Here is a 72,089-nt window from a genome sequence, read left to right as displayed (position 1 = left end):
AATGAGAGACCGAGCATTGGGCGCACATGCGCAACCTCAATACGCGCACATGCGCGAGAGGTCCAGAGAGTTGGGCGCACATGCGCGATTTAGATTCGCGCATATGGCGCATCTCTTCATAAAACACGTCTCGCGCATATCATGCACATCGCCTCGCGCATATGCATATCATGCACATCGCCTCGCGCATATGCGCGAGGCGATGTGCATGATATGCGCGAGACGTGTTTTATGAAGAGATGCGCCATATGCGCGAGGCGATGTGCATGATATGCGCGAGACGTGTTTTATGAAGAGATGCGCCACCTCGCCTCAAACATGCAGGATATATATATATATATATCACAATCGATTTAAAAAGAGAAAGAAGAGGAAAATGAGAGGTTAGGGAGGAATTGCTCTTTGATTTTAGAATATTATTTACGAACGATCCGTCCGTCCAAATTTGAATCCGAGTACGACACCGAGTTCATGGCAACGACAGCTACTACAGGACGTAAGTTTCGTTACGTTTTGTTAAGATTTGAAATTATGCTATGTCCAGAATCAGATACGATTCATATATGGTGCTCTTGACATAGTAGACATCATAGAATCGAAGTCAGATTAAGAAACAGATCGATTATGGAATTGTTATGAATTTTCAGGGTATATTGATTTATACCAGACAGATTTGAATTGTGACGGGATTATAGATTGTATCGGATATGAGTTATGATTTGTAATTGATGTCTGTTGGGATGGTATTGACGGGGATACTGAGATTGTGCCGTTATGCCGTGATTTGAATTAAATCCAGATTAATCAGACTCAATTTTGAATTGAGAATGGAATATTGATATTATGATTCTCAATATGTCGTTTCAGATTTACAGAGACAGTCTTGAGTTCAGAACTGATATTGCTGCAGACCGAGACTACAAACGAAAGGTATAAGTCAATGTGGTATTGGGAGATCGACTTGAGTCGGTTTAGACTTGAGTTTCCCTAAATCACATACTTTACTTTATTGCATTGATTTGATTGATGTACTTGTTCTCTTGAATTATAGATAGCATATATTAGACGAGTAATCTTGTGACAGAAGTGCCTGATAGTGGTGGGATCGCCACGGGCACATTGCACGATGTCACAAGATAGGATATTGGCGATAGGGCCACAGTCCATGACGGTTAGGTCAGGACACTGGATGTTTGGTTATATCGACGTGGATAGAACTGGAGTCTTTTCTATTACTGTTGGTCGATATAGGAATACCCACATCTGGAAACCGAGATCCCTAGACTAGGATTGAGTCTAGTCTGAGTCGTGGAGTCACGAGCATTGTCGACAGTTGATATTGATTATGTTTCAACTTGTGATATATATTGCTGTTATTTATCCATGCTTTTATGTTTATCATATGATTGCATGTTTCGTTGATTTATACTGGGATTATATTCTCACCGGAATTATCCGGCTGTTGTCTTGTTTGTATGTGTACATGACAATAGGTGGGACAGGATCAGGGTACAGAAGATGAGGAGAGATCGTGATAGAGTGGAGACTTCGGACTTTGATGTATATAGGGTTTTGGCACTTGATAATTAGATGTTGAACCTTAGTTTTTACTGATTTGTAGACGGTACAGGACTTGTACTTTATTTTATACTGAGTTGTATGTTAGTTTGATTTCACTACATTCCGCATTAAAAAGAAAAAAATTTTATGACCCTAAATATTTGATTAGTAAATTGATCCTGATGACGATTAAGAACTGATTAGCGTCCGGGTCCCCACAACAGGTGGTATCAGAGCTATAGATCCTTGAGACTGAGATAGAAGCAAGTGAGCGGGGTAGATTGAGGTTTTCTTTCCTGCTCTTGATTGCTAGCATGATTTATTGTGTTAATACATGTTTACCTGAAATATCTGATTTTGATATGGTATTGTGTATTATCTGGAATGGATCAGCTGTAAGATGATCCGAGGAGGATTGAAACTGATCTGCTGTAATTGGGTTACTAATCCATTTAATTATCAGATATGCCTCCGAGAAGAGTACCAGAACAGGGTAGCACGTCCAATCCTCCAATGGACGTTACAGCTACTCCAATGGAGACATTGTTAAAAAGGTTTCAGTCATTTCCATCCACCGACTTTGAAGGGTACGGAGAATTCCGTGGATTGTGAGAGTTGGTTGGACGATATTGAGATGATGTTTGAATCTTTAGAGTATACTGACGAGCGAAGGGTGAAATTGATAGGACACCAGTTACACGACGTTGCTAAAAACTGGTGGATTACAAAAAAGTGGGCATTGGAACACCGAGGTACGACCATTGCCTGGAATGTGTTTAGAACTGAATTCTTTCAGAGGTTCTTTCCAGTGTCTTACAGAAAGGACAAGGGAGCCGAATTTGCTAATTTGAGACAGGGCCAGCTTAACATTGAGGAATATGTGGCCAAGTTCTCTTCACTGTTGCGGTTTGCTCCACACGTGGCTGAACATGATGAGGCCGTTGCTGACCAATTTATTAATGGCCTAAATCCGGAAATATTTACGTTGGTAAACACCGGGAGACCGAACAATTTACCGACGCCTTGAACAGAGCCAAGGGAGCCGAAGTCGATCTGATGAGACAGAGAGGAGCTTCGTTTATGATTCCAGCACTGGGACCACAACAACCACCTCCTCGATTTGAAGGTGGCAGCAGCAGTAGTAGGAAGAAGGATTTCTTGAAGGCTAGAGGGAAGCAGTTCAAGAAGTCCGGAAGCAGTTCTTCTAACTCTGGGAGTCCTCGACAGAGCCAGAGCTATACTAGACCTATTTGTAATACTTGTGGAGGGAAGCATCCCACTGAGCAGTGCCGAGGAGTGTTTGGCAGCTGCCGTATCTGCAAACAACAAGGACACTTTGCCCGAATGTGTCCACAGATAAGTACCCAGGGATCCCAGGCAGCTGAGTCATCTGGATCAGTGGCTCAGACAAGTAGACGACCATCTGTTGTTCATTCCTTTCAGCCAGCACCGTCTACTCAGTCACAGCAGAGGCCAGGAAGAAGCCAGACAGTGAGCCAGCCTCTTAGACAGCAGGCCCGAGTTTTTGCTTTGACCGAGGAGCAGGCACAGGATGCACCTGATGATGTTGTGGCAGGTAACTGTTTTATTTCTGGTTATCCTGCATACGTATTGATTGTTACTGGTGCATCGCATACTTTTATTTCTGAGAGGTTTGCATTGAGTCATGCATTACCCATTGAGTCATTGTCTGCGGTAGTGTATGTTTCTTCCCCGTTAGGGACATGTTTGATATCGGTGAAGTCTGTGAAATCTTGTATACTGCAGTACGATGGGCATACGATTGAGTTAGACTGTATTGTGCTTGGTTTATCTGATTTTGATTGTATTATCGGTATCGATATGTTGACCAAGTATCGAGCTACAGTTGATTATTTCCACAAGATAGTGAGATTCAGACCTGAAATGGCTGAGGAGTGGAAATTTTACGGTAAGGGTTCTTGAGCAAGAATTCCTTTGATATCTGCAATAAATATGACTCGATTCTTGCAGAAAGGAGCGGATGGATTCCTGGTTTATTCAGTTAATTTACTGAAGTCGAGCCCATCATTGGCGGACTTGCCAGTGGTGTGTGAGTTTGCTGATGTCTTTCCAGATGAGATTCCTAGATTACCTCCGATTCAAGAAATAGACTTCAGCATTGAGTTGATGCCAGGAACAGTTCCGATTTCGAGGGCTCCGTACAGGATGGCACCGCTTGAGTTGAAAGAGTTGAAAGAACAGTTGGAGGATCTATTGGCCAAGGGTTACATCAGACCGAATATATCTCCTTGGGGTGCTCCAGTACTGTTCGTGAGAAAGAAAGATGGGTCGATGAGACTTTGTATCGACTACCGGCAACTGAATAAGGCAACGGTAAAGAATAAATATCCATTGCCTCGTATTGATGATTTATTTGATCAGTTGCAGGGTTCTTCAATGTATTCCAAGATCGATCTGAGATCTGGATACCATCAACTGAGAGTCAGGGATTCTGATATCTCAAAGACAGCATTCAGAACCAGGTATGGACAATATGAATTTATTGTCATGCCATTTGGTTTGACGAATGCACCAGCGGTATTTATGGGATTAATGAACCGTGCGTTTCAGAAATATCTCGATGATTTTGTGATTATTCATCGATGATATTTTGATCTATTCAAAGAATGTGATGGAGCATGCTGAGCATTTAAGAACTGTGTTGAGAATTTTGAGGGCAGAGAAACTGTATGCTAAACTGTCGAAATGCGAGTTCTGGTTGAAACATGTGGTATTTATGGGGCATATTATATCCGGAGACGGGATATCCGTTGATCCCAGTAAGGTTGAGGCAGTGATTCTCTTGGCCGAGACCGACATCTGTACCAGAAATACGCAGCTTTATGGGTTTGGCAGGATATTATCGCCGATTCATTAAAGATTTTTTGAGTATTGCCAAACCGATTACACAGTTGACTCAGAAGAATGCTCCATTTGTTTGGTCTGAGGAATGTGAGACCAGTTTTCTCGAATTGAAGAAGAAATTGACCAGTGCTCCAGTGCTGACTATCCCGTCAGGTACTGGTGATTTTGTTGTTTATTGTGATGCATCTCACCGTGGATTGGGTTGTGTTTTGATGCAGCGGGGGCATGTGATTGCGTATGCCTCGAGACAGCTGAAACCCCATGAATCTCGTTATCCAATTCATGATCTTGAATTGGCAGCCATCGTCTTTGCATTGAAGATATGGCGACATTATCTGTACGGCGAGAAATTTGAGATATATTCTGATCACAAGAGCTTGAAGTATTTGTTTTCACAATCCGAGCTGAATATGAGGCAACGAAGATGGCTTGATTTGCTAAAGGATTTCGATTGTGAAATCAAATACTATCCCGGAAAGTCTAATGCAGCAGCTGATGCACTGAGTCGAAAGGTATGTTCTCTATCCTTATCAACTATGGATGTTTCGAATTTGATTGAAGACTGCTGTTTTTCTGGATTGGTATTTGAGACAGATTGTAAACCGATGAGATTATATACTGTGCAAGCTGAACCAGAGCTGATTTTGAGGATTAAAGCAGCTCAGAAAGTTGATCAGAAAGTACAGAAATCGATTGAGATGGTCAGATCAGGTCATCGATCAGAGTTTCAGGTACATGAGGATGTACTGTATATGAAAAATCGTCTTGTTGTGCCGAATGTTTCAGAGTTGAGACAGCAAACATTGACAGAAGCGCACAACAGTCGTTTTAGCATTCATCCTGGAGGCAGGAAAATGTATAATGATTTGAAGACACAGTATTGGTGGAAACAAATGAAATCTGATGTTACTGAATTTGTGGCCAAGTGTCTGAATTTGCCAATAGGTGAAGGCTGAAAGAAAGAAATCAGGAGGATTATTACAGAGTTTGTCGATTCCTGAATGGAAATGAGATCACATTTCCATGGATTTTGTGACGCAGTTACCGCGTTCCTCTAGAGGGTCTGATGCGATTTGGGTCGTGATTGATCGATTGACCAAATCTACATGTTTTATTCCATACAAGATGACGTACAGATATGATCAGATGGCCGATATCTATGTCAAGGAAGTGGTTAGATTGCATGGAGTGCCAAAGTCGATTGTTTCAGACCGTGATCCTCGGTTTACTTCGCACTTCTGACAGAGCCTGCAGCAAGCTCTCGGTACGAAGTTACATCTGAGTACCGCATATCATCCACAGACTGACGGACAGTCAGAGCGAACTATTCAGACATTGGAAGATATGCTGAGAGCTGTAGTGCTTGATTTTAGCACTAATTGGCAAGATGCATTGCCTCTTTGCGAGTTTTCGTACAACAATAGCTACCAAACGAGTATTGAGATGACACCTTTTGAAGCATTGTACGGAAAGAAGTGTCGATCCCCTCTTTATTGGGATGATATCTCTGTAGTTCTGAGACTGGACCTGATATGATCAGAGATATGACAGAAAAAGTGAAACTGATTCAGAAGAAAATGAAGGCAGCTCAGGACCGACAAGCCAAATATGCCAACCTTCGACGTAGACCGTTGGTATTTGAGGTAGGAGATCGAGTATTCCTGAAGATTTCTCCTTTTAGAGGTGTGGTTAGATTTGGAAAGAAAGGGAAATTGTCTCCACGATATGTTGGTCCATATGAGATTCTCGAAAAGATAGAAGATCGTGCCTATCGACTCGCCTTGCCGCCTTCATTATCAGGGATACATGATGTCTTTCATGTATCTATGCTGCGGAAATATCTCCCTGATGATTCTCATGTTATTCAACCAGACGAGACTGAGCTGGATGAGACATTGAGTTATGTCGAGAAACCAATCCGAATTATCGATCGTAAAGAAAAACAACTAAGAACGAAGATTATTCCTCTTGTGAAAGTTCAATGGACTCGTCATGGTATTGAAGAAGCAACTTGGGAGACTGAATCAGACATGAGACAGGAATTCCCAACATTATTTTACTGATGTACATTTCTATTCAGTTTCTATTACATTCCTTCTTAGTGATATGATGGATTGTCTGTGATTTCGAGGACGAAATCATATCTTAGGGGGGGAGAAATGTAATGCCCGAGATTTAATATCGTGTTAAATTACGATTATTGATTTTAATCGAGACGATTATGAGAGGGGCTAACCGAGACACAAAAGGAGATTTTATGTGGGAATTGTTGGTGTGAGGACCGAAGGTCTCGCGCATATGCGCGAAGAGTAGGCGCGCATATGCGCGAGCTGTGCGGAAGCCATAATGAGAGACCGAGCATTGGGCGCACATGCGCGACCTCAATACGCGCACATGCGCGAGAGGTCCAGAGAGTTGGGCGCACATGCGCGACTTAGATTCGCGCATATGCGCGAGGCGATGTGCATGATATGCGCGAGACGTGTTTTATGAAGAGATGCGCCACCTCGCATCAAACATGCAGGATATATATATATATATATATATATATATATATATATATATATATATATCACAATCGATTTAAAAAGAGAAAGAAGAGGAAAATGAGAGGTTAGGGAGGAATTGCTCTTTGATTTTAGAATTTGATTTACGAACGATCCGTCCGTCCAAATTTGAATCCGAGTACGACACCGAGTTCATAGCAACGACAGCTATTACAGGACGTAAGTTTCGTTACGTTTTGTTAAGATTTGAAATTATGCTATGTCCAGAATCAGATACGATTCATATATGGTGCTCTTGACATAGTAGACATCATAGAATCGAAGTCAGATTAAGAAACAGATCGATTATGGAATTGTTATGAATTTTCAGGGTATATTGATTTATACCAGACAGATTTGAATTGTGACGGGATTATAGATTGTATCGGATATGAGTTATGATTTGTAATTGATGTCTGTTGGGATGGTATTGACGGGGATACTGAGATTGTGCCGTTATGCCGTGATTTGAATTAAATCCAGATTAATCAGACTCAATTTTGAATTGAGAATGGAATATTGATATTATGATTCTCAATATGTCGTTTCAGATTTACAGAGGCAGTCTTGAGTTCAGAACTGATATTGCTGCAGACCGAGACTACAAACGAAAGGTATAAGTCAATGTGGTATTGGGAGATCGTCTTGAGTCGGTTTAGACTTGAGTTTCCCTAAATCACATACTTTACTTTATTGCATTGATTTGATTGATGTACTTGTTCTCTTGAATTATAGATAGCAGGTATTAGACGAGTAATCTATTGACAGAAGTTCCTGATAGTGGTGGGATCGCCACGGGCACATTGCACGATGTCACAAGATAGGATATTGGCGATAGGGCCACAGTCCATGACGGTTAGGTCAGGACACTGGATGTTTGGTTATATCGACGTGGATAGAACTTGAGTCTTTTCTATTACTGTTGGTCGATATAGGAATACCAACATCTGGAAACCGGGATCCCTAGACTAGGATTGAGTCTAGTCTGAGTCGTAGAGTCACGAGCATTGTCGACAGTTGATATTTATTATGTTTCAACTTGTGATATATATTGCCGTTATTTATCCATGCTTTTATGTTTATCATATGATTGCATGTTTCGTTGATTTATACTAGGATTATATTCTCACCAGAATTATCCGGCTGTTGTCTTGTTTTTATGTGTACATGACAACAGGTGGGACAAGATCAGGGTACAGAAGATGAGGAGAGATCGTGATAGAGTGGAGACTTCGGACTTTGATGTATATAGGGTTTTGGCACTTGATAATTAGATGTTGAACCTTAGTTTTTACTGATTTGTAGACGGTACAAGACTTGTACTTTATTTTATACTGAGTTGTATATTAGTTTGATTTCACTACATTCCGCATTAAAAAGAAAAAAAATTTATGACCATAATTACTTGATTAGTAAATTGATCCTGATGACGATTAAGAACCGATTAGCGTCCGGGTCCCCACAACAGGTGGTATCAGAGCTATAGATCCTTGAGACTGAGATAGGAGCTAGTGAGCGGGGTAGATTGAGGTTTTCTTTCCTGCTCTTGATTGCTAGCATGATTTATTGTGTTAATACATGTTTACCTGAAATATCTGATTTTGATATGGTATTGTGTATTATCTGGAATGGATCAGCTGTAAGATGATCCGAGTAGGATTGAAACTGATCTGCTGTAATTGGGTTACTAATCCATTTAATTATCAGATATGCCTCCGAGAAGAGTACCAGAACAGGGTAGCACGTCCAATCCTCCAATGGACGTTACAGCTACTCCAATGGAGACATTGTTAAAAAGGTTTCAGTCTTTCCATCCACCGACTTTGAAGGGTACGGAGAATTCCGTGGAGTGTGAGAGTTGGTTGGACGATATTGAGATGATGTTTGAATCTTAGAGTATACTGACGAGCGAAGGGTGAAATTGATAGGACACCAGTTACACGACGTTGCTAAAAACTGGTGGATTACAAAAAAACGGGCATTGGAACACCGAGGTACGACCATTGCCTGGAATGTGTTTAGAACTGAATTCTATCAGAGGTTCTTTCCAGTGTCTTACAGAAAGGACAAGGGAGCCGAATTTGCTAATTTGAGACAGGGCCAGCTTAACATTGAGGAATATGTGGCCAAGTTCTCTTCACTGTTGCGGTTTGCTCCACACGTGGCTGAACATGATGAGGCCGTTGCTGACCAATTTATTAATGGCCTAAATCCGGAAATATTTACGTTGGTAAACACTGGAAAACCGAACAATTTTACCGATGCCTTGAACAGAGCCTAGGGAGCCGAAGCCGGTCTGATGAGACAGAGAGGAGCATTGTTTATGATTCCAGCATCGGGACCACAACAATCACCTCCTCGATTTGAAGGTGGCAGCAGCAGTAGTAGGAAGAAGGATTTCTTGAAGGCTAGAGGGAAGCAGTTCAAGAAGTCCGGAAGCAGTTCTTCTAACTCTGGGAGTCCTCGACAGAGCCAGAGCTATACTGGACCTATTTGCAATACTTGTGGAGGGAAGCATCCCACTGAGCAGTGCCGAGGAGTGTTTGGCTGCTGCCGTATCTGCAAACAACATGGACACTTTGCCCGAATGTGTCCACAGAGAAGTACCCAGGTATCCCAGGCAGCTGAGTCATCTGGATCAGTGGCTCAGACAGGTAGACGACCATCTGCTGTTTTATTCTATAATATTAGAATGAAGCGCCCAATTTTGAGTATTTTAGATATTCACGTGCATTGAGTTTTTTACCCATCATTTTAGATGATAGTTGTAACCTTGAGTGTTTTTCTTCCCAATGATTTGCCTTGGTGATTTAAATTTGATCAAATAAATGTTAGCAAAATTGATAAAAGCACAAGTATGAAAACAATAATCATAGAGCGGTAAACGAAAGTAGAATCGTATAGATACAGACAAAACACCAAACAAAAGTAGTGTGCATGGAAGTATAAATATCAAGTATGTAAAATAACAGGAAACCAGTAAATCAAATCGAGGCATGTACATAGTATAGTTTTCTTAAAACAAATTTATCCCCTCCGAAGATGCATCGAGGATCAAGACAGACAAATGTTTCCCATTATACAACGACAAAACCATGAAACAACTTAGCACTGAAGTAATTACATAAGACAACTGAAAACGTAACTTCACTTTATCACAAAAAATTAACGGATGTTAAATGAAAAACTAACAACATGAAATGTAAGAGAATGTTTGAGTGAGATGTTGAATATGTGTAAAATATATTTTATATATAGATTGAGGAAACTGACATACTATTTATAAGCTCCAAAATTCAAATCACAAGTCATGCAATATTAATTAACTCAATTAATTTTGTAATTAACTCAAGAATATTAAAAAGTCTCCAAGTAACTTAAGAATGTGGAAGTCAAAAGACACTTCAATAATAATGATCCATACTAACTCAAGAATGTGGAGAGCCAAAAGATATTCTCACATTCACGAGCCATAATTTTCATCCATACTTTTAATTTAATTCAAATTTCCAACAATCTCTCACTGAATGAAAATTGATACAAATCTTAGTGAAAAAGTTTTACAGTTAAATCCTGCATAGGATGGGTATGTATAAACCTTTGAACCTTCTCTTATTAAAAATATTTGTTTTACTATCTGACCAGTAGACATGATGTCCTTTAATTGTTCTGTATTTTATGTAAAAATAAGATATAATTCACACAGAAATCTCTATGATACAATTTTGTTCTTGTGATTGTCTTTGTTTTTTGCCATGAATACACGTCTGGTTTTGCAAGAGGGTCTAGAATCGAGCCTAACAATTCCTTCTAGACGACCCAATTGTCTCTCACATACGTGATTCTTTATTGCTTCTCATCAAAATCATTAAAAGTCGTATGCTTATCATCAACATTCATTATTTCATAATATGAATAGATTAGAGATAACTCCCACAGTGATCTACCAAATCAGTGCGATTAGGTTGATCCATTGAACCTAGATCTTGAGATCTAAAGTCAACAGAGCTTGGGTTTTCCTTCGTACCGATTTATTCTATAGGCTTAAGCCTCATTTCCCTTGACGATTTTGCAACTAACTTTCTGTTTAATTCTTTTGATTAGCGGATTTGTTATATTATCCTTTAAATTTACATAGTCAACATATAAATCCAGTTGAAAATAGTTGTCTAATGGTATTATGTCTACGATGTATGTGCCTAGACTTACCATTATATATCTTGTTTTGTGCCCTTCCAATCACAGATTAACTATCACAATGTATACTTATTTTCGACACATGTTTCTCTCATCCTGGAACACCTTCTAAGAATTGACGCAATCTAAGAATTGAAGGACCATACGGTACGCTAATTCCACTAAGAATTGGCTATCAGAGTAATGATTGCAATTTCAATCGTGATATATGAGTTGAAGGGACAATATCATATGCTAACCATAACTTAAGGTTCTTTCGGGCACTATTAATGGTACTTAGGGAATCATGAGACAATGCTACTAGCTCTCTTACCAGGATCCAATAGGTGCAATTGGACTTGAGGTCAGATATTTTTTATCAAGTGATTGATGAAAAGAATTTGGCTAATTAGGATAAGCCCAAATAAATGTTATTCTGAATCAGATGAAATTGTAAATTCACAGATAATTGTATCCCTGAACCATAGAGGGTCACACAAGTATTGGATTCTTTGTTCCCATCGAGATAGTCGTCAAATTCAAGGATTTGAATTTTGGCGACTGTAGTTTGATGGAGATCAAGCAGATTGCTTATAAAGGACTTTATAAGTTGATTTCATGTGATGGCAGATGTGAAAGTTGGCTTAGTAGCTAATTAAGTGAGGAGAGAGAAACTGTCAGTTTTAATGAAGTAGTTCACAAAACTGACAGCTGTAAAAAATGAATAAGTGAAAAATTTTGTCCTTCAAAATTTTCATTTTTCATTATATGAACGAAATTTGTACACTCGACACATCGACGTTGTTTGATCATCGATCATGTTTATAATGAGTTCATAATTATTTATTTAATAAATTTAGATTGTACTAATTAAATAAGAAATTAATTATAGTGACTACTAAGTGCAAAATTTTCATGAAACATTCTAGAAGAGTATAGAATATATTAAATAATTAATTGAGTAATATAATAAAATTTGTTTAATTTAAAGCATAAATAAATATATATTGCATTATCACCGCCCGGGATTTTGAAATTCTGACATTCCAATCTCGACGCAAATAATGTTTAGTTTCTCTAGTGCGATGTATACGAGGAATCAAGTCTCTGATCGTGGAATTGATTAGACGATCGAATAAATGAGGTAATACATTCGTAGAGATTTACAAGAAGGGTTATATCCACTTAAAAACCGGAACAGTTGAAGCCGATGTTATATACGTAAAAGTAAATTAAACTAAACATCCTATTAATGTTTATTTAAATCATACGACGCTCAAGAACGTTTTGAACGTCAAAACAAATTTTTTTAACTTCCCTACGTCTTGGATGTGAGAAAACGATGCTCCAACATAATTTTCAAGTCTTTTGGGTTTGAGAAAGCAATCCATTTGAGAGTTTCTTTTTTCACCAAGTCTAAACACTTGGGAAATTTCCTCTCCTAGCTCACTTTATTTCGTGACATTACTCGTCTTTTTTCATCAGTTCTCAAATATAAAAATTACGAGGTTCTTAACTTCGATGGCTTTTTCTCTACTCCATTTATCTAACTATCCAAAATCCAAAAATACAAAGGTTCTCCCACCATAAGCACATAAAAGTGGAAATTTATCTTATTTGTTTGAGGATTCTTGCACAGACTAACGTTGATAGACTTTCCTTCATAATCCGATTACATGTTGTTAGTTGTATGAACTATTTATGTAAGGTCCAAAATTAAGACGATGTAATTCAACTGCATGCAAAATCTAGGAAAAATAAAAAATAGCTAATTAATTGATTTTAGTTGCTAAATTTATTATGTTGATATGTTTATATGATTTTATAGTAGTTTCCTACTTGAATGCATTAAAATGTATTTTTAAATGTTATTCGAGTTGCGATCGAGGAAAGGAGACCGAAGGCTAAAAAATGGAAAAAAAAATGTTTTTACTAAATAATTATTTTTAATTATTTAAAATAAGGTTGATGCTTTTTATTATTTTTGAAAATAAGGAGTTTTGAGGTGATTTTATATGCTGCGATGTAAATTTTATTGGTATTTGATTTTCAACAAAAATACGAATGTTTTGACAACTCGGTTAATAAATTCACAAACTTTCTAAAACGAAATATTTTATTAATGTACTAATAGGCTTAATAGGCCTAACTAACCATGTTAATGGGCCTAAGCTATTATTAGTGTATTGATTAATTATAAAAGACTAAACCCACCCCATAATTAAATGATATCATACGCTCCCACACACTAAAGTTTTAAAAGGACTATTTTTCATCACAACAGCTCACAGCACACACACAAATTCATCAAAGCAAAGCTTCGAAATTTCTAGAAAAATTCACCCAAGGTTTTCTCGTCGTCGTTCTTCGCTTCGTCAACGGATATTCGTGCGTTATACACTCAAAGGCATATCATATTATTTCCTTCACTCATCCATCACACCATAAATAAGTATTTGAATATTTTTTGCATGATAAACAAGTACCCATTTGATTTATTTTCTTTTTATGCATCAACATGGGTTTTAAAACTTGATTTTTGATCCAAAACATGATTTATATGTACACGAAGGGTCTGACATGATTAGGAATTGTTATGGGTTGTATTTACACGATTTACGGAGTCCTAGGATGCACTAATATGCTGCACACGAGACACGAACAAGATGGAATCAAGTGGGTGCGTTTTATGTCAAATTTCGGCTTTGAGGGAAACCAAGGTGCATGGCTCGGCTTGGGTGCTACCGGGGCTGGGCTTGGCTGGCTTGGCTGGGTCATGGTTGGGTCAGGATAGGAGTCCTAGCCACGCTATGACTCGAACACGGTGGCTGGGAAGGAGTCCTAGCAAGCTAGGACTCTTCCCGAGCCAAGGCGCGTAGGGGTTGCAGCATGCGCATGGGTTTGTGGCTCAGCCAGGGGGCTTAGGGCTGGGCTAGGCTAGGTCTCTAGGGACCTGAGATGCTGCACAAGGGTCTAAGTCAGGGTCTGGCTCGGTTGTTTGGAAACTAGCAAGTAAATCGAAGAGTCCTAGTGCTTAAGGGTTACTCGGCCGCTGCTTGCTGCTGTTATGGGTGGCTTCGATCAAGCTAGGGTCAAGTCCTAGAGGTTCTAAGGGTTCATGAGGGTTCATGGGAGGTCTGGTCCTAAGATGGTTCAGGGCGGTTTGAGCATGGCTCGCGGAAAAACGTAAGTTGGCTCATAGGTTTGCTCGGCATGGTTCGAACTTAGGGTTTTCTTGGCTAGGGTTTGAATCGTGGTTCAACGGGGGTCGAATCATGGTTCATGAGGAATAAATAAATATTAAAAGTCTATGTTTCAAATTTGGAAATTTTATATTAAAGTTCGAATTAATTCAGGATTAAAACGCATTAATAAGTTATAATTAAAGAATAAATAAAAAGTCATCGATTTAAGCTAAATAAAAATACTAGAAAATTTGTCTAAGCTTAAATAATTATTTGGGATGGTTTAGAGTCAATGGAAATAAAAAATAGTCAAAATCGTGAAATTTTACGTCTAGGGGTAAAACAGTAATTTTACACCTGAAAACTAGTAAACGTCATGGCAGTGCTCTGAATGTTGTTTTATATGTTAATATGATTATTTCAAATGTTTATGAAATTTTATGATGAAACGTTAACGTTAAAAGATATGTTGCATTCTTGGTTTAAAAGAAAAATGATATATGCATGCTTTAATTTTTATAAAGTGATGAAAATATGAATTGTTGAAGGATGTGAAGTAATTGTAACTAATATGAATACGATGATATGGTAATACGTAAGGCCAATACCCCCGCCGCCCAGTACTCTGGTTATATGTCTATGGATCCATCGCCACCAATACGAATACGAAAGTCACAATTAACAATCTGAATTCAACAAAAAAGGAATACTTATATGTCACGCCCCGAGCCCGGGCCCGCGCTTGCGTAACTGCACAACGGGCCCCTATAGCAACTACTTCGTATTCGTCCTCGCTTTAGGAAAATGATTAACTCAAGTTGCTATAGAAGTCAATTGCAAGCTCATTATAAACTCATTTTAAATCTTTAATTTTTAAGATGTGGGACAAGGGTATCACAATCATCCCTCCTTCAGAACGCGACATCCTCATCGCGGCCTGACCACTCGATCCACCAGCACTAAGAATCTAGAGGTGGCTCCTACATGTTCAAGAAGTGGCTCCCGTCATGTAGCACTTCGCCCCGCAGGTTCAAGAGGTGACTCCCATGCACGTAGCACTTTGCCCCGCATAGCACTTATTTCCCGGTGTTCCGTGCCGATGACCGGCTCTGATACCATTCTGTCACGTCCCGAGCCCAGGCTCGCGATTGCATGACTTTACATTGGCCCCTATAGCAACTACTTCGTATTCGTCCTCGCTTTACGAAAATGATTAACCCAAGTTGCTATAGAAGTCAATTGTAAGCTCACTATAAACTCATTTTAAATCTTTAATTTTTAAGATGTGGGACAAGAGTATCACAATATACGTATATGATGAATACAAATATGTTTATGATGATATGAATATGAATATGTTTATATGAAAAATGTTTAAGTTTATGCATGATTTTGAAAATGTTATTTTACGTAAAAGTGTATATATATATATATGTATGTACATTTCAATTCGGCCGAGATTAATGGGAAGAAAAAAATTCTAGTACTTTTAAAGCAAAATGAGTAGTGGATGTTTCAATTTATATCCTCAAGGAATATATTTGTACATGACATTTCATCTTTGATGTTTGTGTTTTACTCGTGTATGCCTACCGATAAAAAGAAAACATAAGAAATCTATTGCACCAAGTTGTTAAAGATGGTATACAGAGTCTGTTGTTTATGGGATTGAAATTTGATAGGAAAAATAAGAAGAAAACAATGAAAATACTTGTAGAGGCAAGTGTTGAACACTTTCTCCTTAAAAAGAATTTGTCCCTCACAATGTGCTAAAGGTTTGTGGCAATCTTCTCCCAAGATACAACTACAACTCTTGGATAATGATCACTCAAATATCCAAGTTCTATAACAAGGAAATGAATGGAACTCTCTCTTGTTGAAGAAGGAAGAAGAACAATATGCAAATGAAATTATGTATTTTTTATTTTCAATAAAGCAAGCATTTAATGTTTTTCATGTGAAAAAACATGATCTTTCATTCATAAGGGTGTTCTTTGGTCATTGTAACTGACCACAATCATCAAACAATGCCAAGGAAATGAAAAAATGCCAGAAAAATTCGAAAGGACGCCTGTGTGAGCGTTCTGTGCGCACGCCCGCGTGAGCCTGAGCGTGCTGCCGATCGCTCTCGGTAGGCGCTCGCGCCTACGTGCAGATCCGCGCGCGGGTGCGCGCCTGCTGTTCACCGAATTTTTTTAAATTCTGTTTCCGTCTCTTACATGTTCCGACTACTCTTTTGAAGTTCTTTCAACATTCGATGAACTCGTTTCGAGATTAATTCAGAACCACCGAACTTAATATTCGTTCATTAGGTTTCATTCTTCGTTTCGAATTTTTTCAATCAAACACATTGATTAATTTGCTTAATTTTCATTCATTAAGCATCAAAATTATCCAACAACCCCCCACATGAATGAAATTAATGCATGAATGCTCGTGATGCATAAGAGACAGTATATACGAAAAATTATCGCATAAGGAGAGGTGGCTTTTGACTTTGAACCTTTCCTAGTGGAACAATCGGATTTACTAGGACACGAAGTGAAATTGATGTCTTAAACTTCTTGGTGGTTCATGTAAACCCAGACAATTGTACCCACATGATAACCTTCCTTCCATTTCCATTTTTGTTTTATCGGTTGTGTCCGTTTTGGCCATGGAACACATCTTGGCTTCATACATGTTTCATCGAGGCGGCCCGTCCTCACACGTACATAGGTAATCTCCTCGTAAAAAAAGGGTATCCTACTTACCCCGCTTTTGCAAGCTACAGAATAATTAAAAGTACAATACTTAATCTCACTACCTTTGTAGGCAACTTCACTCATCGTCTTAGGAATGAAGAGTGATTCCTCAAGTTCTCGTAACTTAGTTGTCCTATTGAACCAAGATCTTGGGATCTCCAATCAACAAGGTTGGGTTGCCACTATGAAAACTTTATTTTGTAGGGTTTAAACACATTCCTCTTGACAGGCAGTACATTTGATCTCTATTTAATGCTTTTATAAGCGGATCCGCTAAGTTATCCTTTGATTTAATATAATCAATGGATATAACTCCATTAGAGATCAACTGTCGCACAGTATTATGTCTTCGACAAATGTGTCGAGACTTGCGATTGTACATACTGTTTTGTGCCCTTGCAATTGCCGACTGACTGTCGCAATGTATCAAGATTGCTGGCACTGGCCCAACACGGAATGTCCTCTAGAAAGTTGCGAAGCCATTCAGCTTCTTCTACTGCTTTATCTAGCGCTATGAACTCTGATTCCATAGTAGTTCTGGCAATGCAAGTTTGTTTCGATGACCTCCAAGAGACTGCTCTTCCACCAATTCTAAATACATAGTCGCTGATGGATTTGGAGTCCTTGGTGTCAGATATCCAATTTGCATCACATTATCCTTCAAGTACTGTAGTATACCTTGTGTAATTTAATCCATATTCTGAGGTGTGCTTTAAATATCTAAGCACCCTTGTCAACGCCTTCCAGTGTGCATCACTAAGGTTACTTATAAACCGACTTAACTTGTTAACCGCACAAGCGATGTCAGGTCTAGTACAGTTAGTGATGTACATAATGCTTCCAATAATTCTGGAGTATTCCAGTTGAGAAACTGATTCTCCACGATTCTTCGCCAAATTGACATTCACGTCTAAAGGCGTTTTTACTGGGGTAGAGTCATAAGCGTTAAACTTCTTCAACACTATTTCTACATAATGAGACTGAGATAGGACTATTGCTTCTGGAGTTCTAAAGATTTTGATCCCTAGAATTACATCAGCAATACCCATATCTTTCATATCGAAATGTTTTGTCAATATTTTCTTTGTACCCTTAATCAACTCTTGGCTATTCTCCATTATTAGCATGTCATCCACATATAGACATACTATCACATAAGATTTTCGAGTGCCTTTAATGTAAACACATTTGTCACACTCATTAACCTTAAATCCATTTGACAATACTACCTTGTCAAATTTTTCGTGCAACTGCTTGAGCGCTTGTTTAAGTCCGTATAGTGACTTAATTAAACGACAGACCATTATTTCTTGTCATTTAACTATGAAGCCTTCAGGTTGCTCCATATATATTTCTTCTTCAAGTTCACCATTTAAGAATGTTGTTTTAACATCCCTTTGATGTATCTCAAGGTTATGCAAAGCTGCAATGGCAATGAGCACACGAATGGATGTTATTCTTGAAACTGGTGAATATGTGTTGAAGAAATCATGACCTTCTCTTTGTCTATAGCCTTTGGCCACAAGCCTGACTTTGTATTTTTCAATACTTCCATCAATTATAGTCTTCATTTTCAATATCCATTTGCATCCCAATGGCTTGGTACCTTGTGGAAGATCCACTAGTTCCCAAGTATGGTTTTGTAAAATAGAATCCATTTCAGTGTTGATGGCTTCTTTTCAATAAGGAGCTTCGGGACTAACCAGAGCATCTTATATGTCATTTGGTTCATTTTCCAACATAAAATTATGGAAGTCTGGACCAAAGGACTTTGAGATTCTAGCCCTTTTGGTTCTTCTTGGCTCTTGCTCCTTTGAAGAGTCTTCCAATGGTATAGAATTTTCATTTAGAGTTGGCTCATGTGTAGGTACTTGACCTGCATGCTCCGTCTCAAGTTTTCGCTTGCTAGAACGATTTTCTTTCCTTTCTTTACAAGGAAATATATTTTCAAAAAATATTGCATTTCTTGACTCAATTGTCATGCCCTTATTCATTTCTGAATTTTCATATTTGTGCACTACAAACCTATAAGCACTACTATTATGTGTATATCCGATGAATATGCAGTCGACCATCTTTGGTCCAATTCGCTCTTGTTTAGACTTTGGTATTTCAACCTTAGCTAGACACCCCCATACTCTGAGGTACTTGTAGGAAGGCTTATGACCTTTCCACAGTTCGTAAGGTGACTTGTCATTTTTCTTGTGGGGTATCTTGTTCAGGATGTGATTAGCCGATAGTATTTCTTCCCCCCACAAGTTTTGGGATAGTCCTGAACTTATTAACATAGCATTCATCATATCTTTCAGAGTTCGATTATTTCTTTCGGAAATGTCATTCGATTGTGGTGAATAAGGAGCAGTCATGTCACGAATTATGCCCACATATGTGCAGAATTCATCAAACGGTGCTCTGTATTCGCCCCCTCTATGACTTCGAACCCTCTTTATTTGTTTGCCTAGTTGATTCTCAACTGCAGTCTTATAACCTTTGAATGCTTCAAGAGCTTCATCTTTCGACCTCAAAAGATATACATAACAGTACCTTGTATGATCATCAATGAATGTCACGTTGTATCTTTTCCCTCCTCTAGTTCGTACAAACTTTAAATCACCAAGATCGGTGTGTATTAGTTCTAGATAAGTTGTACATCTTTCAATCGAGTGGTAAGGCGCTTTGGTCATTTTTGCTTCAACACATATCTCGCATTTTTGTGCTGGATCGACGTTGTGTTTAGGCAATAGTTCCAGTTTTATTAAATGTTGCAAGGTGTTAAAATTTACATGTCCTAAATAAACATGCCATAAATGAGAACACTCAAGCAAGTAAATAGAACTTTTGTCTTTATTATTTTCAACAACATTTTGGCTTATATCCATTACATTCAATTTGAAAATGTTCTCATCGAGATATCCTTTTCCAATAAAATGATCATTCTTGGTCAATACAACCTTGTTAGACTGACCAACAAGACCCCGACACGAGGTTCTTTTTTATGTTCGGTACGTGAAGTGCATGAACAAGGGTTACTTCCAAACCCGATGTCATCTTCAGTACTACATTTCCGGTGCCCACCACCTCAGATGTAGCGGAGTTCTCCATATATAGTTTACTCCCGGTTGATGGAGTGTATGTGGAGAACATCCCCTTGTTGGAGCATATGTGTCGAGTTGCTCCAGTATCAACCCACTACTCGTTGGGGTTTTTCACAAAATTTGCTTCCAAAATAACTGCAGAGAAATCAAGTTTAGAAAAATCAAATGGTACCAACCTTTCTTGAACTACGTTGGCTTGAGGATTTTCTTTCTTTGGCTTCCTACAATCCTTAGCCATGTGATTCGGTTTTCCGCAATTATAACAAGTGTCTTTGAACTTCTTCTTATTTGGGGGTTGTTGCACTTGTTGTGGTTGCTTCTCAAACTTTTTTTTCTACTATTTGAAACTCGATTCAACAATGTTCACCCTTGCTGCCATTTTACTTGCCTTGACCTCGGTGCTCTTGTTGTCCTCTTCTATCCTCAATCTCACAATGAGATCCTCCAATCACATCTCCTTCCTTTTGTGCTTCAAATAATTCTTGAAATCCTTCCAAAACGGAGGGAATTTCTCCAACAAAGCAGCAACTTGGAAGGATTCGCTTAGACTCATTCCTTCCGCATGAATCTCGTGCAAGAGAAGTTGTAATTCTTGCACTTGACTCATCGCGGATTTTGAGTCCACCATCTTGTAGTCCAAAAATCTCCCAACAATAAACTTCTTCACACCCGCATCCTCCGCCCCGTATTTCTTATCAAGCATATCCCAAAGTTTCTTGGCGATCTTGACTTGACAAAACACATTGTACAATACATTGTCTAGTACATTGAGGATGTAATTATTGCACAGGAAATCACTTTGGTTCCATGCATCCAAAGCGGCCCTCTTGTTGGTGCCTGTCTCGTCTTCAGCAACGGTGGGATGATCCTCCTTCAAGAATATTTACAAACTCAAGGTTGTGAGATAAAAAGCATCTTTTGTTACCATCTTTTGAAATCTGCACCAGGAAACTTTTCTGGTTTCTCTCATGGTGCAACGATTGCATGTTGTGTTGTAGATGATGTTGCCATTGAGATTCTTCTTGCAAGTGATTAGAAATCCCGAATTCTTCTTAAGATTGTTGTTTATGAGATTGAAATTTGATAGGAAAAACAAGAAGAAAACAATAAAAATGGCTTGTAGAGGCAAGTGTTGAACGCTTTCTCCTTAAGAAGAATTTGCCCCTCACAATGTGCTAAAGGTTTGTGGCAATCTTCTCTCAAGATACAACTACAACTCTTGGATAATGAGCACTCAAATATCTAAGTTCTATAACAAGGAAATGAATGGAACTCTCTCTTGTTGAAGAAGGAAGAAGAACAATATGCAAATGAAATTATGTATTTTTTATTTTCAATAAAACAAACATTTAATGTTTTTCATGTGAAAAAACATGATCTTTCATTCATGTGGGTGTCCTTTGGTCATTGTAACTGACCACAATCATCAAACAATGCCAAGGAAATGAAAAAATGCCAGAAAAATCCGAAGGGACGCCTGTGTGCGCGTTCTGTGCGCGCGCCCGCGCGAGCATGCGCGTGCTGCCGAGCGCTCTTGGCAGAGCTCGGCGCGTGCAGATCCGCGCGCGGGTGCACGCCTGCTACTGGATCGGCGCGCGGGTGCACGCAGACCTGTACTGTTCACCGATTTTTTAAAAAAATTTGGTTTCCGTCCCTTACATGTTCCGACTACTCGTTTGAAGTTCTTTCAACATTCGATGAACTCGTTTCAAATTTAATTCATAACCACCGAACTTAATATTCATTCATTAAGCTTCGTTCTTCGTTTCGAATTTTTTCAATCAAACACATTGATTAATTTGCTTAATTTCATTCATTAAGCATCAAAATTATCCAACAGAGTCTTGGTGTTGTTGACTTCAACCTGGCTCCAAGTTGCCAATTGGGTATGGTAGAAGGAAGTAGGAGTATTGTAGTATTTTTAATTAACAACAATATTCAAACTTAGTTTAGGTGTACGTAATAATATTCGTCGAATTATTAGTTTTTTTTTTTAGGTTATTTGGCAAAGTTTCTATCTCGAAGATGATTCTTGACTACAAGGATTCAGAACCATGTCCTGTTGCTCTTCTTAAAACTCCATCAACTTTTATGGTGAATTTGATCAGGTGAGGCTACGCCTAGGTTTGAGATACCAAAAATGATTTCACATACGAGGATATTGATTCAGTTTCTTCTTTGCTGAAACTTCATCGTTGACATAGGCTCGCGCTATAGCCCACTTCTTCTTCCTCTTCGGGTTTCCAATGATGTAACTTCATCAAGGGGATCTTAGCGGGAAAGAAAGACTTCGAATATTTTTGGCAACATACTACTGTCATGACGCTCTCGTGCTTATAGATAGCATGGATCGAGCCAGATAAAGGACGAAATTTTTAAGCTTCTCTCTAATGAGTATATACAAAATGCTGTAGTGCTAGTCTTGGCAAACAAACAAGATTTGAAGGATCAATGGCCATTCAGAGTGTCAAGAACCATGATTGGCATATTCAGGCTTGCTGTGCATGCTCTCACCGGTGAAGGTCTGAATGATGGCTTGGGATGGATTGCACAGAGAGTGATTGGGGAAAGCCAAAGTAGAATTGGCTATAAACTGATGAAAGTGTTCGCCTTTCCCTGGACTGTCGATTATAGTGGTGTCATGCCACTCCAACGGGCTTGTTGATGCTGCATATAAAGCCGGGATCGGTTGATTCTATACTGGAGGTGAGATATCTTTCCTACGTTTATTGTTATTAGGATATGAATCCTGTCCACAATCGCAAGTAAAGTTCTTTGAATTCAAGTGTAACCATAACCCGAGTATATCTTCTCTCAGTTTTGTAGATCAACGTTACAGATCTCAATATCTGCGACAGAGAATATTTGCACCAAACTTCAGAGTATGTTATGTCACAAGCACAGGAAACATATATAGAACACAGTGGTTTTCAGCAAACTCGAGCATTTTCATTCCGAACATCACATTACATCCACCGCTATGCCTGTTTCAAGAAAATTCTTCTGTCTAAATCTCGACAGAACAAATAAGAATTCTTCAACACAAGCAGCAACCGATCGATCATAGTATGCAGCATCTGCATCCCGAAGCATCTTGTGGCCCTTCAAACCACCTATCCCATGTTGCATGCATCGGACCACAAGTCCTGGAAAAACACACAATATTTTACATCAACAAAAGTTAAAAATAGTCCAACGCGTTGTTTTTATCTCAATTAGAAAGCAAGAAAACCGAAGTTCAAATATCATCATTACTATATACACACACATATATACACTAGACGTACATATTAGATATACAAGCAAGAGAGAGCTCTTACATTGGGAGTAGTGGATCTGGAGTTGTTTCAATACTGCTCAGCAGCCTAGAAAAAACACAATGTTCCATCAACGGTTAGGCAAAATGCAAATAGCATAAACCTAGCACGTACTTGTATCTTCTTCTTTAGTTTTACTTACTCTTCGCATGCAAACGACACTTTTCCCGTTTTCTGGACTAGTTCCAATTCCTCCTGAGTGGAACATGTAGTCACGAAAATTACTTTAATCTTCCCATATTACATGGAGCATTCAATAGACAATCATAATATAGGGACAAAGAACAAGAACAGAAATCATAGATGTCTTTTGGCTGGAATTCATTCCGATTGTGCATTGGCAGAGATATAATGCATGTTTCGAATGCTATCCTATGATTCATCCATCATTAAACCTCAACTGATGGCAGATAAAAAGTGGAGCTATAATCTTTATTTTTATGGGAATCAAGCTAGTTTTTTCTCTTTGCCAAAGACAACTTAATAAAAAAATAAGCTAAAATCAAATTAAAAAAAGGAATTCTTGACAGCATTCATGGGAAAATGGTGAAGACAGAAGCACAAAAAAATTGCACGTTCGACTTCAGTCACAAATGTTTAGTAAGACACGATGAAAAAGAGACAATACCTGACTTTTTGGAGTAACAAAACTATTATTGATTTGCAAATCATATCATAAACTAAGTATTCGGCTACAACCGGATGCGACAGTGGCTTTCGGGTCGGAACATATTAGTTTAGCCCCGCTCTGATCCTAAGAACTACATACATCGTTTGCAAAATACAAATCCTCCCCTATTTGAGCTTATGATGTAATATTACCACTATAAACAAATATAATTATATTTCCTAGTTCCAAAAAGCATCGTTCCTTCAAACTCTAACAATGTATAAAAGAAGTAAATAAATAACCGAAAAAATCTCCCCTTGTTTGATAATAACACAACTACTAGAAAGTTCTGTTTTGATCCACGATTTCAAAAATCTCTATAAGATTCAACTGAATTTCAAATCCACCCTACGTCAAGTTAAGCACCAGCAGCTAAAAATTTATTTACTTTTTGCAAGTTTCTTACCTGACTAGAATAAACAGACAAGTTTAACAGCTTTATCTAATAAAAAAATTCACCAAAAAAGGCAAAAGTCTTGACATTTCATCTTTCACCGCTGCCAATCAACACCGATACAAAAACCCAATTTCCCAGATCAAAGAACCAACAAAAAAAATAAATATTATGAATCATATCATGAAAAGAAATTCAAAAAGATGGTTAAAAAAACCTCCAAGAATCGAGTTTCCTGCTCAAGTCTCTTCAATTCAGCAGCAATCCTGTGTTTACCTCTCATATCTATTGCTCCCACGATCGGTCGCATCTCACCTGAACTTCCTGCTTGCATCCTAATACTACTATTGTCTTTACAAAGTTATTTTAATTACAATAAAGAAACGGAAAAAAATAACCAAAAAAACTGAGAGTGAAGTTGGACCATGCATAGCACATTTTATGGAAGTGGAAAATTAATGCTACCAGTTTGATGGCAAACTCGATGAAATTTGGAAATTATTGGTTTGGAAAAAGTAAACCAAAAGTAGTAGTGAGAAAGAAGCATTTTTTGAGTGGAGATTTCTTTCTTTGTTTTTGATTTTTGTCAAGGATCGAATGATGAGGAAAGGTAGTGGCCTTTTTTTAATTTTTTTTTCCCATTTTGTTTTGTCTTTTTCATGTTTCTTCAATTCTTTGTTCCACCTAACGGAAGACTTTCGTCACAAGATTGATTTTTTATGTAATGTAGTTAGATTTTTTAAATTATTTTGGGCATTTATTTTGTTCTTGACTTCCTTCCTCTTCCTATAGGACAAGATGTCACATTAATATTGATAAGCCCGAATTATTTTGATCTACATGAGATTAAATTTTAAATACGATGTGTTTGCCTCCGGTTAGAAGAATAGATTAGTACTTATCTTCCACGGGCCAAATTGTTACTAAGTTCGATTTTTTTTATTGGAGTGGTTTGCAGGCTATTTATTTAGAATATATCTGTTATGAGACGGTCTCACGAATCTTAATCTGTGAGGCGGATCAACCCTACCGATATTTACAATAAAAAAATAATACTCTTAGCATAAAAATTAATATTTTTTTATGGATGCCTCAAATAAGTGGTGTGCTGTCGTTGTGTCACCAAACTTAAATTCCTACTCTCTAAATAAAATTAGTGTAATGGTAAGTAGGGTCGAATCCACAGGGAACGGGGGGTGATTCCTTTCGAGTAAAATGCAAATAAAAGGGGGATTTTGGAATATGAATTTAATAAAATACTAAACTAAATTTATCCAAGAAGGGAAAACAATAAATTAAATGATAATTAATCAACTAACATAAAGTGAAGAATTTAATATGAGAAAATACTGATTCAAGGGATTCTACTATTTAATTATATCACTTGTTCATCGGCTAACAAATAATTTATTCAGGTTGTTCCAAGCAATTAACCTTAGAATTATAGGGATAGCCGCTAAAATCCTTGTGTTTTCCTAATTTAATTGACCAAACCCAGCATCCAGTTAAAACTTATCAATAATTAACTGGGCACGATAGCGTTCCATATTAATTAAAAATAGCATTTTCGTTTTGTGAAAACAGTTAATCCTAAAATCTAACAACCGAGATAGCTGCAATTGATAGATCGAGTTTCGTTGATTTATTTAGATTAATATATTATGATAGCACAACACATCTAATCTATGCTACTCATGTACCAATCATTCATGACAATTACGGATCACTGAATTTATGGTTAGCAGTAGAAAATTCTATATCGAATTAAATTGTCAGATTAATCGATATACAATATTCATATAATTATATCATAAATCGACAAATACTTGGAATAAAAAGAATATTGAATTTAAGAACGAATACCTCACAGTGATAAATTAAACAGTAAAAACAACCCTTAAATCAGAAATAAAACTTAGGCTAGAGTTGTGGAGAAAAGTTGAGAGAAAATCTTCTCTTCACGTGAGTTGTATTGGTGATTGGAGAAAGCTTTTCTTCCTTGACTCTCAAGAACTTCTGCATCCGCCTCTCTATTCTCGTGAATAGTGTGTCCCATCCAAAAAAGAAGGAAAACCCCCTTTTTACGTGAGGTAGGTTGTGGTAACAAGGAAAGATTGGGTGCAACAAGCATAATAGCCCAATAATCTAAAAATAATATCTTAATCACTAAAATTAAAAGATACTTAAAAAAATATCCACTAAGAATATAGAATTTTTTTATGGAAAAAACTATATCAGAAATTTATTCCTTGATATGAAAATTTCTCAACTCTCACTAGGCAGCCGAGGAGTAGTCACAAGGCGTGATCACGCCTTATGCAAAAACATCTTCTGAATTTTTCTGCTCCATTTCTTCCACTAAGATCATATCGGCAACTTTAATTGTGATATAAAATCACCTTTTTTAGCCCAAATTTATCGCAAGAGCCGAAAACTTCATCCAACAATAAAATCACACAAAAAATGTGTCAATTAAGCACGTTGAAAGTGGTAACAATGAGAGATATGACAACAAAAAATGCCAACTATTATGAGCCTATCAAATCTTCCACACCTAAACCATGCTTGTCCTCAAGCATAAAAGAGTTCAATTCATTATCTCAACTCATTATCCTCTTTCTGCTTCATTTACTTGTCCGTAAAATTTTTTTTTTTTCATGCACCAAAGAAATTTAATTGTTGGGCATCTGACTACCAACATCATGAGCAATTGCTTCCATCCGAATGTGTAGAAATAAAAATGCATAGAGTCCAAACACTCCTCACAGGATTCGCTCATTTCACTCATAAGTGTCTAGGTATGTATCAAGGAGCTCTCATGTCAAAACAATGAAATTTTTTACCATAAGCTTGCAAATATATCACATCATCCACCAAATGAATGAATTAAAATGCACAAACACGAGCTATAAATAGGTTGTACTGTGGTTAGAGGTCAGGTAGGAAAGAAGAACAACGGTTTATGGAACTGAAGAACACACACACACTTTTCACAGTGACAATTCCATCCAGCTAACAATAACATCTTCAATCTCATTATAACATCCAATAGCATTTTTTTTTCTTCATTTCTCTTATTTTCCTTCCCACTCCCATTTTTTTCATATATTTTTTTTTCTTCCTCTTTTTTTTTTTTTTTTGCATAAGAAACTTTTGTTTTTTTGAGACAATGACTTCGAGCATGAACCACTTGATCTTAACAATTTGCACTTTTTTGGCTCAAAGCGATGCTAAATGCGAAAAGTTTGTATGATTCTCCAATTCAAGGTTCAAATAGAGGAATGACCAACAAAAAATATTTATCATGGCTTGTAATGTGGTTATTTTCCAAGGAATAGGCTCAGGCTCGAACTTGGCTCACTAGGGGTAAATGAATCAGGGTAGGCTAAAAAAGAACGGCACTGATGATGCGAAAAAAAACGGTTTGAACCTAATGCCCTTTACTTTGTTTATGCACCTAATCCATTACAAGGTATCAACAAAGACATGTATAACAATGCAAGTTCTAGAAAAATCAACAATGTATGACTAACAGACAATCAAGAAAAAAATGGAGCATGATATGATGATTGCTCATAGGCCCAAAGCTCACAAAAAAATGGTATGTGTGTTAGACCACATACACTTATCATTTCAACACATCATTCAGAGCAACTACCCATAAATGTAGCAGTAAGAATGCAAAATCAGTTGCACCCAAAGAAAACATCAGTTTTTTGTTTTTTCATAGACTCGCATCAGAGGCATTCAAGATTCAAATAAGAGAGATAACGAATAAATACTAAATACTTTATGGATCAAACAACTTCACTATGTCGTACTATCTTTTCCTCTTTTTTTTTTATTTTCATAAATATATTTTTTTCGAATAAATATGCAAAAAAAAATAGAAATTGAAACTAGAAATAAAGATATGTACCCCCTCCCACACCTATATGTGGCAATGTCCTCAATGACACAAAATTTAAATGCACAACGTAGACAGTAAAAACGCAAAGGAAGTTAGAAACTCCCCAGAAAATTGTTGGGCATCGTGGAGCAAAGTTTCCTATTGCTTGTGGCGGTGTTGACGAAGCCTGCGACAGAAGATGTGAAAGGGGGTGAGAACAAATAGGGTTAGATAAAACAAACAAAAATCCTGTTTTTTTTTTTCAAAATCAGCAGATGTTTTCTCACAAGGCGTGATCACGCCTTGCTAGAAAACATCTACTGCGTGTAAGACAATTTTTTTTTTCCGAAGATGTTTTCGGACAAGGCGTGATCACGCCTTGTCAAAAGACATCTACTGTGTTGGGAATTCTTTTTTGGATTTTTTTTTTTTTTTGCAGAAGTGATATTCTTATAAGGCGTGGTCACGCCTTGTTAGAAGACATCTTCTGGACAAATGTAATAAAAATTGTACTATGTGAAAAAAAATAAAAATAAAAATAAAAGAAATTAAAAATAATAAGAAAAAAATTTTTGGGTTGCCTCCCAAAAGCGCTTGATTTTTAGTCGTCGGCTTGACCCTCAGAAGCACTCATTCAAAGAACGGCTGACGCCCAAAGTACGTGTCATATGACACCATATATGGGTCTTGGTTCCATGTACCCTCAAGTTTAGCTTGATGTATGCAATGTAAGCTCGTCTCCTCAACAAAACGTGACTTTAAATAATAAGCATGAGATGAGTGTATCATCGTTGGCTCCTGAAGAACAAAATCTGTTGAAATCGGCAATGGATAAAGACAAGGATCTCCTAGATGTATATATGATGATATTATCAACGAGCTCAAATCGATAGTCTCAGGAGCTTGTTCATCTCTCAATTTCATTGGTGCCTCATCTTCTTGTGATATTTCTTCCAAAACTTCTTCAGATTGAGTCTCAACAGTTTCCTCATTCAATGCGACACACTTGTTTACCATATCATTCAGTCGACTTATGATTAAATCAAGACTATATCTCTCATCTTTTTTATGCTCGAAAGGTTGGTTTGTAAAATCAGAGTGGCTAACTTTTGGAGAGTATTGGTGGTTCCAACTCTGCAGCGAAGGATCCCAATACTGATGGTAGTCAAAGTCGGCCATATCATTTAGCAAATATATCACACCGTCTTCATGTCGACTAAGTAATGGACTACCAGTTGTCAATGCTCCATTAAATACACATCTTTGTGTAACTGCATCCAAACCTTTAAGGAAAAGTCAAATAAGAACATAGTTATAAAAATCATGATTCCTGAATGTTGTTATTAAATTATTGAATCTCTCCCATGCTGCGTAGAATGGCTCTCTGTTTTGTTGGGCAAAACTTGTGAATACTTGTCGATGAAACATCTCGAAATATTTCACAACAAAAAGTTCTCAAATTCTTCTTTTCTTGATGAATCACCTGTACAAGAAGAATGAGACAAAAAAATTATAATAATAGCAAAACTCGAAAAAAAACTAACCTTGCACAGTTCCCCGGCAATGGCGCCAAAATTTGGTGTGCTGTCGTTGTGCCACCAAACTTAAATTCCTACTCTCTAAATAAAATTAGTGTAATGGTGAGTAGGGTCGAATCCACAGGGAACGGGGGTTGATTCCTTTCGAGTAAAATGCAAATAAAAGGGGGATTTTGGAATATGAATTTAATAAAATACTAAACTTAAATTTATCCAAGAAGGGAAAACAATAAATTTAAATGATAATTAATCAACTAACATAAAGTGAAGAATTTAACACGAGAAAATACTGATTCAAGGGGATTCTACTATTTAATTATATCAATGTTCATCGGCTAACAAATAATTTATTCAGGTTGTTCCAAGCAATTAACCTTAGAATTATAGGGATAACCGATAAAATCCTTGTGTTTTCCTAATTTAATTGACCAAACCCAGCATCCAGTTAAAACTTATCAATAATTAACTGGGCACGATAGCGTTCCATATTAATTAAAAATAGCATTTTCGTTTTGTGAAAACAGTTAATCCTAAAATCTAACAACCGAGATAGCTGCAATTGATAGATCGAGTTTCGTTGATTTATTTAGATTAAATATATTATGATAGCACAACACATCTAATCTATGCTACTCATGTACCAATCATTCATGACAATTACGGATCACTGAATTTATGGTTAGCAGTAGAAAATTCTATATCGAATTAAATTGTCAGATTAATCGATATACAATATTCATAGAATTATATCATAAATCGACAAATACTTGGAATAAAAAGAATATTGAATTTAAGAACGAATACCTCACAGTGATAAATTAAAGAGTAAAAACAACCCTTAAATCAGAAATAAAACTTAGGCTAGAGTTGTGGAGAAAAGTTGAGAGAAAATCTTCTCTTCACGTGAGTTGTGTTGGTGATTGGAGAAAGCTTTTCTTCCTTGACTCTCAAGAACTTCTGCTACCGCCTCTCTATTCTCGTGAATAGTGTGTCCCATCCAAAAAAGAAGGAAAACCCCCTTTTTACGTGAGGTAGGTTGTGGTAACAAGGAAAGATTGGGTGCAACAAGAATAATAGCCCAATAATCTAAAAATAATATCATAATCACTAAAATTAAAAGATACTTAAAAAAATGTCCACTAAGAATATAGAGTTTTTTATGAAAAAAAACTATATCAGAAATTTATTCCTTGATATGAAAATTTCTCAACTCTCACTAGGCAGCCGAGGAGTAGTCACAAAGCGTGATCACGCCTTATGCAAAAACATCTTCTGAATTTTTCTGCTCCATTTCTTCCACTAAAATCATATCGGCAACTTTAATTATGATATAAAATCACTCTTTTTAGCCCAAATTTATCGCAAGAGCAGAAAACTTCATCCTACAATAAAATCACACAAAAATCTGTCAATTAAGCACGTTGAAAGTGGTAACAATGAGAGATGTGACAACAAAAAATGCCAACTATTATGAGCCTATCAATAAGAGATATGTCTCACAAAATACGACCAGTGAAACCGTCTCACACAAGTTTTTGCCATTTGTTTATCAGATATATTAAAAGGAAACATTTATTGTTTTGTAATTCACAGTTTATCTCCTAAATTTTTTTATTTTTTTGATAAAATTTTGCATAAGAGTTTTGTCTTTCTAGAATATTAAGTTTCTTAAATTATAGATTTAATATTTAGTATTAAAAGAATTTGTTTCCTAATGAAATACAACTTTTCTTATAATGTAGGAATCTATTCAAAGAATCATATCAATATGAACACAAGTCTCTATATATTGAAGAATCATTTTTGCACTAGACAAAAGCGAGACAAGCGACATACGAGAGTACAAATAGAGAATTTTCTGAAGAAATCATAAAGAGTAAGCATCGTTGTTTCACTGTGTTGTAATGACGTGTTTGAGACATTTGAAGACAACACCTATACAAAGTGTTAATTAGATAATTGTTTTGTTGCTCCGAATTTTGGTCACACATATTTGCATTCTTGTGTTTTGGTTATTTTTGTTATTGATATTTTAGGATACAATTTATTTCATTGACTTGTTAAAGAAGATAGTTTTCCGTTTCTTCACTAGTATTGGTTTTACAAACTCAATTTCTTTTTTAGTGATTATTTTGCTCTGAGACATCGTAAAAGTTTGTTCATTAATGCATAATTATCTATGTGTTACTTTTAATTAAAATTATTTATTTGTGTGTTATATTACGTCACTGCATATACAACATCCGATATTTGATACACACAATCCTTATCATTGTGTTAAACAAAATTACTTTCACTTGGTATCATAAGTTACTCTTGACGTTACTAAGTGAGATTCTAATATTGACTTTTACTAATTTTTTTAAATGATAGATTTATACAAAGTTTATAAATTTTTATTGACTTTAACAAAATCTCATAGAATTGTGAAAAGAATTCATTGGATTTTCATAGAACTTTTACAAAATTTTTATAGATATTTGTAAATTTTTCATGGAATCGTGTGGATTTCGTAATTTAATAATATATTTTTTTATTAATTTTCTTGAATTGGTAATTAACAGACATAATAACTCTTTTTCAGTTTAAAATAACTTTTTTATCATCAATGTAAATAAATTTTAGTTATTTGAAAGTTAAATTGGGTTAATTTTTAAAAACGATCAATGAATCACTATATAATTTATAAAAATCAAAATTTCAATTATTCGGAATATATAATTAATCAATTGATATTTTGTAATGATACGAAATAATTTATTTATCAATATGAGATAAATAGATAATAAAAAAATACTGCAAAACATGTGACATATTCTTTTGTTAAAAAAATTTAAAGTTCGCTATTGACAATATTCGATCGCTATTGTGTCTCTCCACGCAATGACATTTGCTTCTTGTTCTTAGTATCAAATAATCGATTAAAAGTCGTCATATTCATAAACTTGTTATGAAAAGGATGATGAAACTTCTTTATCTAGTTCAACTGAAACGACACTCCCGGTGAAAAAAATTGTGTAATGTGGCACAAATCAATACAAGCTCAGTTTGTGTTGTACATGGAAATGGAAGATTTTTTTTTTTTTTTGGTATTTTGAACCGTGATTTAAATATATCAAATACTCTCTCAATGACGTTCCTGAAGGAAGCATGAAGAAGATTGAACAACTCTGTTGCATTTTCAGGATGACGACTTTAGCCGATGAATTCTTAGATATGATAACGCAAATTTCAAAATAGATCCAAAAATTGACGCCGATTCGGATATCTTCTATACACTAAAAATATTTACGTATCAAAAAATATTTGAAAATCAAATGACCAATAATAAATAACATGTATAATCTTCAAAAATAAAAATATATATGTTAAATATGCAAGTAACATATAGAATCAAATATATCAATACCTTGTCATACATTAAGTATGTTATTTCTTGACAAAATGTCCGTCAGAACATTGAATTATGGGCAGATCCCTCTCACCCACTGAACACAAATATAAATTCTAAATCAAAGTTACAAGCTCCAATACAATAATATTATAGTACTAGTAGCTCCAATACAATAATATTAACAAAACATTAACAATAATAGTACTAGTAGTAATAGTAATAAAAATAATAAAAAGAATTTCATTATTTAGTTTAAAGTAAGAAAAAAATCTTGTACTATCCCTTATTTTTTCTAGCACTGCAAATCCGTTTCACAATCACATCTACTGCAATGCTATTTAATATTTCAAAAATGGTGATACATACCTTTGAAATTTGAAAGCGAGAAATCATTTCTTCTTCATTTATAACGATAACGATGTCTTTTGAAGAAGAAAAACCCGTCAAAAAGAGAGACATGTAGGGTTAATGGAATAAAAGTATACTAAAAGCTCTAGAGTGAGTACTAGATTTTTTTAAAATTTTTTAAGTTATACATAGTGTTTTAAGATTTATACATAAAATATTCTATAAGAATCATTAGAAATCTATCGAAAGTTTGAGACCACTTGATTTTTATAAAGTTTCAAAAAGTCAAGTTTGAATATCACATGATTTTTTAAAACTAATATAATTTGAATAAATAATACTAGATTTTTACGGAGTTTATACAAATTTAAAATAAATACCTCTAAAGTTTCAAAATTCATCTAATTAAATTTTTTTTAGTCTCGTGCCAAGTGTCATGGTAAATTGGCTTTTTTAAAAGTAATAAATGATAACACTATTTTAATTATTTTATTATAATATTTTTAATTAATTTAAATTTATATGAAAATTACTGAAAATATTAGTTTAACCAAGAATCCATGCAAATTAGTCACGTTGCACCACTTGTCGCTTCAAATGCCACGTTTTACGTAACCCATCCTATACAGCTTACACCTATTCTTCCTTCTCCAGCATTCAAGATTCATAATAATCTCAAAAAATGTCATGTTTTCTTCCTACTGCCTCTTTCAATTTCTTGACGAAAGACATCTCCACCAAGATTCCAATGAAGAAATTAGCCAACACCCGATATGGTACCCGAGTATTCGCACCTTTTTCAACCCGTTTAGCCGCCTACGACCCTAATTCTGTACCCGGGAAGTCCCCGCCGGAGATCACCACGCCGCCACCGGTGCCAGAGCCTAGCTTTATACCTGAGGTGCCTCGTACGCCAGGAGTACCGGACTTTGATCCGATTCCATCAGAAAACCCGGCTGATCCACCGCCACTTTCGCCTGGGCCCAACCCAGGCCCAGAGTTTCCCGGTCTACCGAACCCGTCTCCACCGATACCGGACGCTCCACGGCCGCCGATGCCGTCTCCGCCAGGAATACCGGAGGTGCCGTTCCCGTCTCCACCCGGGGAACCGGAGGTGATCCCGCCACACGGGCCGGACGTGGTTCCTCCTATGCCGCCTGGGCCAGGACCGCCGAACCCGGATTATCCCGATATTCCGCCGCCGATTATGGGCTCAAATGGCCTTGTTTTTTACTAGGATCAATGTAACTGTAGTGCTAGGCTAATAAAGTTAAATTATGTAGAAATTTTCATGGGTTTTATCACAGAATTCAAAGCTCAAACCATCTGTTGGGATCGGTAATTGTTTTTATAATTCGTAACCGAGTTAAAAAAACATCGGTCTAAATCATTCTCCACACAACGTTTTACCTTGTTGCGTATTTCATGACTAATCAAAGGTATAGCCGACAAACTCTAAACCATTTGTTAGAATTTTTACGTTTACATTCCCGATATTGTGCTTAATTCAAGCGAATGAAAGGGCGGCGGAATTGTAGTAAATAGCTAGAATAAAAATTTACGAAGAAGTGCATATCATCTTCTTACATAGTTAGAGATTGGTTAAATCGCTTGTATGTAAGCTTTTGTCTGTCTTTAGAATAGAATGAAACAATCTTGGCAGTGGATATATGCTTCATGGGGTATGGCATATATAGATAACCACTAGTCAATCCATCCTTCATTCCGATATCAGGCCCACAAATTATCTAAGATCTCCGTACTTTCGGGTGAAGTTTCAAATAACCAGCTGACTTTTAACTTCAAAAGGAAATAATACATTACTGATGTATCAAGTATGCAAGTATGTAAGAATTCTACTCCGTACAACTGAAAGATGAGCTATTCTTGCTATTGATACATTTATCTTAAAGAAGTTGACTCTATATGTGATGTTCTTAGACAGCGAAACACAAATCTTACACTATCGATTCAGAGGGATCTCATCAAACACGGTTATACGCGATTGATTTGCTGAACAAACGCCGTATATACGCAACTTGGAGTGTGCTTACAAGAGCCAACAGAAGATATTCTCCCGCTGTATAAAATATGACCCGCCTTCTTGTGCTTTCATTTGCTGCAAAAGAAATCCGATGGTTCATAACAAATGGGATGATGAAGTACAATCTCCTCAAGTAGAGAACTTCACATGCACAGGAACATCGATGATGCTTAACCTTTATGGTTGTTCTGCTATAGGGGTCGATGTAAATTTACACAAAGGTGGGGTAGGTGGTCATAATTTCATATTTCGGATGAAACGTTACTGTAATTTACCCGAAAGACAGTATAGAAAGGCCTTACTGTGACGATGACGGGCTTCACGTGCTTTGAAGTACATCTGCTCGGCCGTGATTGATTCCATAGCCTCCCTCAGTTTCGCGATTTTTACATTGATGGGCTCTAAATGTTCTGCAAATGAAGTGGACTAGCAACGTAACTAACGAGCCAGTCAAATAATCATCTGGATTGACCAAGTTGTACTAACTCACGGAAAATTTAGGGTCCGATTCCGGCAAGTGTCACTAATACAGACGCAGGGTTCTGAAATTGTCCTGAGCCTGAAATCACGAAGAAGACCGTTAGAAGGGGGTCAGGAGGATGTCTTGGCGTAGCCCTTCCGACGCTCAAGTCAGTGACTGTGGATATGAGTGAACAGCAGCTAAAAGTGCTGCTGAAAACAATATAGTGAATGAAATAACTGAATACTCAAACTTGATATTTATAGGAGAATACCTGGGCCCTTGATGGGCATATCTTCCATTTGGGCTTGGGATGGGCCAGGGGTAGTGGGCCCATCCATGGGTATCATCAGTCTCCCCCTCCAGAGTCGAACTAATCGCAGGTTCGAAATTCGATTAGTTGTGCTGTCCTCGGGTTACCGGGTGCGAGTTGTGCATTTTCTTCCAGCCGTTCGTTAGTCTACAAAAATTTAGAAACAAATCAAACCACATTCCTGCTTTGAAAGGAAAGATTTGGTTGGACCTCCCCTATAAATAGAGGACACATTTTTATTTCATTCTCACTTCTCCCACAAAAATTCCTCTGCAATTCATTCACCAGCTCTCTCCCATCTACATCTCATCTGCGTGTTAATCCTAACGCCGCTTCATCGTCATCATCACCTCACCGTCATCGTCGTGTACACCCTAGCCACCGCCTCACTTCGCTCGAGCCACCGCCCAACACCCCGCCCGAGCCAACGCCTCGCCTAAGCCGCTACCCTTGCCTCGCCCCGCCACCACCTCACGCGATGCGCCTGCACCGCGCGCACAAGCCCTCCTCTCACCCTGCTTCGCCACCTTCCTTCACCCCTCGCGCACCTCGCCTAGCCAACGCCCAGCCCCGGGCTCGCCTCCTGCCACGCTCGCCCGAGCGCCCCGCTCGCCTAGCCAATGCCCGAGCCCCGTGCTCGGGTCTCTTCGCCACGCTCGCCTGGGCGCTCCGCTCGCCACGCTCGCCTAGCCCCGTGCTCGCCCGAGCGTCCCGAGCTCCCCGCTCGCCCGGCCTCGTGCTCGCCCAAGCGCCTCGCTCGCCCTCACCTCCGCCGAGTCCGCCCGAGCACCCGAGTGCCCCGCTCGCCCAGCGCCACGCTCGCCCAACGCGCACGCGCGCCCAGCACCACGCCCGAGCCACCGCCTTGCTCACTTCGCGCATGCCCAAGGCCAGCGCCTCACTCAGCGCGTCTCAAAAGCGCACGCTCGCCCAGCAGGCCCTCGGCCCGCACGAGCGTGCACCACACTCGCGCTCGTCACCGGCTCATCCTTGCGGCTTTTTGAGTATTCTTTCACGTCTCCTTCGGGTCAGTTCTCTCCTTTTGCTGTTTGATTATCCATAACACATATGTCTTCTTCCGATTCTAAGTCTAGTTCCTCGAGTGGTTCCGAGAGGTCTAGCGAGTCTAGTGAATCTAGTGAGTCTAGCTAGAGTAGGACTTCCCTAGCTGATCCTGAATTTACCCTTGATTCCCATGAGGAGGAAGTCACCACCCACAGTCGTCCTGGTAAGGAAGTTCGTCACGTGACCCAACAAATGAATATATCTGAAGCAGATAACTTATGGTACGGTCATTTGTCATCCCACATCCTTCCTTGTAGCGAGTCAAAACTTAGAACTTTGTGGCACATTCCTCCCTCCCATCAGATCATCATTCCTACCTCTAAGGACCGAACCTACCTAGCTCCCAAGGGCTGTTACACCTTCTTTCAGCACCACATTGATGCCTGTCTTCGTTTTCCCTTGTGCGATTTCTTCCAAGAATTGAGCAAGTACTATCAGGTGCATCTAGGTCTGCTCACTCCCAATGTTCTCCGTTTGATAAGCTGTTTTGCTGTGCTATTCCGGGCACTAGACCTCCCTTTGAATTGCACCACTTTCTCCTACTTCTTAGTTCTGTCCAGATCAAAAGAAGGACCTTTTTTATGTGACTTCTCGGTCTAGTCATAAGCTTTTCAGGGGGCTCCTAGTCATGTTAGGGACTGGAAAAATACTTCTTTATCCAGCCACCCGAAGAATTGACTTGTTATACTGATTGGTACCCTACTTTCACCAAGCCTGAATTTCCAAGGGTTACAAGCAGGATAAGGAGTATCTGAAGATAATGAGTGTACTAGGAGATCGATGCTTTAAAATTCCCCAACTTCTATCTGAAGATCTCCTGTGCCATGCTGGGTTAAGTCCCGCGAAAATTAAACTGAAGGAAGACGCCGGTAGATATTCTCATCTCTTCACCCGTTCTATCTCTTTTTTGCTTATTGTGTTCTTTGATAATATTCTCATTCGGTTCACTGTTTTTATTTGCAGGTGTTAGAATCATGAATGCCGCATTGCTTCGCGAGATTGCGAAAAAGAAAGCTGGGAGTTCATCCTCTGCCCCCCAGAAGTCAGTCGTTCCAGCAGTCACGATGGGCACAAAGGGAGATTGTAATGCTGTTGAGAAGAAGAAAACAGGTTCTTGCTCCACTACTGCGAAGAGACATGCTAGCTCCCCTACTTCTGTGAAGAAGAAGGCAGGCTCATCCTCCTCCGCCCCAAAGCGAGCCTCCTCTCCACCTCCTCCGTCTGGTAAGAAGAAGGCGTCCACTGATCTTAGCCCGTCAGTCCCACCGCATGGTAAACGCAAGATTTCTGAGATCTCAGTCTTACCGGTCTCTTCTCCAGAAGGGTCCGGGTCAGATGAGGGGCCTCCCCCTGAATCAGGGGTACATCCTTTACACACCCCGGATTCGGCCATCGTGGGACGGGGTCCTACTCATCTGGCTCACAAGATAATGTATCAGCTTCCTTCCGACGCGGATGCAGCGTTCATGAGTTCACTGGGGTGGTCTGAACTCGTTCGCCGAACATGCAGCAGTATCACTGAGGTATATTTCTCCTTCTAGTCTCTAGATTGATCTCCAATACATGTATGATTTTCTTGTCATCTTTCCACTCTTGTCTACTTATTCAGGGCATGATGTACATAAGGGAGTTGGTTGAGCGCGCTAAGGTTGGGCAGAGGACCACGCGAAGGAGAACCAGATTCAAGAGTGTGAGCCTTTGGTGTGTGAAAACCTTGGCTTCCTATTGTATTCTGATTGTGGATGAATGCAAAGGTTGGGCAATTGCCCATAAACTATCGTGTTGCTTACTTTCTGCAAGTCTGCGTAGGCTTGCTTGGCTCTTTGAGTTCGATAATCCATTAAATACCTAAACACAAGTGAACGAGAGTTGGCTGATTGAATCAGTGCGTTGATTCAAGCCTCACAAGGGCGATAATCTCTAAAAAAGTTGTTGTGCATTAGTCCCCTGTGACAGTTTAGTGCGCTCAACCAACTCCCCTATATACATCATGCCCTGAATAAGTAGACAAAAGTGGAAAGATGACAGGAAAATCATACATGTATTGGACATCAATCTAGAGACTAGAAGGAGAAATATATCTCAGTGATACTGCTGCATGTCCGGCGAGTGAGTTCAGACCACCACAGTGAACTCATGAACGCTGCATCCGCGTCGGAAAGAAGCTGATACATTATCTTGTGAGCCAGATGAGTAGGACCCCTCCCCACGATGGCTGAATCCGGGGTAAGGATGTACCCCCGATTCAGGGGGAGGCCCCTCATCTGACCCGAACACTTCTGGAGAAGAGACCGATATGACTGAGATCTCAGAAATCTTGCGTTTACCATGCGGTGGGACTGACGGGCTAGGATCAGTGGACGCTTTCTTCTTACCAGACGGAGGAGGTGGAGAGGAAGCTCGCTTTGGGGCGGAGGAGGATGAGTCTGCCTTCTTCTCCACAGCAGTAGGGGAGCTTAGCAGGTCTCTTCGCAGTAGTGGAGCAAGAACCTTTTTTCTTCTTCTCAGCAGCATTACAATCTCCCTTTGTGCCCGTCGTGACTGCTGGAACGACTGACTTCTGGGGGGCAGAGGATGAACTCCCAGCTTTCTTTTTCGCAATCTCGCGAATCAATGCGGCATTCATGATTCTAATACCTGCAAATAAAAATAGTGAACCGAATGAGAATATTATCAAAGAACACAATAAGCAAAAAAGAGATAGAAGGGGTGAAGAGATGAGAATATCTACCGGCGTCCTCCTTCAGTTTAATTTTCGCGGGACTTAACCCAACATGGCAAATGAGATCTTCAGATAAAAGTTGGGGAATGCTAAAGCATCGATCTCCTAGTACACTCATTATCTCCAGATACTCCTTATCCTTCTTGTAACCCTTGGAAAGTTCAGGCTTGGTGAAAGTAGGGTACCAATCGGTATAACAAGTCAATTCTTCGGGTGGCTGGATAAAGAAGAAGTAGTTTTTCCAGTCCTTAACATGACTAAGAGCCCCCTCGAAAAGCTTATGACTAGACCGAGAAGTCACATAAAAAGGTCCTTCTTTTGATCTGGACAGAACTAAGAAGTAGGAGAAAGTGGTGCAATTCAAAGGGAGGTCTAGGGCCCGGAATAGCACAGCAAAACAGCTTATCAAACGGAGAACATTGGGAGTGAGCAGACCTAGATGCACCTGATAGTACTTGCTCAATTCTTGGAAGAAATGGCACAAGGGAAAACGAAGACCGGCATCAAGGTGGTGCTGAAAGAAGGTGTAGCAGCCCTTGGCAGCTAGGTAGGTTCGGTCCTTAGAGGTAGGAATGATGATCTGATGGGAGGGAGAAATGTGCCACAAAGTTATAAGTTTTGACTCGCTACAAGGAGGGATGTGGGATGACAAATGACCGTATCATAAGTTATCTGCTTCAGATATGTTCATTTGTTGGGTCACGTGACGAACTTCCTTACCAGGACGACTGTGGGTGGTGACTTCCTCCTCATGGGAATCAAGGGTAAATTCAGGATCAGCTAGGGAAGTCCTACTCTGGCTAGACTCACTAGATTCACTAGACTCGCTAGACCTCTCGGAACCACTCGAGGAACTAGACTCGGAATCGGAAGAAGACATAAGTGTTATGGATATTAAACAGCAAAAGGAGAGAACTAACCCGGAGGAGACGTGAAAGAATACTCCAAAAGCCACAAGGATGAGCCGGTGATGAGCGCGAGTGTGGTGCACGCTCGTGCGGGGCGAGGGCGTGCCGGGCGAGCGTGCGCTGTCGAGGTGCGCAAAGTGAGGCGCTGGCCTTGGGCGTGCGCGAAGTGAGCGAGGCGGTGGCTCGGGCGTGGCGCTGGGCAAGCGGGACGCTGGACGACGTGCGCGTTGGGCGATCGTGTGCGCTGGGCGAACGTGGCACTCGGGCGCTCGGGCGGACTCGGCGGAGGTGAGGGCGAGCACGGGGCCGGGCGAGCGAGGCGCTTGGGACGCTCGGGCCAGCACGGGGCTAGGGGAGCGTGGCGAGCGGGGCGCTCGGGCGAGCGTGGCAAGAGACGAGCACGGGGCTGGGCGTTGGCAAGGCGAGCGGGGCGCTCGGGCGCTCCGACGAGCGTGGCAGGAGGCGAGCCCGGGACTGGGCGTTGGCTAGGCGAGGTGCGCTAGGGGTGAAGGAAGGTGGCGAGGCAGGAGGCGAGGCGAGAGGCAGGGCGTGAGGAGGGCTTGCGCGCACAGTGCAGGTACGGCACGTGAGGTGGTGGCTGGGCGTTGGCGGGGCGAGGCGAGGGCAGCGGCTCAAGCGAGGCGTCGGCTCGGGCGGGGTGTTGTGCGGTGGCTCGAGCGAAGTGAGACGGTGGCTAGGGTGTGCACGACGGTGACGGTGAGGTGATGATGATGATGAACCGGCGTTAGGATTAACACGCAGATGAGACGTAGACGGGAGAGAGCTGGTGAATGAATTGCAGAGGAATTTTTGAGGGAGAAGTGAGAATGAAATAAAAAGGTGACCTCTGTTTATAGGGGAGGTCCAACCAAATCTTTCCTTTCAAAGCAGGATTGCGATATGATTTGTTTCCAAATTTTTGGAAACTAACGAACGGCTAGAAGAAAATGCACAACTCGCACCCGGTAACCCGAGGACAGCACAACTAATCGAACTTCGAACCTGCGATCCAGTTCGACTCGGGAAGCGGAGACTGGTGATACCCCATGGATGGGCCCACTACTCTGGCCCATCCTAAGCCCAAATGGAAGACAGGCTCATTAAAGACCCAGGTATTCTCCTATAAATACCAGTTTTGAGTGTTCAGTTATTTCATTCACTATATTGTTTTCAGCAGCACCCTTAGCTGCTCTTCACTCATATCCTCAGTCACTGACTAGAGCGTCGGAGGGACTACACCAGGACACCCTCCTGGCCCCCTTCTAACGGTCTTCTACGTGATTTCAGGCTCAGGACAATTTTAAAACCCTGCGTCTGTACTAGTGACACTTGCCGAAATCGGACCCCAAATTTCTCGTGGGTATCACTATTAATTATAAGGATCAACCATAAATTAGGAAACATGATATATGAACGAACCATCCTTGGCGAGGTCGTGTTCTGATGGAATATGGCCAACATGAATGTAGAAAGAGACTGATTCTGGCGTAGAATGAGGATTATGGAAACAGAATTTGTACATCCCACTTTTGGGAGCATGGAAATCAAATTTTCCGTCCGATGTTCCTTCAATGTGTCAATAACATCGCCGGCTGGAGATGTGATCTGTGTATAGAGAAGAAATAAACATGAACAATTCAGATCAAACTATTTCATCAACATTAGATAGATACATGCTGTATTTTTGTTAAAACTTACAAGGGCACAGATAATATTTAGAGAAGCAAACAAAGCTGCAAAAGAACAATTCGTAAAACCGACAACAATATACAGACCGAACCCCAGCCAGGTCGTCAATTTTATTCCAAATTTTTAAAAACTGTGTCAGTTTTCGCAATATATTATTTCTATCTAATCTTTAAACCTTAGTTTGAAATGAAAATATTCACATATTACAGGAGCAGATTTATTCAGAACTGGATGAATCATTATAACATCATAACTAAGGGTGTAAACGAATCGATCCGACTAGAAAAAAATTTATTCACATTCGAAATTATCAAATTCGGTCCCGGCTAGAACATGTTCCAACTTTTTTTAAAAAACAAAATAGAACCTAAATTATTTTTGTTTAATAGTTCGTGAGCTGCTTGCAACTATAAAATTTATTAATATAATACTATACTACAAAGTAAACAAATATATTTCGATCCTTTCCAAGTTTCAAACAAATGTTTGAATAGCTCGCATATATATTCAAATCTTTTCGAGCTGAACACGAACTTGAGTTCCATTTCAAGCTGAATTTTAGCAAAAAACTTAAAACTAGTCAGGCTTCAAATTGAGCTTGAGCTCAAATATATCTAATTTGAGTCGAATTCAAACCTTATAATTTTCTTTATATTGGACTCGATTCGGTTCGTTTACAATTCTAATTGTAGCTAATTAAATATCATTCCGCGAAGCAAATGAGCTCCAAATGTTTCATTTTCAGTGCGTTGGGGTAGAAGAACAATCCCTTGAATGAACCAACCAAATTGTCTGTACCAAGCCTTGATCCAGCTCCTTTAAGCAAAGAGATAATCCACGTCTTTCTTTCTTTTATAAATATGCATGTCATCTTATTTTTGCTCAACGGAGCTAGATCATATTCCGAATCAACAACAGGTATGCTCACGAGAGGTAAAAGGAGCAAAATTCTAGCAATATGAATGAATGAGAAAAATTTCCTTAAATGGTGAGGTGTTTTATGAACAGAAAAAAAATTTCCCCGTTTTCATGTATGCTGACATTCGGAAAAGCACTCATATTAGCTGTGCATCACAGGAAACTAAAATATCAAAGGAAATGGAAAGTGTAGTTTAAGATATTCTAATTGTCATGCACACCAGAACAAGATAAAGAAATCTATTTGTAAGTTCATCTCTACACAACCAAATAACACGAACCAGAAGCAACCCATATCTTTTATTGGTAATTTCAACTTAAATTCTTGATTGGTTTCTATTTTCTAACTCATTCCAGAACAGTACGAGCTAACTCCACAATTTCTCTATTCCTTCCTCCAAAAATATCACAAAAAAATGGATGAATCATTCCATCTCATCGTAAACTCAACAGAGAAACTGAGACTGCACTAGATTTGCTTATCGAAAAACAAACTATGTTCCAAGAAGTTGTCAGAGAGCAGGCTGAAACTTGAGATGCCCAATCTGAGGAATATATGGCTACTGAACTTTCTCGAAGAACACTCGAGTGTCAAAGTACAAGTGGTAAAATCTCAATTACACCAGATAAACACAAAAAATTACTGAAGCAAGTTAGCAAACTGGTAAATGGAAAAATACTAGAACTCGCAGGGCTCCACTATATACGAAAGATTATGTCCCAAGTGATGATCAAATACAAGAAAGCAGGAAGTGTGTTGTCAATTACCGCTTAGATTGTTGAAGCCTGTCGTTTAATCAGTCATTGAGATGGCTATGTTTACGGTTCATATTATTTTTCGAAAACAAGGAAAATACCAGAATCATTTTCACGTCTCATCTTCTTCCTTTCCCTTTTCTATTTCTCATTCCTCCTCCTATTCTCTATTATATAGTATTAATTTTGTTGGTGGAATTGAAAGCTTGATTAAACTGCTAAATAGCTGGCGCCTATCTTGCTCAATCTACGAGTAATTTACTGATTTCACTCATAAAAATCTATCAGAAACTGACAATAGGAAGGGGGAATATAAAGTTAAACAACACAATTTCATATCACATTTCTGATTTCTTAAACACAAGCTTAATCTCAAATTATAACTAAATCATTAGACCCATAAAACCAGCTGAAAACTACCAAATCGAATCTGCAACTACTAAACCCTGACATGACTCCAAAAATTAAATAAAAACCAACCAATTCACTAAACACAGATCAATCCAAAACCCATAAAGAACAGATAAAAACCCACAAAATCAATCAATAACGTTAAGAAAAGTGTATTACAGTGAAGTCAATGCCGGGATGGTCAGAGCTCCAGAAGATATCATGATCTACAACAACGAAACTCCCGGAAACTGAATCCCCCTCGTTGAATACGTATTCATACAGGCACTCGAGGTTGTTTACGGTTATCGAGAGGCCCGATACACGGCTCGCCGGGTCCAATAGCAGCAAGGTCAACACGGCGCACGCCACCCCACAACATCTGATTCCTCCTCCCCTCACCATCAGTCAAAATTTCAAATTTTCGGAGCCACAACTCAGATTCTTCTGCGTGAAGGTGAAGCTAAAGGAAATCTTTTAGGATTTTAGGATTTTGGATTTTTTTCTTAGAAAAAATTCAGTTGGGAGAGTCGATAAATAGTCAGCCTAGGCTACGAAATTTCATTTGTGATACGAATTAATTCTACCGATATTTACAATAAAATATAATATACTTTACGTAAAAAGTAATAGAGCTTTCCTTGCTATATAATATAAAATGTTATCCGTCCAAACACCAATTTTATTAGGAAAATATCTTATTCATGATATATATACCTCAATTTTGTGAAAATAAAATATATAATATAATGAAATAAAGATTCAAACCGATATTTTGATGGGAAAAAAAAATATTGGCCATATAATTTTTTGGATCGCATCAAACCATATAAATTTAAAGAAAACATAAATATTTTTAATTTAACTACAACTTTAGAAGTTGTAGTTTCCTAATTTTTCAACATTTTATCATCTAACACATAATTTTTTTTGTAATAAAACTAGAGTACTCAATCATAAAAAAATGTTTGATATTTATATAATTAACCTTTGCAGTGAGTTATCCACCCAAAAAAATCGATGATTGAAATATAACGTTTAAGCTGACGTAATGTTTCCACGGATACAATAATGTTCCACGGATACAATCCATCAATGTCACTTAACTAGTATGATTATTAGATCGCATCAAACCATATATAAACCAAGCATATGCGTTTATTAGCTTGTTTGATGTGCTTGCCAAGAAGCGAGAGGAAATACAAAAAATATTATAGTCGAAACAAGTTAATAGAATGAGCTGATCTACAACCCGTCATTTTGATAAATCGAGAGATCGTTAAATCATTTACTCGATAGATCTAACTCATTTTAACATCTCTACCGAAAAATCCATTTTGAGACAAATCATTACGACCATGAGATGTATAATTTTTTTTTACCACGAGTATGATGTGGAGTAATTTTTTTAAAAAGATGGCAATGATTAAGTTTGTTGTGAAAAAGTAAAAATTTATGGTAAAAAGTAAAAATCTCAAACTCTCAAAATTTACCAAACTATACACTTTATAATATTTTTCTCTCTACTCAATTGTGATTTTCTTCACAAATGAGAGATCTATTTATATGAAATCTTTACAAATAATCCAAAAATAAAATACATCATTACCTACATCATCACACACTAATTTTCAATATTTACAACTCTTATTTTCAACATTCAAATATTCAACATTCAAATATTCAATACACACATTTTAAATATATTTTTCAACACACCCCCTTGTGATGATGATCATAATGATTGTTTTCATTACGTGTTTTTATATTGCCTCGTTAAAAACCTTACTAGGAAAAACCCAGTGGGATAAAAACCATAGTAAGGGAAAAAGAGTGCAGTCACGTAAACTCCCCCTCATGTTGACACGAACAATTCTTCACAAATTTCGTAGATTGCGCATCCCAATATTATATATATGCTTTCTGAATATTGACGTAAGAAGCGCCTTTGTGAAGAGATCTGATGAATTTTCACTTGATTGAATGTGACAAACATCAACACATTTATTCTTCTCAAGCTCCTTGGTGAATGCGAAGAACTTAGGAGGAATATCTTTAGTTCTGTCGCTTTTTATGTATCCTTCTTTCATTTGAGCAACACATGCAGCATTATCTTCATATAGTATCACAGGTTTCTCGTCGAATGATAATCCGCATGAGATTTGGATATGTTGGGTCATTGATTTTAACCACACACATTCACGACTTGCTTCATGTAGTGCAATAATCTCGGCATGATTTGATGAAGTTGTTACGATCGTTTGTTTGTGTGAACGCCAAGAAATTGCAGTGCCTCCACGAGTAAAAACATATCCAGTTTGGGAACGTGCCTTGTGTGGATCAGATAAGTATCCAGCATCGGCATAACCAATTATACTTGGATTAGCATCTTTTGAATACAAAAGTCCCAAGTCTGTCGTTCCTCGTAGATAACGGAATATATGTTTAATTCCGTTCCAGTGTCTCTTTGTTGGATATGTGATAAATCTTGCCAACAAATTTACGGCAAAAGATATATCAGGCCTTGTACAATTTGTAAGATACATAAGGGCACCGATAGCACTTAGATATGTTACTTCTGGACCAAGAATATCTTCATCTTCTTCACATGGTCGGAATGGATCCTTTTTTATGTTTAATGATCTAACAACCATTGGAGTACTTAAAGGATTTGATTTATCCATATTAAAATGTTTAAGGATCTTTTTTGTATAATTTGTCTGGTGAACAAACATTCCACATTCTTTTTATTCAATTTGTAAACCCAGACAATACTTGGTTTTTCCAAGATCCTTCATTTCAAATTCTTCCTTCAAGTATGACACAACTTCTTGAATTTCCTTATTCGTTCCAATGATGTTTAAATTATCAACATATACAGCAATAATTACGCATCCGGATGTTGTTTTCTTAATGAAAACACAAGGGCATATTGAATTATTTACATATCCCTTTTTCATCAAGTGATCACTTAGTCGATTATACCACATTCGACCAGATTGCTTTAACCCATATAATGATCTTTGTAATTTCACAGAATAACATTCTCTGGGTTTTGAACTTTGTGCTTCAGGCATCTTAAATCCTTCAGGGATTTTCATATATATATTACTATCAAGTGATCCATATAAGTAAGCTGTAACAACATCCATAAGACGCATTTCTAAATTTTCAGATACCGCCAAGCTAATCAAATACCGAAACGTAATTGCATCCATCACGGGAGAATACGTTTCTTCATAATCAATTCCAGGCCTTTGAGAAAAACCTTGTGCAACAAGTCGAGCTTTATATCTCACTATTTCATTTTTCTCATTTCGCTTTCGAATAAAAACTCATTTGTATCCAACAGGTTTTACACCTTCAGGTGTAAGGACTATAGGTCCAAAAACATTACGTTTATTTAGCGAATCCAATTCAACCTGGATGACTTCTTTCCATTTTATTCAATCCTGCCGATTTTTACATTCACCAAAAGATTTTGGTTCATGATCTTCATTATCATTTATGATGTCGATTGCCACATTATAAGAAAATATATCATCAATTTCTTCTATATCTTTTCGGTTCCATATTTTTCCAGTATTAATGTAATTGATAGAGATTTCATGATTCTCGTCAGTTTGTGGTTCTGACAGAATATTTTCATCATCGTGTGTTTCTTCAGGAACACCATTCTCTATTTTGTGATCATCATATGTTTCTTCAGGAACATCATTCTTTATTTTGTGATCATCGTGTTTCTCTATAAAAATTTTTTTCGAGGATTTTTATCCTTGGAACCGACTGGCCTTCCACGCTTCAGGCGTTTAATGACATCATGAGTATCTTCAATTTGTTTCTTTGGAATTTCAATTCGAGCAGGGGCATTTGCAGCATGTATATATGATTTAGTTACCCCTTTTGTGTCAGCAAATGCATCTGGTATTTGATTGGCTATTCTTTGCAAGTGTACAATTTGTTGTACATCTTTTTCACATTGTTTTGTTCTTGGATCCAGATGTAACAATGATGATACATGCCATGTAATTTCCTTTTCGGTATGTTTCTGTTCTCCCCCTAACATTGGGAAGATTTTCTCATTAAAATGACAATCAACAAAACGTGTTGTGAACACGTCGCCTGTTTGAGGTTCAAGATATCGAATGATTGATGGACTATCATAATCGATATAAATTCCAACCTTTCTTTGAGGTCCCATTTTCTTTCGTTGCGGTGGTGCAATAGGCACATACACTATACATCCAAAAATTCTCGGATGAGAAATGTCTGGTTCTTTACCAAATGCAAGCTGCAATGGGGAGTATTTATGATATGCACTTGGTCTGATGCGAATTAATGAAGCAGCGTGTAAAATTGCATGTCCCCATATAGAAATAGGGAGCTTTGTTTTCATAATCATTGGTCTAGCAATCATTTGCAGACGTTTAATCAATGATTCAGCCAATCCATTCTGTGTATGTACATGAGCAACATGATGCTCAACAATGATTCCCATAGACATACAATAATCATTGAAAGTTTGGGAAGTAAATTCACCAGCATTATCAAGTCTAATTTTCTTGATTGTATAATCGGGAAATTGATTCCTCAATTTTATTATTTGAGCAAGTAATCTTGCAAATGCAACATTTCGAGTTGACAATAAACATACATGTGACCATCTGCTGGAGGCATCAATCAATACCATAAAGTATCTTAATGGTCCACATGGTGGATGGAATGGTCCACAAATATCACCCTGAATACGTTCAAGAAACATTGGTGATTCAGTTTGGATTTTGGCTGGTGATGGTCTTATAATAAGTTTTCCAAGAGAACATGCTTTACATTGAAACTTATTATTCTGAAAGATCTTCTGGTCTTTCAGCGGATGACCATGTGTATTTTCTATAATTCTTCGCATCATTGTTGAACCAGGATGTCCCAATCGATCATGCCAATTGGTTAATATTGAAGAATTATCAACTACCATGTTTGATTCAATCGGACTTATATGTGTATAATGCAATCCAGTAGGGAGCATTGGTAGTTTTTCAATCACATATTTCTTTCCTGATTTATATGTGATAAGACACATATATTTCTTATTGCCTTCATTCATTGTTTGAGTATCATACACATGGGAATATATATCATTAAAACTCAACAAATTTCTTTTCGATTGTGGTGAATATAAAGCATCATTGATCAAAAATTTTGTACCATTAGGTAACAAAAATTGTGCTTTACCACATCCTTTAATCAAGTCTACAGGACCTGATATTGTATTCACCGTTGTTTTTGTTGGTTTTAGTTCCAAGAAATATCTTTTATCTCGGAGGATAGTGTGCGTTGTACCACTATCGGGTATGCAAACTTCAGCTTTGCTCATAGCATTTCCATTTTTTGAACTTCAAAAAAATATGCAATGAAATAAAATTACTGGCAATATATATTTAAATATAACACATATCATAATTATACAATAAAACATTATATGGATACATGAAAAATAAATTATTGTACATTTATATTCTACCACTATATTGTTCATTTTCAGAGAAATCATTGAGAAAATCTGCAGCATCAATATTGTTCATTTCTATCCCACCAACATATTGATCATTTCCAGATAAATCATTCATAAAATCACCAGCATCAAAATGAGTTGAATCACTCAAATGGTCACTGCGTTCAGTGAAGTTGGTCTCCTTTTCTTTCCCCTTTAATGATTCTTTATAAAGTTTACAAAGGTGTTCAGGGGCTCGACAAATTTTGGACCAATGTCCTGGAGTACCACATCTGAAACAAGAACTTTCATATCTTTTTGAGTGATTCTCATTAACACTTGTATTCTCATGATGCCTTTTCTGTGGATGGTTTGGGACGCTCTTTTGAGATGAATTATAAAAATAACTATCTCTATTGTTTTCAAAACCACGGCCTCGACCACGACCACGGCCAATTCCACGTCCACGACCTCGACCTCGACCAAAACCTTGTCTTTGAATTTGATTTTGGTTTCCAGGTTTAAATTTATTTTTACTTACAGCATTTACTTCTGGAAATGCTGTTGATCCAGTGGGTCGGGACTGATGATTTCTCATTAATAGCTCGTTGTTTTTTTCCGCCACAAGAAGACAGGCGATGAGTTCAGAATATCTCGCAAATCCACGTACTCTATATTGTTGCTGTAGAGTAAAATTTGATGCATGAAATGTGGAAAATGTTTTTTCAAGCATTTCCGATTCTGTGACCTCATGTCCACAAAATTTTAGCTGCGAGATTATTCGATACATCGCTGAATTATAATCGCTGACTTTCTTAAAATCTTGGAATCTTAACATATTCCATTCATCACGGGCGGTCGGATGTATAACTTCCCTTATATGTTCAAATCTTTCTTTCAATCCTTTCCACAAAGCCATGTGATCTTTTTCAATTAAATATTCACATTTCAATCCCTCGTCGAGATGTCGACGCAAAAATATAAAGGCTTTTGCCTTTTCTTGTGATGTCGATATGCCATTTTCTTTTATTGTCTCACTTAGACCCAATGACTCAAGATGCATTTCTACATCGAGAGTCCATGGCATATAATTTTTTCCCGTGATGTCGAGCGCAACAAATTCGAGTTTTGTCAAATTTGACATGGTGGTACTAAAAAAAATTACGATGCATTTTATTAGTTAATGAATATTGCACTACAAAGTAATGGATAAACAACAAGTACAAGCATTTGTAAAAATAAAGAAAACACACGAGGAGGATATTCTCCTATAAATAAAAGACTCGTGAATATGATAACCAAAATAATTAAAAATAACCTTGAGAAAACCATCTTCTTTTTTCTTCGAAAATTTAGTGAAGAATAATTTTTAGAGAAGAAGAGAAAGTTGGAGTGATTGAATGTGTTTATGAGATCATATTTATAGGGCAAAAACTAGCCGTTTTGTTACCGTTTATGACCGTTGGTGTATAAAAAAATAAAGGTATGTATTTGTATAATTTTATGGTAATAATATGGTGTATATAATATTAGACATATTTAAATAATTATGTATATCATATCATATTATTATAATGATGTGTCATAAGATATTTTATTTAAAAATTTTATAGACTTTTATACTTGTCGTATCCCTTACCGGGAGTGTGAGATGTCTTCTTAACATCCTCACAGGATTTATAACAAGTTTTTGAAAAATTTATTTTTATTATTAATAATAACATTATATTATATATTAAATATATACACAATAAATAAATAACAGTAAAGTAAATATTATTACTTTTGTTACCTTTTTCTTCTGTTTGGAGCTTGGAAAAGGATGGAGGACTTTTAGAGCTTCGTGCTGATAACGTGTTGTGAAAAAGTAAAAATTTATGGTAAAAAGTAAAAATCTCAAACTCTCAAAATTTACCAAACTATACACTTTATAATATTTTTCTCTCTACTCAATTATGATTTTCTTCACAAATGAGAGATCTATTTATAGGAAATCTTTACAAATAATCCAAAAATAAAATACATCATTACCTACATCATCACACACTAATTTTCAATATTTACAACTCTTATTTTCAACATTCAAATATTCAACATTCAAATATTCAATACACACATTTTAAATATATTTTTAAACAAAGTTGTCGTTTTCGAAATAAAATTATAGTTTTGTGGAAGAACCACACACGAGGGCAATAATTGTTGAATAAGTTTTTGGATTTTGCTGACATAAATCAACGCCTACACGTGCTTGCATTACTCTAGAATTTAGAGGGCAGTGTCAGAAGCAAAGGGAAGACCCCTATGGATACGCAAATCATCCTAGCTGAGTCCTTTCCTATTTAATTTCAGATTTACGTGGACTTCTGAACGATCTGACTACAACTGTCCAGGTTTCCAATTTTTCAATAGAAAAATTTATTAAATTCGATTCCATAATTTTGGAATGATTATATATTTTTTTTAAGTGTTGGATAAATGAAAAAGAGAAAAATAAATAGTAGTGATTAAAAAAAGGACATAATATGTCTTAAATGTGGTTTGTCTCATGTTGAGAAAATAGTCAAATGAAATCTCCTTAATAAATTTCAAGTTGAGCAAAATGAGTGTGTTCATTCATTTGAAGCTCCATGTTTTCACAAAAATATTCATGCTCTCTATTTTTCAAAATCTTGAGCACTCTTACTTGATAAATTCTCAAACCGCTCACCATACCTCGCTTTCATTATTTACGTATTATCAAGGATCAACCATGACTTCACAAATCATTATTTGGTGGCTAAATGATGATCGTTGTTGAACCGTTTCATTCTTTTTGAGGGCGCGCAGACCAATGGACGATGGGATCAAGGTCGTTTAACGAGCATTACAGTGATCTCTGGCCCCCGGGATAGACTGGCTGACTCAAGTAGGAACGAGCTTTTTTCTTACGATGAAGACGAGGATGAAGTATTCTTCGACCCGCAGGTGCAAATCGGTAGCTGGTCAGATGAGCATTCACATATTTTTCAATTGGTTTATTTTCTTTGAGTTGTACTAGAATTTTCAATTTAGGCATGAGATAAGTCCTAAATTGAAGTAAGTTTGTACGAATTGTTGTAAAACCATAATTTTTTAATATATTCTTTTTAAGTGGGAGAATGAGATACATAGAAAGATTATGTTTTCAAACTTTCATAAAATCTCGTGTTATTTATTTTCCCGCACTTATAACTTTTCAGTTTGTTTTGTTAAAAGTCTAGTCACTTGATTATATTCTTCTCCATATATAGTCGGATTTTTTTCCATACTTTGAATTTTTTTATAGTGATCCAACCGCATTTGTCCGATCAATAAAATGACTTTTTAATGTTAACTAACGTTAAGTTTTGTTTGAAAATCATATCAAGCACACTTGTTTTAAAAAAAGAAGAGTTTCAAAATTTTATCCACCTCACTAAATTCTAGACTTTAAACTTGGTTCTAACATAAATGGATTAAAATAAATGCATAAGGTAATATACGAGATCGAATTTAAGTAAACTATCAGTGAAAATTAAATGAGAGAGAGAAATAATTTAGAAACAAATTATGTGAGATTTATTAGATAAATAAATAATTTAGATAATTAACTATTAATGACTTCTGTCGTAATCTGGTCTTTGTTGGATTATGCGACATTTAATTCATGTGGAGCATTAAATCAAGTTAGCACTTTCCAAGACAAAAAAACTTAAATTATAATATTAAATTTATAAATATTTTGTTAAAATTTAAAATCAAATGAGAAAAAAAAACAAATTGAAGTATGTAAGAAATTACACCAAAATGTGTGAATTTATAGAAGTAAGTTTGAATAAATTTTGGATCAGATAGTTTGAAATGAAAAATAGTTTAAATAAAAAATTTAATCCATCACAATTATCTAGATGCTCCTGAGTTTCAAAGAATTTCATGAACAAAAATTTATGCCTTCCATGCTCAGCTTGTTTGTGAATCGATGTGATAGATTTCAAATCGCCGCAAAAAAAAGTTATATGTCAAATTCAAAAACTCCATTCAAGCAAAACAAAATTTGAAACGATCTCATAAATTAAGTTTGTAAAATCATTTATAAAAAAAATTTGACCAGTCTCACAGATAAAAATTTGTGAGATCATCTCACAAAAAACCTACTTATATTTTACAATAAAAATGAATAATTTTAGTACAAAAAATAATATTTTTTTTTCGAGTTCAATGTCTTCCAGAAACCAAACGGGCAGACGGACAAGTGAACAAAATAAATGTCGCGGCCCAAATAAATTTAATAATTAATTAATATAATCCAATTCATCAATGGAAAAGAAAGTAATAATAACCTCAAACTTTATCTTTTCATGTTTAAAAATTAATCTGATCTTAAATTTTATAAGATATATTAATTACCTAACAGATAAAATAATGCATAATACAATAATTAAAGGATCAATTAGAAATTAATATTTAATTAAGATATCAATCAAAACAATTTAATATATGTACTTATACTATTTGGATGGATATTATCAAAATTAATTCAAGCGATTAATGTTATTTTAATCCTAATAATGACAATTCATAACCTAAAGATAGAATATTTGTCGACAATGAATTTCGTATTAATTAATCATTAACTTTTATTCATGTTTATACATACATACATACATACATATATATATACACACATATATATTATATATGATTTTAGTCAAAGTCTGGTCGCCATAACTAGTATTTTTTGTTTTGTTATTTTTCCCCCAAAAATCACGAAACTATTGGATATTCCTCATATGTCATCATTGTTTTGTTATGAGGCTCATGTAGCAAGAAAAAAACTACGTGACATACATCAAAATTCACCTGCAAAAATAAGGTAAACGACAAGCTTAGTTTTACATAAATTCCCGTGTAATTTGTAAAATTTATTTACATTGAAGGTTATATGAGCCTATAAAATAGTGATATCCGATCTTAATGTATAATATTGTCTCTGTTAAGAACAGAACACGGTTGATAATAGAGAAAAAATAAGATTGATCTCGAGAATATGAGACAACACAAATAATCAGTTTTCCCATTCCTTATAACAATGAGCCTAACATCCCTGTCCATCGGCATCAGACTAGGTACAACCTCTCATGTTTACTTGTCGTTTAGTATGAGACGAGGCTCAGCGCTGGTACAAGTATAAGAAAATTAAATTGTGCTTTGACTAATAGATATAATTTTTGGTCTAGTAGTAAATACTTGATCCCAAGAATAGGTATCAACAAGGTCATGAGTTCGAATCTTCCAAGATCTGGGGGTTGAATTAAGCATGTACGAGTGAGATAATATACTAAGATAGGTGACTTCATGAAAATCTCTAGTATGTTAAGCTGTTGACGTTGCATCGCTTTATATTGTTGACTAGGTGTGCCGTAAAAGGGGATGCCATAGCTTAACATGTAATATTGTGTTTGATGAGGACAAGACAGGGTCGACGGTACGTAAATGAAGAGAATGATCTCGAGGATAGGAGACAACACCAAGCTACCAACAGTGACGCGTGTCATTACTTTGACTAATGGGCATAACAACATGACTCATCTGCACCTAAATATGTCGCTTAGTATAGGGCTTTTCACTATCATAAGTATAAGAAAATTAAGTTTCACTTTAATTAACAATTATAATTTTTGACATAGTGGTAAGCAATTGATCCTAAAAAAATGTCATATTGACGGTTTTTTATTCTTTTTTGGGATTCCTTCCAACCTTGAATTGAATTTTTTGGTAAAATGATCTTTGTTCTCTTAATCGTACAAATATTTTAAAAGCACGTTTCAAATTATATTGTCAAATCGACATCGATTAATCAAGTATATTTTTGACAAATTTCGTTAATTTCTCCCCAAATACAATATAGTCCTCAAGTACTTTAAGTGATAGGCCGAGAGGCTCGAATCCCACCTAAAAACTTGTGGTCTCCTCCCAAATCAAGGGTGGAGAAAATGGGGGCTGTGCTTCTTCTACTTCTTCTTTCTATTTTATTATTATTTGTTTTGTTTTCAGTTTTTGTGAAGTGGATTTGTATTAATTTTTGTGGAAAGGATTAAAGGAAGAAGTAAAGGCGAGGCCAACATCATTTTCTCAATTTACTTGGACGCAAGCCTCTCTTCACCATTGGATTCTAATGGTCATCACTTGTAAATTTCCTTCAATTTATCCTTACCACAATCCTACCTCACACAAATGAAGACATGCACTCTCTATATAAATGTTTCACTAGTTAGCTTCATTTCAATATATATATATCGATATCGATTTACTCTCGAGAAAATTAAATTTTCAAACAAGGTAAAATGGCTTCAAACAAGGTTGTCGCAATGCTATTGGTGACCATGATTGTGCTCTTCGCAGGTTCAATGGTTGAGGTTGCGAATGCATCTCAACCAGATACCCTTGAAGAATGCGTTCGCGATGCAATGCTTATGGGTGCAACTCGTGCCAATGCAGAGTCGGTCTGCGAAGCCGCAATGCGGCGGGGAGATAATCCTTGAAAATGCTATATATACACACACACACATATATATCAGTAATAATAAGCATCTATACATGATGTCTACAGTTAGATTGTGTTGGTTACTTATTTTATAAATTTTAGGGCGTTCTTTTGGTAAAGTGCGATAAAATATCGTTTAGTTTGTTTAGAATTTCAATACAAGTAATGTTTAATTCTTGAATGCAAGTGTTTTGTGGGTTTTTGTATAAATAAAAAAAGAAAATTTCAATTTTAGTCGTGTAAATTTATATATCATGGATTTTAATCAAAGTTTGATCGTCATACAATAATTTGTATTTTTTTGTTTTGCTATTATTATTTTTCCCCCAAAAGCCACTAAGCTATTGGATATTTATCATTTGTCATTACTGCTTTGTTATATGACTAATGTGATAAGAAAAAAACTAAGACATATATTAAAATTCACCTAAAAAATAAGATAAACGACAAGCTTAATTTTATATTGATTCCCAAGTAGTTTGTAAAATTTATTTACATTTGATTAGAAGAAGTTTGTCGGAACTTTTCAATTTCACAATCTTGATTTTGATGTTAACAAAATTTGTTATTGTGTTTCTAACATATTTACTTAAGTTTGAAGTTGTTAACACAAGAAGCAAACCGAAACTGAATTCTGCACAACTGAATTTCTGGCAAGCTTCGGTGTTTTAACAATATCTCTCAACTGGATTATCCAAATGACAATCCGCTAATTGGACTGATTAGAAAACTCAATTTAGAACAAGTCGTTGGACTCAATTGTGGCATACTCGATTAGGACATATTTCCGTAAGAAGGATGAACAAGCTAGTGGGAGTAGGCATGTTTGATATGTCTGATATTAATGCTCTCACGACTTGTGAATCCTGTCTAAAAGGAAAGATGACCAAAATTCCCTTTAAGGGCCACGTGGCGTGAGCCAAAGGGTTATTGGATTTGATCCATACCGATGTGTGCGGTCCGCTTAGCATCACCACTAAGCATGGACATGCATACTTCATCACCTTTACCGATGACTTTTCGAGGTATGGGTATGTGTATTTGATGAAATACAAGTCTGAAGCCTTTGAAAGGTTCAAAGAATTCAGAAGTGAAGTAGATAAACAGTTGGGATGAAGCATCAAGACACTTCGATCGGATCGAGGTGGTGAGTACTTGAGTGCCGAGTTCTAAGAGTATCTTAGGGAGAATGGGATTCTCTCGTAGTGGACTCCGCCCGCTACACTGCAGTTGAATGGTGTTTCGGAGCATCGTAACCGGACGTTGATGGACATGGTTCGGTCTATGATGGGGTTCACGGAGTTGCCGCCATCCTTTTTGGGATATGCGCTTGAGACAGCGGCACTGTTGTTGAACAATGTCCATTCAAAGGCAGTTGACAGGACACCATATGAGATATGGATGGGTAAGCCTCCCGAGTATTCTTATCTTAGAATATGGGGGTGCCCTGCTTATGTGAAGCAGGTGGTGGGAGATAAATTGGATAGTCGATCCATTTTATGTTACTTTGTGGGATATCCAAGGAATTCAGTTGGATATTATTTCTATCATCCCTAAGAAACAAATGTGTTTGTTTCTAGGAATGCAACCTTTTTGGAAAAGGAATTTCTATTGGATAGAAAAGGGGACATTGAACTCCCACTGACCCACTCCATCATGTTTGCATGTCCATGCTTAGTGGTGATGCTAAGCGGACCGCACACATCGGTATGGATCAAATCCAATAACCCTTTGGCTCACTCCACGTGGCCCTTAAAGGGAATTTTGGTCATCTTTCCTTTTAGACAGGATTCACAAGTCGTGAGAGCATTAATATCAGACATATCAAACATGCCTACTCCCACTAGCTTGTTCATCCTTCTTACGGAAATATGTCCTAATCGAGCATGCCACAATTGTACAAAAAATAATATTAATATCAAAATTGTGTTTGTGTATGTATTATAGGTTGATCGGGCAAATGAACGAATTGATGACTTCACTCTAAGGGCACTTGCACGTGGTCCGAATCCTGTAGCATTTAGTTATCATGGGTTCAATGTGAATGGTTTTGCATTTCGCACAGTAGAATCCGAAAGAAACAAAAAAATGCAGAATAGTAGAGTCATGGTGTCCGTCGATGCATGATAATGATGATAATGAGTCAACCTATTATGGACGGTTAACTGATGTTATCTCACTTGATTACAGTGGTCATGGACGAGTAGTTTTGTTCCGATGCGATTGGGTTAATACTACTGTTGGAATGAAAATTGATCCTTTAGGATTTACGATGCTGAATTTTTCGTGTTTGATACATACAGGAGAACGAGAAGAGCATGAACCTTTTATTTTGGCTTCGCAAGCTCAAATGATTTATTATGTTCGTGATCCAAAAGAAGAAGATTGACATTCTGTTATTCGCTACACACCAAGAGACACATACAACATGGGCAATGAAGATGATATTGATACAATGCAATTCATTCCTAACAATTTTTCAGATGTCGAATTTTTGTTGGATGACGTAAACACTATAGACATTGAGTTAACAAGAAATGATGTAGATGGCTCAATCGTTGATGGCATGCCTATTGTGATCCATGAAACTGATGAAGAATAAGGGGAGGTTAGTTTACATGTATATTCTGGTAAATTGGCCTCTGTTTTAATTATTAATTTAATATTCTTTAATTATAACTCCCTGACCTTATCTGTTTGAGTTTCAGATAAGCTTGATTCCAAATAAAGAGACAACTTAACGCCAGGGGTTATGCTTTTATTGAGTACATATTTTGATTATCAATAAGGAATGTGATTATTCAACCACTTAAGGCTTCAATATTTTTTTTTTCTTAAATAATTTGGTTTGTTTCCCTTTATTTTGTGATCACTTCTTTCTAGTTGTTCTGTTTTATCTTTCAAGTCTCTTAATTGAACTGCATATTCGTATTTGCGATACTGTATTCATGACAGGACCACATTTCTCTTTTTGGAGTATCGAAATTGTTTTTCTCCCCTGTAATCTGACACTTAACAATACATGTGTTTATCATGCAACTGGTGAAGAGTTTGGTGGTGGGCTTGGAACAACTCGTGGTAAAACTATTCCAAATTTGTAGTGGACAGTTGATTAGTGATGTGCATCCATTTTTATCTTTTGATTTTTTTGTTTCGTTTCATGGTTATTGAATGTTAAATTAAATATATATTCAAATTAAATGTACAAATTTTAAATAAATAAATGTTGGGATCATGTACATAAAATATGCTTTTATATTATCAATCCACGAAGCATACCATAGGTTTTCTATTAATTACTTCTCCAAATCACATTAGTTGTTTATTATATATAATTTTTCTTATATATTATCAATCCTCAAGGGCATATACAACAAGCTTTCTATTATTCACTTCTTCAAACAATATGTTGTTTTTTATATTTAGTTTGTTAAAAATAATTACTATTAATTAATAATGTAGTAGACTTAATTTTAAAATACAAAAGATAAATGTACGAGAAAATCCTATTGTGTAGGAATACATTCTATCAATTTTTGTATGAAAAATTAGTGAACTATTATTAATTATTTTTTAAAAAAATCTGAATTTTACATATTTTTTCTTAAAATAAGATAATTTTACATTATAAATTAATTAAATTATCCTAGAACTTATCTCTCCCCAAGCAATTGACATTTACTAAATTTTTTTGTCATCGATCAATCAAATTTGAATTTATGGAAGTAAATATTAATTATTAATAAAGAACAAGAGAATATCCAATATGATGTAAATAAGCATTTACATCATTGATAGGAGATATTGTTTTAATCTACCTGCCTTAATTAAAAAGAAAATTAGGAGGCGTTTTAATCTACCTGCCTTAATTAAAAAGAAAATTAGGAGGCTTAATTAAAAAGAAAACAAAGCGTACGAACCGATAGATTGTTTCAAAATCCCGCATTTTTTTTCATTCCCGCCCTCACAATCGATTTTTCCCCATCTTGTGACCCGACGATTGATTTTTTCCCATCTTTTGTCGAAGAAAATCTATGCCCTATACCGAGTTGCAATCGTTTAGAAAATCTTGTTCTGGAGGTAAATTCTCTTCCCGTTGCCGTAAAATTTCTTTTAATTTGCTAAGGATTTGATGGTGGTTATTTTAATATTGTTTTTGTTCTTTGTTTTGATTATTTAACGGAAACGTTCTTGTTTCCGAGTGTGTAAAGTTGCCAGTAGCTTTTGAATTTCCCTTAGTGTTTTCTTGGTCTTTCTTAGGCTTCCTACCTCCAATAGTAGCATCCTTCCACTATATAGTCGTAAGAAATTTATAGTTGAATCATTCTTTTACTAGGTGTCTTTTGGTTTAGTTGTTATTATTTTTGTTCAAGGAATAACCTTTTCAGTCTGAGGTTATCATATTGATACCTTTTTAATATTTGTAGCTATAAAAAATATTATGAAGTACAACTGGAGTATGTGCACAACAACTTAGAAAGTGCCGTAGAAGATGAGTTTTGGTCAAAACAACTGAAGACTAATTTGGGGACATTCTTATACCCTCTTTGAGTTTTGATTCTAATCCCTTCCCAATTTTCAGTTTGTGACCTTATGATATCTATCTTCTCCTGTAGCTCACTTTGTGGCCTCTTGAACTTTGTGTTGAACCATGATTATCTGCGAATAATTGAAGATTTTACATTCTGTAGTAGTTGATGAAAATATGCCACAGAGATGCTGGACATAATTACTCTTAAGCCGGAATAAGAATATGATGGCACTCAACAAATGCTTTGTCCTTCTTAATGGACTCCACTTATTAATCATCTTCCACAATGAGACATCAGCAAGACACAAAGGGATTGAAAACATTTTTTTATCATAACATTATATGCAGATTGCAGGTAATAGCATCACTTTTATATAACCACCACGCTGTATCATACTAAGTAGAATGTCACTGTGAGCTGCCTTTCTTGTTTTAATAACAAGAGTACCGATGCAGGTTCAAAATTGAATTGAGAAGCAAAGGTAGACCATATACTATTTTTGTTTTTCATTGCAACTGGTTCTTTTAGTATTCATTTTAAACTCATACTAGTGCAAATTATGGTCTTCTTTATATTTTAACCATCTTCTCGACTGTTGTAATTCTATATTATTATTATTCTCAAGTACATATGAAAAATGACAAACAAAAGACTTCAGAAGTTGATTAAGAATATCAGAAAGCGATCTAGGGGACAAGAATCAAATAACAGGTGTGACGATGAAGTTGGATCACAAGACATAACATCACATTCACCACCGGAGACCCAAAACAATGCAATGGAATCACAACAAGATGACGAGGAGTTCCATGAGGAAGGTTGGAAATATATTTTTAATACATATGATTAAGTTTAAAGCACCAAATAACAATCATAATTTGCATATATATATATATATTTATCAGGCGAAAATGAAGTGTTGCCTTCGCAGAGGCAGCCGAATAGACGTGGGAGAACTGTAATGAAGGATGTTCACGCATTGCATCATGATGATTTGTTACATGTAACGTTTAATGAAAGAGGCCAACCTTATGGAGATTTACAACCGGTACTGGCAAATTATGTGGGGACAATAGCTCGGAATGGAGTTTTGTTGCCCCTTGATTATTTAGACTGGAGAAAAGTTCCAAAGCATCGGTTGGAGGAGGCATGGAAACTTGTTATTATAAGTTGAGAACTACTTAATATCACACATGAGCTTCAAACATTAACATATTTATGTTTATGTTTATAGGCACGATTCATAATCTCCGATCAACATCAAGATTTTGTGATGCAAATGATGGGGGTTGCATGGAGGCGATGGAGAACCGAAGTTAAAGCTACATCTTATGACTCTAATATCCCATTAGAGGAGCTTGTGTCCATTCGCCCTATTCCTCATGGGTTGGCTACAGAAGTTTGGGAAAGATTATGTGCGTACTGGAAGGCTACTGAGGTAATCATGAATATTTATTATTAAATATATGTATATATATTTTTATGGATATTCATAGTAAAACATAATTTTTTTTCAGAAAAGTTCTAAAATAAATCGAGAAAATGGAAAAAATAAAAAAGGAACTCATGCACAGGGACGAACGAGTATCCCTTCTCTGGAAGACAAATTTGTAAGCATTAACCTGTATTTTTCTTTGCAAAAAGTCTCATATTACCTATTTGTTGTTTGAACTTTGATGTTATAGATAACTAGTGTTATATGCTTTTATGATGTTGTAAATATAGATTAATAATTATATATGATGTAGTTAAAATTTAAAGATATGTTGTTAATGATCGATTCAAGTTTTTCTTATCATTTATTTTGTTGTTTGTGAATGTGTGAATTAAGAGTATAAGTTTTGTTGTTTGTAAAATTTCAGCATTCATATTTTTTGTATATATGATATTGTTCTTCTATTAGTTGAAAGAGAATGGTAGGAAGCCGACTCGCATCGAAATAATGCATTTGAGTCGGAGAAGTAAAAAGAAAGGAGGTGCTCCAGTTGATGCTGAAGCCATACGCTATGAGGTGCTGATTGGTTACAATTTTATATAATGACTTTTGAATAAATTTTTCATTTACTTGACGTTTTGTTTGTTAGAATTTGTTGGATGAGGCTGTTCAAACTCGCTTACAAGACATGGCTGAGGGGACACAAGCAATAGAAGTGCACGAGGATGCATTTCGGTTATATTTTCTTTAAAATTTCATATTATTTTTGTTAATGTTATTACGAAGCACCGTAATATCAACCTCACTCTTGATTAATCTAGCAATGGAACACAATATAATCTAAAAAATCAGGATTTCAAGAAAAAAAATTGATTAATTTTTCTAAATAAGTTGGGAAATTACCTAAAAATGACAAGCACAATTCCAATGTGGACTTGGTGGCCGCCGATCGAATCAATGAAATATGTGAGGTAAATGTTTAAATTAGCATGAAATTTTGCTAACGTTTTTTAAAATGATTCGATCGCTTCTCAACCGCTTCAAAATAAAACTCTGCTTACGTTTTGTTTAAATTAGCATGAAATTCTGCTTATATATTAGGTTTAGGAGCGGTTTCAACCGCTGCAAAATAAAATTTTACAACCGTTAATTTCCAACCGCTTCGGAATTCACTAAATAGAGGCGGTATAACTTAACTGCTTCGTATGAAATTCTATTGAAGCGGATAATAAATAACCACCTCTAAAACCATACTCGTTAGGTGCGGTTAGTAAACCGATTGCAAATAACCGATTCTGAATGCACTAAATAGAAACGGTTTGGCTAAACCGCTTCGAATGACATTCTATTAAAGCGGATAATATGTAACCGCTTCTAAACCCTACCTCTTTTGTTGCGGTTCGTAAACCGCATCCAATTAACCGCTTCTGAATTCACTAAATGGAAGCGGTCTAATACAACCGCTCCTACAGAAGCTCTATCGACTCGGATAATGAATAACCGTTTCTAAAACCTTATTCATTCGATGCGGAACCGGTTCTAAAACAACTATTTTTTTGTAGTCATATACTTTCTTTTTGAATCTCTTGTGTTCGTATACAAGGTCGGAACTCAAGGTTCTTTTTCGAAGTTATCACGGAATTGGAAAGAATGACGCGGCTGACGCCAAGGTAACAGAGGAAGAAAAAATTCGGATGGGCACTCGGATGTAGCTGAAAGAAAGGTGAACCGGGTAACCAAAAGTCGCGATTAGAATAAAAAAAGGCAGTTCACTGGGATTGTATTCATTTCCCAGACGTCCTGTTTCGAATTCTATTATTATTATTTTTTTCCTACCATTGTATATTTGTTATACCAATATTTTATTTATGATATTATTCAATTAGGCCTTGTAAAAGAAATTTAGGCCGCCAATGTTTAATGGGAGCCTATCACCTAGTGGCTAAATTGAAGTTTTCAATTAATGAATCTAATTAATTGACAATCAAAATCAATAAATTATAGGCAAACAATTAGAGATGATACCAAAAATTAAAATCTTAAAAATTATTTTGTTTAGTTTTTTCACTGTTAATTTAAATATTATTTAAGTAATTTTGTGATTTTTATTTTTTAACTTTGTGGTTTTTATTTCTAGTTTTTTTTTTATTTTTATTTTTTTAAAAAATATGAGTAATATGGTCATTTTGTGACCATACATGATATAACGGATCATTAATATTCTACAGCTCTCGTATAATATTATAAATCGTATAATATTAATATATTTTTGTATTTTAGTAGAAAAAGTATTTTACCCAAAAAATTTCAATTCGAGGTTAGATGGTGCGGGGCTTTTACTCCTGATCATTATTAACATGCAATTTGATCAGATTTAGTTAATGACAATGAAAAACGAGTTAAATTTTTCTTACATCTTGAGCCCAAAATACGACAAGCATGACTATTATACTTAAAATAGTATAATATAAAATCTCTTCTACACATATCACAATATAAACTATGTCTACAAATAACTACGCCCATATAATGATATAAATAACCCATATTTTCGGGACATGCTCTGGTATATATACACATTAGGATATGAGACTCAAACATCAATTCAGATGTAATTCTCTCCAAAAGTACCGTATCTAGTCTCCTGATAACATGCACTTGTCATTGTCCACATTCGAAGAAAATAACAGCTCCCTTACGGATGAGCAAACACCCTCAATGGAATAACCGTATTAAATATAACATGTATATATAAAATGATATATGATATGAAATATATGTATGTCATGATGATATCAATTCAATCATTCATACACTGAGTGTATATCAGTATCAATCAAACCGCAATGAAATCATCAAAGCTATAGCAGACACACGTGTCTCAGTCAAGTATAAGAGAATATTCTTATAATAGCATCGACAAACATCATCAATCAAATCCCAATTTCTCAAACTATCAATCACATATGCTACAAATGACTATATTTTTATGGTTCACATAATGACAGATATAGTGTCGTTTTCTATCCCCTGAATCAATATCAAAATCCAATGATATCAAGGTATTCAAGGATCATATCTTAACGTGCATATCATGCATCGATGTATGTATATAAATTTTGTGTTTTAATAAAATATTTATTTTATACATCGATCTACTGTCATGTATGCAACGTACTTCAAATATGACACATAAGCACATAATTTCACATAAATCAGCTAATCATAAATCAAATGATACTGATATATGTCGTGTGTTACTCGACCACAACAAACCTAATTGTTTTGTTGCTAGTTCTCGCTGTATTTCAATCACTTCATTGAGACTCCCCTACGTAAGAATTCGACATGATCTAATCTATTTACTATTCAACAGATGATTTGTCATCCAAAATTAACCAGGTGATCGTGACCTATGTTTTAGCTCGTCCACCTCTTGTATCCCTTTTTTTCCCCGACAATTTCATTAAAGAAATATCCAAAATTATTAGTTTCCTACTATATCTATATTAGTTTAGTGGACAAGAAAATAAACTCCATTTTAATTTCATTTTAATTTTCTTTTCACATAAGCTATGTACGAAGGCAACGATGTCAAATGAGTAATATTAAATGGTTTTAGTGGTTTTTGGTATAAAAAAAAGACCGGAATAAAAAAACACAAGTTACTATATAACGACCAAACTTTGAATAAGCGTATTATTAAAATCTAAACTATGTAAACATAAAATAATAAAATTAAAAATTTACCTTTTATTTTATATAACAACCCGGTAAACATTTGCATTCAAAAATAAAACATAACTTCTACTGAAATCCTAAACCAAACTTACCAATACATTATTGCACTTTACCACAAGAACACCCTAAATTTCATAAAATAGTGATTAACACAATCTAATTATATTCATCATGTATAGATGATTATTATTACTGATATATATATAATATATATATATATATATATATATATGTGTGTGTGTGTTTATATAACATTTTCATGGATGATCTCGCCGCATTGAGGCTTCGCAGACCGACTCTGCATTGGCACGAGTTGCACCCATAAGCATCGCATCGCTAACACATTCTTCAAGGGTATCGGGTTGAGATGCATCCGCAACCTCAACCACCACCACCGAGGCTGCAAACAGCACGATCATGGTCACGAATAGCATCGAAACAACCTTGCTTGAAGCCATTTTAAGTTAGTCTTTGAAAATTAATTTTTTTCGAGAATAAATTGCATGTTGAAATGTAGCTACCTAGTGAAACATATATATAGAGAGGAGGGTGTCTTGATTTGTGTGAAATGGGAATGTGGTGAGGAGAAATTCAAGGAAACTTGCTAGTGATGGCCATTAGAAATTTAAAATCCAATGGTAAAGAGTGGCTTTCTTGCTTGCAAGTAAAAAATGAAAAGATGGCATTTTCCGACCACTCCTTAAATTTAATTCTTCCTTTTCACAAAAAATAATTCACATTCTATATTTGAATTCTGGTTGATTTTACTATACACGTGCTCAAATTTATACCATGTAAAATTAACTATTATTAAATTGATAAACAAAAATTAAACTTAATTATTCGATATCGATAAGGATAGATAATTCGAAACTCGAACGTAATTACGTCATGTCAACATTTTAGAAGAAGATTGAAAATATTTTCAAGTATGGAGTATCATGTTGGATTTTTAGTCTTAACCCTATTTCGGTTACAACATTTTTAAAAAATTATTTATTTCAAAGTAACTTTTCTGTCTGCGCTTGGTTGCTTGCATTCCATCTTGAATTTTTCCAAAATATCTGATGTTTGTTTTACGATTTCTGGCCAGAACAATTTCCGTTCGCCAACTCCATCTCAGTGTAATGGTGATTTGAATTTTTGGCTAGAGAGAGAGCCATGTCAATCATAGCTTGATAATTTTTACTATAAGCAAATTCGGATAATGGTAACTTTATATCCCAACTGACCTAAAAATCCATTGCGCAAAACCTCAACATGTCTTCCAAAATATGAATAACCATTCAGACTGGTCATCGGTCTGTGGATAAAAAGTTATGCTAAACGTTATTGTGTCCCCGATGTTCTTTGTAAACTCTTCCAAAATTTGATATAAATTTGGGATCACTCTCTTAAACATAGACACTGGAATCCTATGAAGTCGAACTATTTATTTAATATATTCCTTAGCACTACTAATTAATATTGTAAGTCAATTTCATTGGGAGGAAATGGGCAAACTTTCTCAAAATTATTGTCGGTGGAACCTCGTATTCTCTCTATTTTCTTTTTTTCTTGCAAAATATAGAGGAAATTCATTCGTCCATCTGAAATCATATTCAGATGTGAATTCTGAGCAAAATTATTGTCAGGCATTGGGCGTAACTTTTTGGGTGCCTCGATGTTTAGACTTCTTCTCAGCACAAAGGGGTGGTGTCTAGGTATCTAAGAGTAGAGAGTTAGGATCTTGGTTCAGTGTGAACAATTATATTCTTTAATTAATAAATAAAATGTATAAATATTCTAATCAAGTTATCATTAAACACCACAAAATAATTTTCTTACAATTAGTTTTTTCGGATCTTCGTATTTTGAAACATCTGTACAATAACTTCATTATCGGTTGTTATATATATATTTTTCTCTACATAAACAACGAGGTTATCATTTATCCAATTATCACACATTTGATAGAATCCACCATCTGTCCAATCGCGCTTACAACCGGTAGAATTAATATAAAACATATTATCACTAGCAATTTGATTATTTATTTAAAAGTAATTTCTTGTAATTGTATAATAATGTATGACATATTTTTTCAAAAAACATGAAACTATATAAAATGTGGCGTTAGATGTTTAATTTTAAGAATTTTAAGAAGTCTACAATAACTTAACTGTAAATAAGATAATTTATTATTTTTATAAATTTGATTAAATTTTATAAGAAGAATATAAAGATATACAATTTAATAATAAAAAAAATTTATGGACCGGTGTAAGGGCAGTTGCCCTCACTAGGCCAAGGAAGCTCCGCCCATGTAGGCGTTTTGCGTAGGTGCTATTTCAACTTTTTCGATTTAATTTCTGGGTTTTTCTTGGTCTGTTAATGTCGTATTTGGGTACAAGTCAGATTTCAAACTATTTTAGGAGAGTAGGTCTCTTGTGAGACGATCTCACGAATCTTTATCTGTGAAACGGGTCAACCCTACCAATATTCACAATAAAAAGTAATACTCTTAGCATAAAAAATAATAATATTTATGGCTGACCCAAATAAGAGACCTGTCTCACAAAATACGACTCGTGAGACCGTCTCACGCAAGTTTTTGCCTTTTAAGATGTGTTAATTAATTTTTGAAGAAATGGACCACAATAGCTTATATCAACAATTTTGGATACTAATAGTGTGAGTAATTATAATTGACCATGTACGGTATATTTAGGCAATTAGTACAGTTATTAAGAGGATGATTGTTATGATATAATAATTGTCTCTGCTGAAAAAGTGATCGAACCGTAGCGCTTGGGCTGTTATACGGTTTAAAATATTTGAATTGTATTGCTATCACATGCTATATTTTTTTGTAAAACGACAATCGTTAGGTCTTACGCGATATATTTCAATACTTGTGTAATATTTTATTTATAATGTATATTTATATCGTCTATAACATGATATTTGTCAATACATATTTTTATAACACATAACTAAATCATTTGCCATAGTAATCATTTTACCTCATCATTTTCAACATTATCCTGAAAAGGTTGTCAAACACCGGTCATTCATTTCGTGACCTTCTAAATTGTGTCTGCCACTGTCCACTTCTATTACTTCATTTTTTTTTTCTATCATTGTATATTTATTATACCGATATATTGTATTTTTGATAATATTTAATTAGTCCTTGTAAAAGAAATTTAGACAGCCACAGTTTAATGGGAGCTATCAAATAGTGACTAAAATAAAGTTTTATATTAATTAATCAAATAAATCTAATTATTTGACAATCAGAATGAAGAAATTGTGTAAAATTTTTAGAGATGATACTAAAATTAAAATATTAATCATTATTTTGTTTAAGTTTTTTCATGATTAATTTAAGGCAAAAACTTGTGTGAGACGGTCTCACGGATCGTATTTTGTTAGACAGATATCTTATTTGGGTCATCCATGAAAAAATATTACTTTTTATGTTAAGAGTATTACTTTTTATTGGGAATATAGGTAGAGTTGACCTGTCTCACAGATAAAGATCGAGAAGTTAAAAAATTAACGTGAAGTCGTGCCAAGATAGGTGGCTTTAATTTCTTGGCGGATTGGGTTTGGTTCATGCAACGGGATGGAAGGTTGCTCGACACACTGGATTCAAGGTTGGGCAACGAATATGTTGTGGAAGCAGTACAGAGACTGCTTTTATTAGGTATGGCTGCCTGGGAGAGGCCAAAAACAAAGGCAATACTTCAAATGATCGTGTCAAAAACTGTTCCAGTGCCTTTGTCCAAGCCAGCATTGGTAGATTTATTCCGGTACGACTCTGATGAGGACTCGATTAGGGCGGACTCAACTGGATACAGTAGGACGGAGAATCATATAGTATACGGTGACCCTATGGTGTGATTTCAAATGCAAAGCAAGTATCATCAAAATGAATTCTTGAATTGTATTTTTGCTTGTTTATTTATAGCATGGTGGGAAGTCAAAACGTATATTTCTCTATTATAGTAGTTTTTTCAAGTGGTGTGTTAATTATAAAGGGATGAATGGAGAATTTGAATAGGCTATGTCCATAAGGTTGTACAGAATATTCTTACATTGTATGTGAAAGATAGTTTAGAATTTTGGTGTTTGAAATAAGATTTATATGTTGATATAACCGAAGTGAGATTTACAATAATTTCAATGTTCATTACCTGCCTAGCTGAACTTGACCAAACTCTAGATAAATAAAGCAGACATGATGAAATTGTATAGACCGCAAAATCTTGGAAGACAAATATTTCAGTGTATTCACACCTTTTGATTCCAAGAAACGTAGTAATCAGAAAACCAATACTGGTATTGGTTTGATTTGAATATTTGGACAATTTTTTACTGTACAAAAGATTCTCACCTAATCACTCGTGCCACAACATAAATCTCTGAGGTTTCTGGTGAACAAGCAATGCAAACAAGTCGTTCCTTTGCCACGAGACTGCCTTTCTACACTATACCGGAATAGCCAATGACATCAAATATGGAAGATTTTGTAGGCACAGAAGGAAACTCACATTGAATGACGAGTATCGGTCTTTTCTCTTTGAATTCGTTCTTCTTGTATCTCTTCCAGATCCTCATCATCTCCTCCCCTTCGTCCTGCCTGTTCCTTCCAGTATGCTATTAACTTCTTCAAACGAGCCACCTCCTTTGATGAAACATTTTTACTGGGATCGTTAACAATAGATCGCACTCTGGAAGCATACCTGTTGATTTCATGGAGTGGAGATTGTCAACTGTAAAGCGAAACACACTAGCTTTCAAGAAAATGAAAAAAAAATGCTTTTGGGAGCTTAAACATTCAATTTTCTAAATATGTGGACCGTCATTGACAAGTGATGATGGACTTTGACCTCTTTCACTATGCCAAAAACTATGACTAGTTATAACCATGTACAGAAATATTTTAATATCGTATAACCACCCAAATGACACATCATGATCGTAGTGCCATATAACACAACAGGAACATACCATCGGGCAATCCACCATCAGTCATTGGTGCAACCTACAACTACGTATGTGCTCTTTACATTGATATCAAAGCACTTACCACCTACAATTGTATTACCAACTGTAGCTTTCAAAATAGCGATGAGCAGTTGATCTTAAATGTAATTTTCTAAGTAGATGAAATGAGAGGACTAACATGCAAAACCAACTATAAAAGTGGTGTATGCAGATTATATAGGTGCAAGGGAAGTCTAAGCATACACTAAAGAGTTGTAAGTCTCATCCAAATTTGATTCAGCCGGAGATATGTTGACAAACATCAAAGTTTTAGCATTTCCACCAAGGGAGTCACTCATCAACAT

The 72,089-nt window shown here is 36.4% G+C and overlaps 3 protein-coding genes and 1 pseudogene across 3 annotated transcripts in view; 1 reads left to right on the top strand and 3 right to left on the bottom strand.

The window, feature by feature from the left end:
• Nucleotides 1-22,947: 22,947 nt before the first annotated feature.
• On the bottom strand, nucleotides 22,948-25,176 carry LOC142551322 (guanine nucleotide-binding protein subunit gamma 2-like). The gene is made up of 5 exons (XM_075660501.1): nucleotides 25,039-25,176; nucleotides 24,791-24,914; nucleotides 23,652-23,704; nucleotides 23,513-23,557; nucleotides 22,948-23,338 (listed from the first exon to the last, which is right to left on the bottom strand). Exons 2-5 carry the CDS (start codon nucleotides 24,905-24,907, stop codon nucleotides 23,254-23,256), a joined length of 300 nt encoding a protein of 99 aa, XP_075516616.1. The 5' UTR covers nucleotides 24,908-24,914; nucleotides 25,039-25,176; the 3' UTR covers nucleotides 22,948-23,253.
• Nucleotides 25,177-35,512: 10,336 nt separating this feature from the next.
• LOC142551321 (transmembrane emp24 domain-containing protein p24beta3-like) lies at nucleotides 35,513-45,556 on the bottom strand (annotated as a pseudogene).
• Nucleotides 45,557-60,940: 15,384 nt separating this feature from the next.
• LOC142550693 (uncharacterized) lies at nucleotides 60,941-64,721 on the top strand. The gene is made up of 7 exons (XM_075659770.1): nucleotides 60,941-61,122; nucleotides 62,200-62,392; nucleotides 62,480-63,012; nucleotides 63,092-63,184; nucleotides 63,478-63,585; nucleotides 63,659-63,744; nucleotides 64,613-64,721. Exons 3-7 carry the CDS (start codon nucleotides 62,848-62,850, stop codon nucleotides 64,719-64,721), a joined length of 561 nt encoding a protein of 186 aa, XP_075515885.1. The 5' UTR covers nucleotides 60,941-61,122; nucleotides 62,200-62,392; nucleotides 62,480-62,847.
• A 6,240-nt stretch (nucleotides 64,722-70,961) lies between these two features.
• LOC142551320 (kinesin-like protein KIN-14I) overlaps nucleotides 70,962-72,089 on the bottom strand; it is a 10,526-nt gene continuing 9,398 nt past the window's right edge. Inside the window, exons 23-24 of the mRNA XM_075660499.1 lie at nucleotides 71,989-72,089; nucleotides 70,962-71,480 (exon numbers count right to left, since the gene is read on the bottom strand). The exon at nucleotides 71,989-72,089 is cut by the window's right edge and continues 171 nt beyond it. Of these exons, the coding sequence (XP_075516614.1) occupies nucleotides 71,285-71,480; nucleotides 71,989-72,089 (297 nt within the window). The 3' untranslated portion in view covers nucleotides 70,962-71,284. The remainder of the gene's footprint in view (nucleotides 71,481-71,988) is intronic.

The sequence above is a fragment of the Primulina tabacum genome, chromosome 7, assembly GCF_025594145.1.
Source record: "Primulina tabacum isolate GXHZ01 chromosome 7, ASM2559414v2, whole genome shotgun sequence".
NCBI classification, from domain to species: Eukaryota; Viridiplantae; Streptophyta; class Magnoliopsida; order Lamiales; family Gesneriaceae; genus Primulina; species Primulina tabacum.
The sequence above is the reverse complement of the archived record's forward strand: the minus strand, read 5'-3'. Positions and strand labels throughout refer to the sequence as shown.

Bases quoted from the DNA above. Each gene is read 5' to 3' on its own strand.
- LOC142551322 (XM_075660501.1), bottom strand. From the start codon at position 24,907: ATGCAAGCAGGAAGTTCAGGTGAGATGCGACCGATCGTGGGAGCAATA. The intron at 23,705-24,790 runs GTTTTTTTAACC...TGTTCCACTCAG, and splicing joins AGGAAACTCGATTCTTGGAG to GAGGAATTGGAACTAGTCCA. The intron at 23,339-23,512 runs GTAAGAGCTCTC...GTGTTTTTCCAG, and splicing joins CCAGATCCACTACTCCCAAT to GACTTGTGGTCCGATGCATG.
- LOC142550693 (XM_075659770.1), top strand. From the start codon at position 62,848: ATGCAAATGATGGGGGTTGCATGGAGGCGATGGAGAACCGAAGTTAAA. The intron at 63,013-63,091 runs GTAATCATGAAT...ATTTTTTTTCAG, and splicing joins CGTACTGGAAGGCTACTGAG to AAAAGTTCTAAAATAAATCG. The intron at 63,586-63,658 runs GTGCTGATTGGT...TTTGTTTGTTAG, and splicing joins CTGAAGCCATACGCTATGAG to AATTTGTTGGATGAGGCTGT.